Source organism: Ailuropoda melanoleuca, chromosome 13 (assembly GCF_002007445.2).
Source record: "Ailuropoda melanoleuca isolate Jingjing chromosome 13, ASM200744v2, whole genome shotgun sequence".
In the NCBI taxonomy this organism is placed as follows: Eukaryota; Metazoa; Chordata; class Mammalia; order Carnivora; family Ursidae; genus Ailuropoda; species Ailuropoda melanoleuca.
In genome coordinates, this window is record NC_048230.1 from 60962879 (window position 1) to 61016746 (window position 53868).

The window sequence follows — 53868 nt, forward strand, 5'->3', positions numbered from 1 at the left end:
GGCTGGACCAATTATCAGGGGCTGTAAAACCATTTTCTAATTTTGCCGTTTCATGTGCATTTATCAGCTAGCATTCTTTGAGTTTCATCTTTTCAACCATCTCAAATCCATTTTAATTTCTTTCCCAGCGAATGGTCTGTATTTCCTTGTGGACCTGGGCAGCAGAGCTGGCTTTGGGATCCAGGTCTACCTGACCCCCAGATACACTTGAGCTCTTTTCTCCACACACCACTGCCTCCACAGATAGCAGAGGCCGAACGGGCCACGGCCATGGGTGGGCTGCGGTGGGGGTGGAGGACATCCTTCAGCCTGGAAGGATCACTCGGGAGATTTTGTTTCCAAGTTTGGGGCAGGATGAATGGTTCTCCTGGGAGTTAGAAGTTGCCCGAAGAAACTTGCCGTGAAAAATCCTAAGAGTGAACACATCTAATGTCTACATCCACCACCTGAGGGCCTGTGGGCTCAGGAAGCTACAGGGGCCCCAGAAATGCCATAAGGGTGTGGTGGGGAGCATGGTGGATCAGGAGAGCATGTGTGCCACCTAATGTACAGCCGGCTGCTCCTTGTCCCGGTCAGTCACTCCCAGAGTGGACTGCAAGCTTGGCTGCCAGCTATTCCAGGTTTTCAAGAACCTGGAGATCCAGATGTTCACGTGAAATCTCTCATTTTATGATGTGTTAAGAAAAAAAAAACTGGCTTGCACAGAAATAACAAAACATACTTGTGGGTTGGATCTAAGCCCTCACATTGTCACTTTGCAGCCTCTGCATGAGATAATTTTTGCCACAATCCTAGGGGCGGTATGTTAGTTAACATAGCACTAGCTACTGTAAGAGAGAAACCACAGTGGCTTTACACAGTTTATTTTTCACTCACATAAAGTCCAATTAGCAGTAGGTGGGGGCAAGGGCAGGGAGTTCTCTGTCAACCTTCCCATGTGGCTTCCAAGATCACCCAGGCATTGCGATCCAACGGGCACACAGTGAAGAGAGCAGAGGACCTTGTGGGAGGTTTTAATGGGTAGCAGCCCTCCTTAGTTATGTCCTTGTTCCACTGGTCAGAACTCAGTCCTGTGGCCACCTCACCAAAATGCAAAGGAGAGCTGGGAAATGTAGTTTCTGACCTGTGGCAGCCAGTTTCCAACAAGAACCGTCCTATAGACTAGCTATGCAGACTTCTGGGGCATTTATCCATCTCTGCCCCATGCAATTACCGTCCTCCCCATTTTACAGATGAAGAAATGAATCTGAGAGGCTAAGTGACCTTTGAGGTCTCGCAGCAGGAGCATTGTCTTTGCTGACTCCAATCCAGGGACCTTTCCTCTCCCTCTGTGTTTCCCAACCTTGCCATTTCCTAAGAATCACCCGTGGCACTTGTTAAACATACAAGTCCCAGAATGTCCGGGGGAGAGTGTGGTAACCTGTATTTTCGTCAAGAATCCCAGATGATTCTTCTCTCAGACTCTGCATCAGGGGCCGCACCTCAGAATCATCGGGGGAGCTTTGTGAAATGCTGATCCCTTGGCCCTAGCCCCTAGAAATTCTGATTCAGTGGGTCTTCAGGGAGGGGCCCTGACACTGACATTTTATAATACTCCCAGGTGACTGTGATGTGCCACCAGGGCTGGGAACCTCTGCTCCCACACCAAATTAGGCTGGTAAGTTTTTCAAACTAAAGCAGCAAGAGAAAGAGAGAGAGAGAGAGAGAGAGAGATGAGTGAGAGTCAGCATTTTAAAAAACTCTTCAAATAATTCTAATGTGCAGTCTAGGTTGAGACCTTCTCAATAAATGGACCAGAAGACTGAATCAGTAGGTTTGGGGTAAGCCAAACTTTCGGTATTTTTAAAGCTCCTCCAGGGTATTACGATACCACTGCCCTAGGGCTCTGCTACTCAAAGTATCCTCTGAAGTATCAGCACATCTCTGGGAGCTTGTAAGCAGAATCTCGGGTTCTACCCTAGACCTGCAGAATTAAAATTCCCAGGAGACAAACAAGCTCTAGGCACACAGGCTCTTTTTTGGGAGGACAGCAGATTAGGTCCTCCAATCAGGGCTGGCTCATCTTCTCTCCATCCCTATCCACCCTCCCGGAGCTTGCAGGAGGTTTTCTAGTGTCACTAGCATAATCTGTCCTCAAAGGTCTGGGCCTTGCTGCCCCCGTGCCGTGGCCATCTGTTCATGGATACTTCGTTTGGTCTGGGCATGCGCATGGTCTGATGAATCAACAGGGGACTTGAAGGCCCTTTCTGCCAGGGAAGGACATCACAGATGCTGGGTACTGTCTTGGGGGCAGACCATGGGATTGGTTGCTTCACCTGAAGATCTAAAGCTCTTTAGATCTGCAGTTTAGAAAAGAAAGCAGACTTGTTTTGTGAGGTTCTGGGACCAATCAGAGGATGCTATAGGGAGGGAGGTTGAGTTCAATATAGGGAAAAGTTTCCAACAAGCAGGGGCCGAATCAAAGGTTGTAAGCTTCCTGTTCCCCGAAGAGGACAAGCAAAAGTTGAATGGCCTTCATGCAGGGGCACTCAGAGGCACCATCTGGATTGGACGTGAGCAGGAAGGGGTACTCCCCTCAAGGCTGAAACCAGCAGGCCCTCAGAGGCTGGGAGGCGGGGTCTAGGAGCAGAGCTCAGGGAGGGAGATGATTCAGGGTTCTAATGCACCAATCACGTGTGAAGGCAGTTTGCTTAAACACAAATGACTGTTTGTGTGTGAAATAATTTCCATGTTGGTCTCCAATAGTTTGAAAGCCGTGAGGTCAGTGGCTGGGCTGCCTGCGGAGTACACAGCATCTGGCACAGATATAACAGCAACTGTCCAGTAAATATTTGTTAACTTAAATGCAAACGGCTGACGGTGAGCATTAATCTATTTGTCTCTCATTGGTAATTTTTGTACTCTGTGGGGCAATTTGGCATCCTTTTGTGCCCTTTAAAGCATCTTTGTCAGGTGTTCAAATTGTCCCTTTTTCTGCTTGCTTTCTCATTAAGTGCTAATTCTTTTTCATCCAACTTGTATCTGCATGGCACTCTTTGTAATGGAAAAACAACTCATATATCCTAAATGGCCCATGAAGGGGGGGGGGTGTTATTAAATCATTCAGGGGCTCTCCTCTGCAAAGCCCAACCACCAATCCAAGAACACTGTACCTGGAAGCATCCCAACAAGAGGCCAACAGCATGGTCCCCAGGTGACTGTTCTCTATGAACTACTTTGTGCTTGACTCTATCTTGTGGGGTTTTTTTTCCCCCTCTGTTCTGAACATCTATTACTTTTGAATAAGAAAAACTAACCAGCAGGAACTGGACTGGTTTTAACTCTATTTTAGATCTCTAACTTATTTTAGCCAGCTTTATCTAGTTGGCACTGCACACGGAAAAACAGAGTGAATGCTTCCAATAACCAGAAAACTGCACACGGAAAAACAGAGTGAATGCTTCCAATAACCACTTAACAAGAAAGCTGAGATCCAGAGAAATAAAATGATTTATCTGTCATAGGATACATGAGGCAAGAGCAGAACTCAGGCCCTGACTTGCAGGTGGGTGTTCTTTTTTTTAAAGATTTTACTTATTTGAGAGAGAGAGAGGGAGAGAGAGGGAAGGGGGAGGGTAAGAGGGAGAAGCAAGCTCCCTGCTCACTCAGGGCTCAATCCCAGGACCCTGGGATTATGACCTCAGCCGAAGGCAGACACAGACGCAGACGCTTAACGACTGAGCCATCCAGGTGCCCCTGAGAGTTCTCTCTTATATATCACTCCCTGCCCTTCCTGCTGTGAACCTGTTTTCTCTAAGTCTGCAATGCAGGGCTGTCTCAGGCATTCATGGCCTCACAGGTTGGATATTTCATTTTACTGACAGGATCTGAGTAGATTCCAGAGTGGAGACAGCCATCAGACCAGGCAGCCTCCACATATGTCTTTGCTTACTGGGAAACCACAACAGGCTGCAGATCAAATGCACAGAACTTCTGGCAGAAGCCTGTCCCTGGCACCAGGGCCACTTTGAAAGTCTATTGGGTGATCTGCAAAAGTTACAGGCAAGTCTGTGCCATTTCTGCCACGTGGGACATTTTCTTGGGAGTATCCAGGATTGCTGAGAAGTTCTCCATGGAGGCTTCCTCCAGTCCGGCTCTGGCTTCTCTGAGCCAAGTGAAAGGTGTAGGGCACTTCTCCAGGAGACCTGGCCATGCCGAGCAGGGCTTAGGCCTGGGCTCTACTCCTTTTCCATTTGATAGGACCCAGCAGAGGGAATGTGAAAGAAATCAAGCTGTGCCAGAACCTACGCCAGCAGCTTCAGGCTCTGTAGAAGCACCAGGGGCTTGGCTCAGCTGAGACAGGCTGGAAAATTCACAGGGTGAAAGGATCTCAGGTTTCACAGCTGAGAAATGAGCATAAGGATTTTTTTATTGTATTTTTTTTCTGGCATCTGGGCAGATGAGTCCATGGTGGCTGTTCTGGGTGTCCTAAGGTCAGCTACAGAATACATTTCATTGTGGGGCTCTGGTATGTGATAAAGAGTATCTCTGGGCTAAGATGATTCTTGGAGGTGGTTCCTGGGTTGGGATGTCCACTGGGAGAAGGTGCTTTGGAAGTGCAGTAGAGAAATTTTGAAGGCCAGAGGATGAAAGACTTGTACCTAAAGCACTGACAGGTTAGTAAGGCTCACCCTGAGGAATTCTTTCTACACCTTATAAGGGAAAGACAAACAGGCACTTACGTGACTAAATCTTAAGAACAGATTGCATAGTAATAATCAAAGAGGTGTTGATTAAAAAAAAATCTTCGGGGGCTTTTCAAGAAAATTATAAAAATAATATACATTAATCATAACAAATTCAAATAACACATAATGTAAGAAATAAATATAACTCCATTCTCCTGAAGAAGTACAAAATAAAACAAGGTATCATTTTTCACACTACCAGATAGGCAAGCTTAAAAAAATGGTCATCTCCAGCACTGGCAAGCGTGTAGGCCAGGGTTTTTTAACCTTAGCAGTACGGACACAATTCTTTGCGGTGGGGGCTCCCCTGTTCATTGTAGGGTGCTTAGCAACATCCCTGGCCTCTACCCCCTAGATGCCAGGCACATCTCCAGCACTACCTCCCAGGCTGTGACAACCAAGAATGTCTCCAAGCATTGTCAAATGTCCCCGGAGTGGGAGTGGGGGGTGGGGTGCAAAACGACCCCCTGCTAAGAGCCATTGTAGGCAAATGGACACCCCAAACACCACTGGTAGGAGTAGAATCTGGCAGTTTAACATACTTATCAGATAATAACATTTGTGTCACAGAGTTCCTGAGTGGCTCAGTCAGTAAGCGTCTGCCTTTGGCTCAGGTAATGATCTCAGGGTCCTGGGTTCAGGCCCCGCGAACTGCTCAGCAGGGAGTCTGCTTCTCCCTCTCCCTCTGACCCTCCCCTCCTGCTCATTCTCTCTCTCTCCTCTCAAATAAATAAATAAATAAATAAGTCTTTAAAAAAATTTTGTGTCACAAGGAACTTCACTTCAGAATACATTTACAGGAGTACAAACTTGTTCAAGCACTAAGGATAATAATGGATAATGGCACTAGTGGTTAAAGTAGCACTATTGGTAATATTTTAACTGGTGATGATATAAATAACATTGACAGGAAGTTGGTTAAATATCTACCTACCTATCTGGCTGCAAAATGCCCAGACATACAACTGAATTAGGTCTGATATAGAGAGGTCTTCAAGATAAAATGTTATTGCCGGGGCGGGGGGCACTTGGGTGGCTCAGTCAGTGGAGTGTCTGCTTCAGGTTATGATCTCAGGGTTCTGGGATCGAGTCCCACATCGGGCCCCCTGCCTAGCAGGGAGTTGCTTGTCCCTCTTCCTCTGCTCCCCCCTCCATTCCTATGCTCTCTCTCAAATAAATAAATAAATAAATAAATAAATAAATAAATAAATAATCTTAAAAAAAAACTGTTATGGGGAAAAAAGCAAGGTGCAGAAGAGTGTAGATAACATTTCTGTAAAATTTAAAGAACAAAACTGTATGAATAAGAGGATATGTGTGTGTGTGTGTATATATATATATAGAGAGAGAGAGAGAGAGAGAGAGAGAAATATGTACATCAAAATATGTATGGATACATGTTTTTAAAGCCTGGAATAAACTGCACAAAATCACAAACTGTGGCTATCATTCTGCAGAGTAGGATAGAGGGGTACGGGGGGGAACATCTGGGATTTTCCGTCTCTACTTTAAATATTTCAGAATCACTTGTATCATTTTACAACAAGGATGTTGCAAAATAATAAAGATAAAAATAAGTAGAAAAGGAAAAAAGAAGGAAAAGAAAGGAACCGTGGTTGGAGTCCTGCCTGCTCTCACCTGGAGTAAGTAAACCTGGCTGAAAGGCTTGCCCTGCCCTTCGAAGATCCCAAGGCAGCATCAGAGGCACCACAGCACCAATCTTCTAGTTGGCAGAGGGGGTAGTTATTTCCATCCTGCAAATGGGGAGACTGAGACTCAGGGAGTGCCATGATTTGCCCAAGGGCCCACATCTCTGGAGTCCCGGTGGCCACGCCCCCAAATCTCAGGAGCAGATCCAGCCACAGGCTCTCACCATAGGCCTCACAAGCCTGCCCTGTTCAAGTGCTCCCACTTGGGGCCTCTACTCCTTCAACTCTTCTTCAGCTCTTACTCCTTCTAGCAAAGCTGGTACTCCTCTCCCATGGTCATTTTGCTCCTTCCGGCTCTCCTTTGCTGAAGGCATCATGCTTTAGGAAGAGGAGGGTTTTGAGATCCAAACCTGTCACTCACCAGCTCATCCAGCGGCTTCACCTCCCTGGGTCTCATCTGTAAAATGGAGATAAATGTACCTAACTTCCAGAATTGTTTTGAGGCTCAAAGGAATCATGTTTGTGAATGCATGTTGTAAAACAGAAAGCACTTAAAAATATTAGTTGATTTTATTTTAGCAAAATAAAACTCTAGCTCTCCCTGTGGGGTTACAGTAACACTGCTGGGGTCACTACAAGGGAGAAGACATTGAATGGAAATCTGAACCTGAAACATTGTACAAAGATTTGCAATATATGGCAATATGTTGAGAAGGCCACACAGAGAGTTCAAAAAACGGGTCAGTCCATCTAAGCTAGTACCTTACCTGAGCCAGGTTCCCGTCGAACCTTTTACTGGGCTCTGGGACCTGTGCTGTCACCAGGGAGAGGTGCCAAAATGCTAACCATCTTAGGGCAGGGGAGCAGGGAAACAAGAAAACCCAATGGAGTGTATTGCCAGCACCATGGATTATACTTCTATTCACAGGAACACGGACTGGGCAGGAAGCAAGTTAGTATGGCTGTCCAGGGCTTACGGGAGTGTTCAGTTAATTTATTGACATTATAAAAAGTAACGTATGCAGAAGCACCCGGGGCAAGGTTCCATCTCCTACCACCCCAGTGAAATGTGGTGAAAGTGACCTTGTCAAGAATGGCAGCAACAACGGCAAATTTACGGCAAACTTAAACAAGCTCATCTCACTGCTGGAGTCGGTGGTGAGGTGGGCCCTGAGTGTATGTGCTTGATAACCTTGCCTTTATGCGATTTCTCAGGACATTTACTGGAGACTTTACACAGCTCATCCCCTCTTCAGGTGTAAAATTCTAAGAAAATAATGAGACTCATAGTCAGATGTAGATACAGACACATACAATACACATGCTTTAAATGTACATATACACATAAATAAGCATTTTCAGCTCAGAGTGATTACAGCAAACATACATACCCCAACCGTCCAAAAATAGAGGAACAGGCAATCACAGAAGAAATGAAAAATGGGACTAAATCACTTTGACGACGATGCCCTGGAGAAGCTGTCTGGGAATTCCTGGCAGCTGGCAGAGGCTCTGGTCTCCAGTCTGAGAAGGCCTGGTTATTCAGCATTCCTGTTGGTTGACTGACCTTTCTGATATCCTTTCCATGACAGTCACAGATTTTTCTCCCCTCAGACACAGCGTCATTCTGGAAGAGCATGTGAGATGAGAGGAGTGGGAGGCAAGGCCCCTGAGGACCAGCATCTGGGTAGAGGAGGAACCATTGAGAGCAGGGCCACAGAAGCCAGAAGAGGACTGGAGTTAAGAAGGAGGTCAAACCCAAGTTACTTGTGACCTCGGCAAGAAGTGTTTCAGTGGGGATGGAAGTCAGCCTGCAGTGGGCTGAAGAGAGAGAGAATTGAAGAAGTAGAGATATTGACTATGGTTTTAAGGGGGAGGAAAGGACAGGAGCTTTACGGGGGATCTGGGTAGAAGGGGGCTTTGTGGGTTTGGGTTTTTTCCCATTGTTTCTGTATTTTAAAGGATGCAAAAAGATACCGTAGGTGTTTGCATGTATGGAAAAATGGAATGAGTCCCCTGAGAACAGGGGCAAGATGGGAACCAAAGTGGTGTCAAAGTAGGGACTGGTCTCAGAGAAAAGGGGAAGGAATGGCTGTAGAGATGGGCCAAGAAGAAAGGACACAGAAAAAGACCTCAAATCCAACGGCTTCTGAGGACACAGATGTACCTTTCTGGTGAAAACTTCTCTTTTTCCCTTGGATAGAATTAGATGCTCATGAATGTATAAGCAGAGAATGAAGAAATACTTTGGCAAATTATAGCTAAATGTCAACGCTTGAGAGGGAAGATTGGTTAAGAGACCATTAGGGCAAGGAAAGAATTTTTGGAATTAGGCTGAGCCAGGAAACCATAATACAACAATTCAAATGTAGAGTTAAGTTGAAGACTTATCAAGACTTAACTCAAATTAAAAAACTCAATATAGCCATTGTGAACTGGCAGATACAGTAAGTATGAGTACCTAAATGCTTAGCTCAACAGCCTTGAAGCACGGGCTCTTCACATTTACGGTTGTTGTTTTGCATAGGTCAAAATATAATGTCCAGGCTGCCCCACCCAGTCCCATGTATCTTCCTGTGCCTTGGATACCTGCATGGGGCCGCCCTACAGATCTCTCAAGTTCCGTGAGTGTAAACTCAGCTCCTCATTCAGAGCCATCTCACTTCAGGCAGGCAGTGAGATCAGCCTTCAGACAGGCTGCCTTGGTTCAAATTCCAGCCACACCACTTACTAGCTGTGCAACCTCAGACAAGTTACTGAACTTCTCTGTCAGTTTCCTCATCTGGAAAATAAAGATAACGGTACACTGCTGAGAGGATTAGACTTAGTTTGCTGACACACAGTAAGAACTATAAAAGTATGAGCTTTTATTATTATACCCCATTTAAATGTTGTTCTCCATCTGTTCCCTGACAATCTGATTCAGTAGGGTGACATCAGAAATAGGCAACAATACCCAGTCAGTCGCTCAAACCAGAAAGCAGATTTTCATTAACCACTTTCGCTCACTGCCCATCCTGTTCACATTTAATCTCTCACCAAAGCCCGATGTAGTAAACTTTCAATCTGCTACCCTGCTCTCCAGTCCTATGGCCACCTGCTCTTTAGATCACTGACAACGCAGGCCCAGATCACTGTGCCATCCAGCCTGTAACCAGAGTAATTGTTCTAAAGTAAAATGGTCGTTTCTCTTCACTTCCACAGTCCCCACGATTCTGAAAATAACCCTTCTGCCAAGGCCTCTAAGAGGAAGACCCTTCATTACAGGATTCCTGTTATCACCTGCATTTCAAACTCCTGATGGCCCAAACTCTTCCCAATTCCCCAAACTTACTGGCTTCCTGGATTTCCCTCCCTAGTGAATGGTGCCACCTACTGGCCACTCATTCACTCAGGCCAGACATCTCTGAGGAGCACGTTCAGCTAAATCCTGCTAATCCTAAATGCTGTGGCCCCTCAGGCGCCTCTCCCCCGTTCAGACACTGTTCCAGTTCTCCAGCCTTCATTTACATTAATTCAAATGTCTTCAAACTGGCCTCTCTTACATTCCCCTTCTTCCTCATCCACTAACAAGCTGCCAGAGTGATAGAAATAGTCCACCGTAAATCACTATTTTGCTTAAGGGCAAAATTGAAGCTATTTAACACAATTCCCTCCTTGAGCTGGCTTGGACTCTCTCCAGTCTCACCTTCGTCCTTTCCCACTTCCCAGGTCAATGTCTGACTTTCAAGTTTAGACAGAACCTCCTCCAGGAAGCCTTGTCTGAGACATCCCCCTGCACCTCCAGACCAGGCTAGGCAACCCTTCTGGGTGCCCCAGGGTTTCTGGTGCCTCCGCACTGGGCAAGCAGCAGGTATTCACTGAAGTCTGTGGAAAGAAGAGTGGGAACTGAGGACAAGCAAGGCAACCAGACACGCTGAAGTCCCATGGCAGAGACCAGGACGCAGCTCTCTTCTCTCTCCCAGACTTCCAAAAGGACACCACACATTTACTCCCTATTACCACACTGCTTTGATAACAGAAGTATTTCATAACAGGATAAGGTGGGGGATTAAAAATATTTAAATAGTTTCTGGCACATAGTGAACTTTCAATGGTTTCACTTGACAAGTAATTACTGAGTGCCAACTCTGTGCCAGGCAAGAGTCTGGGCCCTGGGGACAGACTGTATTTTCATCAACTCTAAGACACCGTTATTTTAAAGACTCCTCATTTATCGTAGGTATAATCAAGAAAAAAAAATGCTACCAGGACACAGGTGTCAATTATAAGACACATCTATTTTTTCAGAGTGCTTAACTGTAGGAAATATCATCTAGGAGTCAATGAGAAAAGTAGTGATAAACAAAAGAGACAAAGTCTCTGTTTTCAGCTCACTTCTATTCTAGTGAGGGGAATGGTAACGAATATATGTTATCAGGTAGTGGTAAGTGCTATAATAAAAAGAAAGTTCAAGGGACACAGATGAAGGGGTCTTCTGGGGTAGCCAGGAAAGGCCCTGCTGGGGAACCACATGAGCAGACTTGAATGTAGAGGAGAGTTGTGGGTAAACAACCTTCCAAGTAGAAAGAACATCAAATACAAAAGACTTGAGAGGGAAATGTGCCTGGTAAGTCCAAGAATAGGCAAGTCAAATGCAGCTGGAACACAGTCCCACATCCTAGGCAGCACATTTCCTCAAGCCCAGTGAATTTCCCAGGTGAAAGCAAGCATGCCTGGTCTAGTTAGGGTGTGTAAGGAGAAGATGGGTTGAGACTAAGAAAAGTGGCCTAACTCAGTGACTAGGAAGGTGGGTGTAGGGTCAAATGGCCTAAATTTGAATCCCAATTCTGCCACTTACAAGCTGTGTAACCTTGAATGACTTATCTAACTGCTCTGATTCTTAGTTTACTCAGGTGTAAAATGGACAAAATAAAAGCAACTGCTTTGCAAGTTGAATTAAATTAAGATTAAATGAGGCAGTCCTTGTAAATAAAGATACAAATGATCATTATCATCACCATCTTCTACTCCAAAATCATTTCTCAAATTGTATCAAGGTAAGGAATGATGTTTTTGAGCCTTAAAACACTTAAGACGACTATTCCAGATTACCAGCTGGTAGGATGGCAGCCACACTGTTGGGAAAATAAATTTTTTTGAAGGTTTTGAACTTGTCTTCTTCAAAGTTATTTTTTAAAATCAAAGTTATCCTCCTATGTATATTGTTTTTGCAGTATAATTTGATGAAATTAAGTCTCCTCTACTCAGTCAGTTATAAGATACATGGAATAGGAAGCGCTGCTAAAGGAATTTAAGCTACGATAGCTTCCTGATGAAATGACATTACTACGTGCATTAAGTTAATACCTAGCCAATTTCCTAAGTACATAAAGTCTGCACATAAGTTCAGGGCTTTTTCTATGGCTGGAAAGACCCTGTGTTGCTAATACAGGAGGCATATCTGGCTTTTTGTTCCCTCAGATCACATGTTTTCTAGCTTCTCTATCTCATTCCATCATGAGGTGCCACACAATAAGCCAGGCCTGTCTGTCATGACTTGAAATTTCAGGCCACAGCAAGTGGTGTGAGTTAATGGACTTCGTAAGTATTCCCCAGAGGTTCTTGCCTTCCAAATACTCTCTGAGGAATGAGCCACATTCTCAGAAAGCATCTGACTTTATGATGGAGATATGCTTACATGAAGCACTTAAAAAATTTTTGGCTGTTAGTATTTAATGCCATAATGGAAGGAAGTAGGTAGAATGAAGAATTCATCAAAACTGTATTTAGCACCTACTAACCTCCAGGAATTGCTGGGCTTTGGGGATTCATTACTGATCTATAGTCCTTGCCCTCAAGTACGTGCGAGTTTTATCCGAAGCACTATTTTCTTTTTTTTTTTTTAATTATTATGTTAGTCACCATACAGTACCTCCCCGGATTCCGATGCAAAGTTCGATGCTTCATTAGTTGCGTATAACACCCAGTGCACCATGCAATACGTGCCCTCCTTACTACCCATCACCAGTCTATCCCATTCCCCCTGAAGCACTATTTTCAAATGACAGCTTAATAACAAGTCTTGATGCAACTCACTTTGCAACTCCTGAGGAAAAAATGCACCATATTTTCCTCTTTTTTTTATTCTTTTCCAAGAGATGCTGAGAAATGGGCAGCAGAAGATGGACAGGCTTTTGAGACAAATTAAATGCTGACTCAGTAACTTACTAGCTTTGGGCGATAAGACAAAGAACAAGGGATCGAACACCTGACTCCCAGGCATCCTCATCTGTAAAATGTATAAAGTCACAAGAATATTAAATCAGAGAATATGCACATTGCTGCACAGAAGAGGATAGCCATTGTTATTAGTATCATTAAGTCTGATGTTGGAACTTCACAATTAATAGTTTTTTTTCATCCCGTCAGTTAATGAGCCTTTGGTAGGAACAAGGAGAACTTAAAATGTTTCACCCAGGGCCCACTACATGCTTTATGTTTAACATCCTTATACAATGACTTGTAGATTCCATTCCCAGACATGGGTCAGGCATTCCAAGGTCTGGCTGTAGTTAAGTTGGACAGACTAAACTATTTCCAGCAGCCTATCTAGTTAGGTGACTATACCCGAGTATCAGGGCGGGTGGGAGTGGGAGGGCCCAGTTTTGGCTCAGGTAACAACCCCCCTCCCCCGTGTTGGGCCAGAACCAACTCTAGCCAATTCTTTTAAGGAAAGCTATCTTTTCCACAAAGCTCAGAGAAGTACAAACGTTTAACTGGGGCACGGTGAGCGCGGAGCGGCACAGCTACTTCAGCAGAACCAGCCCTGGTGATGGGGCGGGGAGGCTGGTTTGCAACTGTTGCACACATCACCCCTTCTCTGCCTTTCATCTGAGCAACTGTCAGAGTCCTACAAATGGAAATATCCCTTAAAATCACCTACTTCGGTGAACTGCCCCATAAACATTTTTGCAAAATTTAGTACGTATGTGCATTTCTCCGTCGAGTTCTCACTAGATTTTCCAAGGGGTCCGTGCCTGTAAAAATGAGATTCGCTGATATAGTCCACTTCCTCACTTAACAGTTGGAGAAACTGGCCCAGAAAGGTAAAAGCAGTCGTCTCAAGTCAAACAGAGGCATTACAGCCATTCCAATTTCGGCCTCACNAAAAAAAATGCTACCAGGACACAGGTGTCAATTATAAGACACATCTATTTTTTCAGAGTGCTTAACTGTAGGAAATATCATCTAGGAGTCAATGAGAAAAGTAGTGATAAACAAAAGAGACAAAGTCTCTGTTTTCAGCTCACTTCTATTCTAGTGAGGGGAATGGTAACGAATATATGTTATCAGGTAGTGGTAAGTGCTATAATAAAAAGAAAGTTCAAGGGACACAGATGAAGGGGTCTTCTGGGGTAGCCAGGAAAGGCCCTGCTGGGGAACCACATGAGCAGACTTGAATGTAGAGGAGAGTTGTGGGTAAACAACCTTCCAAGTAGAAAGAACATCAAATACAAAAGACTTGAGAGGGAAATGTGCCTGGTAAGTCCAAGAATAGGCAAGTCAAATGCAGCTGGAACACAGTCCCACATCCTAGGCAGCACATTTCCTCAAGCCCAGTGAATTTCCCAGGTGAAAGCAAGCATGCCTGGTCTAGTTAGGGTGTGTAAGGAGAAGATGGGTTGAGACTAAGAAAAGTGGCCTAACTCAGTGACCAGGAAGGTGGGTGTAGGGTCAAATGGCCTAAATTTGAATCCCAATTCTGCCACTTACAAGCTGTGTAACCTTGAATGACTTATCTAACTGCTCTGATTCTTAGTTTACTCAGGTGTAAAATGGACAAAATAAAAGCAACTGCTTTGCAAGTTGAATTAAATTAAGATTAAATGAGGCAGTCCTTGTAAATAAAGATACAAATGATCATTATCATCACCATCTTCTACTCCAAAATCATTTCTCAAATTGTATCAAGGTAAGGAATGATGTTTTTGAGCCTTAAAACACTTAAGACGACTTCCAGATTACCAGCTGGTAGGATGGCAGCCACACTGTTGGGAAAATAAATTTTTTTGAAGGTTTTGAACTTGTCTTCTTCAAAGTTATTTTTTAAAATCAAAGTTATCCTCCTATGTATATTGTTTTTGCAGTATAATTTGATGAAATTAAGTCTCCTCTACTCAGTCAGTTATAAGATACATGGAATAGGAAGCGCTGCTAAAGGAATTTAAGCTACGATAGCTTCCTGATGAAATGACATTACTACGTGCATTAAGTTAATACCTAGCCAATTTCCTAAGTACATAAAGTCTGCACATAAGTTCAGGGCTTTTTCTATGGCTGGAAAGACCCTGTGTTGCTAATACAGGAGGCATATCTGGCTTTTTGTTCCCTCAGATCACATGTTTTCTAGCTTCTCTATCTCATTCCATCATGAGGTGCCACACAATAAGCCAGGCCTGTCTGTCATGACTTGAAATTTCAGGCCACAGCAAGTGGTGTGAGTTAATGGACTTCGTAAGTATTCCCCAGAGGTTCTTGCCTTCCAAATACTCTCTGAGGAATGAGCCACATTCTCAGAAAGCATCTGACTTTATGATGGAGATATGCTTACATGAAGCACTTAAAAAATTTTTGGCTGTTAGTATTTAATGCCATAATGGAAGGAAGTAGGTAGAATGAAGAATTCATCAAAACTGTATTTAGCACCTACTAACCTCCAGGAATTGCTGGGCTTTGGGGATTCATTACTGATCTATAGTCCTTGCCCTCAAGTACGTGCGAGTTTTATCCGAAGCACTATTTTCTTTTTTTTTTTTTAATTATTATGTTAGTCACCATACAGTACCTCCCCGGATTCCGATGCAAAGTTCGATGCTTCATTAGTTGCGTATAACACCCAGTGCACCATGCAATACGTGCCCTCCTTACTACCCATCACCAGTCTATCCCATTCCCCCTGAAGCACTATTTTCAAATGACAGCTTAATAACAAGTCTTGATGCAACTCACTTTGCAACTCCTGAGGAAAAAATGCACACATTTTCCTCTTTTTTTTATTCTTTTCCAAGAGATGCTGAGAAATGGGCAGCAGAAGATGGACAGGCTTTTGAGACAAATTAAATGCTGACTCAGTAACTTACTAGCTTTGGGCGATAAGACAAAGAACAAGGGATCGAACACCTGACTCCCAGGCATCCTCATCTGTAAAATGTATAAAGTCACAAGAATATTAAATCAGAGAATATGCACATTGCTGCACAGAAGAGGATAGCCATTGTTATTAGTATCATTAAGTCTGATGTTGGAACTTCACAATTAATAGTTTTTTTTCATCCCGTCAGTTAATGAGCCTTTGGTAGGAACAAGGAGAACTTAAAATGTTTCACCCAGGGCCCACTACATGCTTTATGTTTAACATCCTTATACAATGACTTGTAGATTCCATTCCCAGACATGGGTCAGGCATTCCAAGGTCTGGCTGTAGTTAAGTTGGACAGACTAAACTATTTCCAGCAGCCTATCTAGTTAGGTGACTATACCCGAGTATCAGGGCGGGTGGGAGTGGAAGGGCCCAGTTTTGGCTCAGGTAACAACCCCCCTCCCCCGTGCTGGGCCAGAACCAACTCTAGCCAATTCTTTTAAGGAAAGCTATCTTTTCCACAAAGCTCAGAGAAGTACAAACGTTTAACTGGGGCACGGTGAGCGCGGAGCGGCACAGCTACTTCAGCAGAACCAGCCCTGGTGATGGGGCGGGGAGGCTGGTTTGCAACTGTTGCACACATCACCCCTTCTCTGCCTTTCATCTGAGCAACTGTCAGAGTCCTACAAATGGAAATATCCCTTAAAATCACCTACTTCGGTGAACTGCCCCATAAACATTTTTGCAAAATTTAGTACGTATGTGCATTTCTCCGTCGAGTTCTCACTAGATTTTCCAAGGGGTCCGTGCCTGTAAAAATGAGATTCGCTGATATAGTCCACTTCCTCACTTAACAGTTGGAGAAACTGGCCCAGAAAGGTAAAAGCAGTCGTCTCAAGTCAAACAGAGGCATTACAGCCATTCCAATTTCGGCCTCACATTCCCGGCCCTGGCCGTGATAACCTCCTCCGCTTTTCTGCAGGCCAGGAGACGAGCGCTTGCGTTCGAGCTCTGGAGACGTCGCAGGCCGTCAGGTTCCTTCGCACCAAGGAGACTCGGGCCAAGAGCTCAGCGGGTGCCACGAAGATTCCCCCACCCTGGCCTCGGTCCCCGGAACTTCCGTTGCCATGGTGACTCCAGGGCAAGCACCAGGCCCAGGGAGACCTTGGGAAGTGAGGCGGCTGGGCGACTGGGAAGAACAGCGCCTACTCACTCACCTGACAGAGAGGAAGCGGGCACGCCCCAAACGCCGGTCCCGAGCAAACCCACGGAGGACGGAGGACTAAGCGAGGAGAATAACAGGAAATGACGTAGACGCACGTGCTTCCTAGAGGGGCGGGTACAGGGCTTTTGAGAGGCAAGGCCGGTGCCCCGCGCCTGCGCAGCCACCGCCTGCCGCGCTGCCTAGTCACTGGGGTGGGAGGAGCATGAGCAGGGGGCGGGGTGCGTGGCTGAGTGACGCAGGCGCAGTGCGACTCCGGAGGCGCGGGCTGGCCCCTCCGCGGGTTTGGATCCGGGTCAGTCAGGCGCCGCGATCGGGGAGAGACGATCTGAACTGACGGGACTGGATTCCCGGAGCGCCCCAGCTGCGAGGAGGTGAGTGCCTTGACGTGACGGGGAGGGGCCCCGGCATCGCGTTTCGGCCTGCCGGTCCGGCTTGGCCTTGGGCGGCTTCCCCTGGGCCCGCCCGCTTCTCGTCGCGTCGCCCCCCGGCGCTGACTGCCTGGGCCGGGCCGGGCCTGGGCCTCTCCGCGCCCCCTCGGCCGCCGCGGCCTGGGTCGGCCCAAGCTCCGCTCTCTCTCCCCTTCCCGCGCCCCTGCGGTCCCCGCCGCGTCCCGCCCCTCCGCCCGCTCCTGCCCGGCTGTAGCTTCCCCTTTTCGCCTTCCTTGGTCGCCCTTTGCCTCTTCCCGCCCTTTCCCGCTTGTTTCTGAGCCCCAGCCTCGTTGGCTGCCTCTTCGGTTCCGCTCCCGCCTTCTCCTGCATCCCTTGCGCCCCGGCGCAACTCCAGCCTCTCGTTCTGGCCGGGGGAGCATCCAGTAGAGGCACCTTTCCAGCTGGAGACCCGGGCGGACAGAGCTGGGGCCTTAGACAGCTCTCCACCACCCGAGTACCGCCCTCCGCTCCGATTCTGACCTTTCCCCCTGATCTTGTTTAATCGCGACCCATCCAGAGTCGGGGGCGTGTGGGGGGGGACAGAAATAACACCGTGCTTTTGCTCTACCTCGAGAGTGTAGGGGGTGAGAGAGTGTGTAGAGAGAGATGTGAATGTGTTTTGGACTGTGGGCAGATAGTTTCAACCTAGACTTGTTTGTGTCATAAGGGGGTTGCAGGACAGGGTTTTCTTTCCCGCACTCCGCGCTTCCCGGGAGGCTGGGAAAGTTTCTAAATCTTTAACATTGTGATGACACGCTTACGCGGGGATCCTTTATTGATCGATCTCAGGTCTTTTCAGGGTCCTGGAAATTTGTATCTGGGCTTGAGGTTAAAAGAGGTCATGGTTAAAACTACAAGATATAAATAAGAGTGTGACACATGCTATTCGTTGAAAGTCAGAGAAAACCAGGAATTTGCCCTTTTGATGGAGGAACTTAGGAGAATTTTACTTGTCATTTTTGAAAGGTTGGGAAAATCCGAGGCAGTTAAATTTGCCCCTTGTGATTTAACTTAAAACAATACAAAGTAACTTCTAATAGGCCTTTAAACTTTGATCTCTTTGGGAATTGTTCCATTTTCAAGAAGTCAGTGAAGTGAAAATGGCAAGAAATGTCTCCACAAATTTAATGTTAACGAAAAAGGGCAAACCAATTATATGTTTCCCGGAGTTGTACAACTCTTGATTTGAGTGAATGGGAAGCTAGGAATACAGAGGAGCATAATAAGCCTGTTGCAATTAATTATAAACATGGTCTGATTTAGCTCTTAAGGTCATGTCTAAGACTCGCCTTTGCTCTGGGTTAATGTAACAGGGAAAGGGTGCATAAACAGAATATTGGAAGTCTGAAAATAGTTTAGACAGAACTTCATTCCTAAAGTTTTAGTCTATAGCCAGTTTTTATTTTGGTCTATTTTGGTTTTCAAATAATAGATCTTTTGGTGTGTCAACAAGAATGTTAGCTAAGTTTGTATAAACATCTAGAGGTCACCTGCAGTGCCATTAAGTTAGGACTGTATAATTAAAAATTACATATCTGGGTGCAAAGCTTCTTAGCACAGTGTTAGGGCAGGAATGAGATTCCAACTCTTACAGGAACAGGGTTCACAGTCCTGTGTGTCAGGTTTATCCTTCTATCCCTAACATCCAGTCTAGTGCTAAAGCACATGGTAGGGATTCTGTAAATATTTGTGGATGGAATGAATTTCTGCCTATAGAATTAAGCAGTGTGTATTTAGATGTGATGTGTACTGATTTCCAGAGAGTCCCGGAAAAGGGTTTGTGTGGGGTCCTCAGGGATGGGGAGACTCTTCAGATTGTTTAACTCTGTAAGGGCCAATAGTCTGAGCATTTGACTGACTGGTCATAAAGTAATTGAGGAAAACTATAAGCCAAACTTTAATTTAGTTCTACCAGCAGGAAGAATTTGTTTATAATCTCTGGTAGCGCTCTTTTAGGTACTGTGGAGTTTCAAAAATATTAGGATATGTGATCTTTGCTTGCCTCTCTCCCCAGATATATAGGACACTAATGTGTATCTGGGGGAGGATCCCCCTCTAAATCCAAAAGCATTAGAAACCAGCAAAATATGGAATTAATAATGTTTCCTCAAGTTCTTGTACTGGTTAAATAAACCAGCAAGAATATGTGGGGAGTGTGTTCAAATTTTTTTATTTAAGAAGTTGCAGTAAAAGCTTAGCTGAATTCTTTGGAGACTATTTTCAGTGTTCACCGGAGTGATCTGCCTAAAATACCTTCTTCTACATGTAAGTAAATAAATAAATGAAATAAGCGAGTAGTGTTAATGCCTTGCTGCTTTATTCTGCCACTGGTACTATATGATTACATTATATCAAACATATTATGACACCCTGACCTTTGGAATATTAGAGGTCTCACAATAACCTCAAACTCACCCCTGAGAAATAAGCAGTTAAGGAATCAGAGAAGTTACAAGTGTCCACAGAGAGGCACTGCTCCTTCTGAGAGTGCCTGGGGGGGCGGGGGGAAGGGGGGGTTAGATGGGGTTAGCAGGTTAGAAATAAGGAAAAGGTAAAGTTAATTCTTTGCTTCACAAATCCACCATTTTATATTTTTTGTCTTACCTTTTTTCTTTCTGATTCTCTATGATCATAGATACTGATTTATTTTTTGTTCAGATTTAATGTTAACTAATGTTAACTAATTAATTCCCTTAGTGGAAAAATACGGAAACTAGATTTCAAAGGATTTATTAACAGACTTCTCTGCTTCTCTGTTGTACCTCTTATTGCTTTGATTGGCTCCTGTTCCCCTTTTCTTTAAGTATAAAAATCAAGGTGGAAGAATGGAGAACTGGTTGATTAAGTGGAGATCATTTAAAGGTGCATCTACAGAAAAATAATTTATGTAATTTTTTACTTTCCACCTTTTTCTTTTGGCAAAGTTTGTTCTATTTATCTTTTCGAGTTGTATGCATAGCTCATTTATTTTCTATCTTGTATAATAATTAAAATAATTCAAAGCTAAAAAAATGAAGGTATCAAACTTACTGGTAAGAGTGTGGAATAATCAGTAATCATTGAAACATATTTGTAATCCTGCTTTAACAATGGTAACATCTTGATATATGAGTATGAATATTTATATGAATATGAATAGTGATACCTGGTCAGGATTGCTTTAGAGAGATGCTATCATGTGTCACGAAGTTATACTTAACGGGAATTGTTGGGGTTGGACCACACAAATACTCAGTATCACTGTAAAGAATCAGAGTGTTGTAGGTTGAGCTTTTTCCATTTATTTTTGGTGCAAAGGTCATTTTGTCTGTAGGTTTCTAACCTGTGCAATTGGATGAATTTTTACCCCCATGTTAAAAAGTATACTTAAACACAGATTTCAGGTGATCTAGTTTCCAAAGCTCTGTAACAGGATATTGGCATAAAGTATTTGGACAGTTTAAATTCTATCATAATAATTGAGTAAGATAGAATTATTGAATCACTGTGTTGTACATCCGAAACTAATATAACATGTCAACTATACGTCAATAAAAAAAATCTGTTATAATAAATACATATTTCTGTATCATTTCATTTGTCTTTTCTTAAGAAATAAAACCTACAGTCCCCAACTGTCTACACTGAAAATTCCTTTTAGAAATAGAAATTTGCTTTTTTTCCCCCCAACAAGTAGTAATAGTATCGGGAATATAGATTTTAACAAAAGGTATACTTTTGAACCTACCAGTTTTCACTTTGCTCATTTTATTTTTATTTTATTTTAGTATTAACGGCAGCGCCCATAGTAGTGTAAAAACTTTCACAATGAAATCCGAAGCCAAGGATGGAGAGGAGGAGAGTCTACAGACCGCTTTCAAGAAACTAAGAGTGGATGCATCAGGGTAATTAAATCTGTACTATGTTGTTTGGGAATTGTTTACTAGATTTAAGTAGCTTTTTCCACTGAAGAAGATCTTGTCTTCTAAAATTTCTCATTATTCATAAAAGATAAAAATGTTAACAGTGTGACATTCTACCAAATTTTGCACAGCATTATTTTACTTATAAAAGAAACTCTTAATGTTAAATTTTGAAAAGTAGCAGCTCATTCGTACTTCCAGGTTGGGTGTTTTGGTTTCCCTTAGTTTTGAGGAAGGTTGCCTACCTCGGTATTTAATCAAAATTATCAAGCAGTGTCCCGTCAGGAATTTCCTCATACATCTCTAGGGAATCACAGTGTTTTTCCCTAAAAGTGAATTGGCTCCACAGAAATCCGCAGACATTCTCGATTTCATATGCTCTGATTGCTAAGTCTATCACTATGGAAACCTCTTTTCATTAGGGTTCTGTCCCTGAGATCAATAATGTTGGACCCTTTAGCCAAACTAATTAGAGCACCTGCAGACCAGCTGCTGTCTGAATGTTAATATTTCGCCCTTTGCAAAATGTTCTGTGCAGGACTGTTTTCATCCCCATTCTTCACCCCAGGCCAGAGGAAATCTCAGATCTTTGACAGATACAGGAATATTTCTTTTCATGAATGGAAAATAAACCCTAGAAGCTTAGAGTAGAACACTTCACAACAAGTAATAATCACGGAGATTTATTACTCACTATGCCCTAGACACTGGCTTAAGTTTCTGTACACATTATGTAATTCTCACTACCAATTTAGAAGATAGATATTATAGTTATTCCAGTTTACAGATGAGCTACAGATGAATTAAGTCACTTGCTAAAGGTCACATTGGTTAGAAGTGGTAGAGTCAGAATTTGAACCCAATTTGCCTCCAGAAACTGTGCTCTTAACCATTCCTTTATAAGATACCTTGAAGACAACATGAAGAGTTGCACACAGTACTTGGCACATAGTAAAAATTAAATAGTTGTTGTTAGGGCTGTTTGCTTACTGCTAGTACGTTTTTTGTTTGTTTGTTTGTTTCTTTTTTTGGCCTACCAGGTGATATACTAATGGGTTTGCACAAGAACTGTTAATGGTGCCCCCATTTGCTTCAGTGAGACTTCATTCTCCTCCCAGAGGCTTTTCTGATACGGCCATCTTGCCATTTAAATTGATCAGTAATTTTTAAGTCATTTTGGGAAGTAAAAACAAAGTAGAGAAATAGATAGTTCCAGATTATGGTCACATCTCTTAGTGATTTCTGGTATAGAAATAATTTTTTTAATCAGGAAAATGCTAGGAATGTGTGTACACATACACAAACATATTCAAATAAATCCCTGAATGTATGAATTCATATGAGTAACTCTTCATACACAGATTTCTTTCATGGTGTTTTAAGAAGTTGGAACATAAAATTAAGCTATTTCAATGCCCCTAAAAATTACCTGGAACATTAAAAACAACAGCAACAAAACCTTTGAAGATGCGATATCTGACCATAGATATTGGTCAGATATGGCGTCTTTGTAGTGTGTGATCTGCCTGAAGTAAAATTACAGAAAGGGAAGGAGCAGTGGAGAACATTTGAGAAAGCCAAATAAAAGTGTAAGGGGTGAGTCATTACCATGACTAAGCAGAATAAGGCTTGTGTAATGTATCATATGGCTCTGGTTGTTTCATACTGTTGCTGATTTACAAACAGGACATCTGAGGTACTGACTCATAACTAACCAGGCCTTGCCAGGAATTTAGCATGATCCTGTTCAACAGGTTTCGATTCCCAATGGTATTTGTCTTATCAGGATAAATCTCTATATATTTATTAGAAAACAACATAATCCTTTTTATCTGATTATAAAATAACACATGCTTATTATAGAAAAATTCACAGAAACAAAAAGGAAGTAAAAATCTCAGCTTAACATACTGCTGTTAACAATCTAGACCATCTGTACTTAACACCATATAGTTTTTTGACATAGTTGAGATCATAATATATGTATAGTTGTTTATCTAATGCTGTTTTCTCTTAATGTTATGTTATAAGCATTATCTTGTGTCATTCAAGGTCTTTGTAACTAAATTTTTAATAAATTCCTAATATTCCATTGAATAGATGTGTTATCATTTATATAATGTAGTATTTTCGATTTTCTTCTGAGCATTTAGGTTATTCCTGTTACTTTTTATTTTAAATTAATTTCAGTGAGCATCCTTTTACTTAGTAGATAATTGTTTCTTTCTAAAGGATTGTTACTAATACCACAGCATGTATAGTAGGAGCCCAGTGTGTGTGTGTATATATGTGTATATTGAAAAGGTCTGGAAGGATTTATACCAAAATGTTAATGTTGTAAATCTCTGGGTTGTGAGATTATAGACGTTCTTTTTTTTACTCAAATTTTTTCATCTTCTTTACTGGGAACCCATATTACTTCTGTAATTTTAAATTGCAAAGATTTAACTTCCAGTAATATTTCCAGTTTATTAGTTGTCAAAAATACGCATTTTCAAGTTAGAGTGAGTCTCCTGAGGTTTTTGCTCCTCAACTTAGTTCTCATGGCTTTGATTTGCCCGCATAAAATAAGTGGTCAGTGTCATTAGGGTTCTCTGTGGACGTAAGGCCTTATCTGCCCCAGATAAACAGCCTAAAAGTCTATTTATATCCTGCTGCTGGTCATACTTAAGAATTACTCTTGGCTTCTGATTCTGCAACCATGGGCTTTTAAGGATCCCCTAAATTTGGTTTTGGAGGAAAATTTACTCTAAAAGATGAGCAACTTTTTGAGAAACCCAAACGACAGAGAAAGGTATTAATATAAGTTGTGTTGGTGAGAACAGTAAGTTCTCCTACTTTCAGTTTTCTGTAAGCAGTAAACTTCATTGTTTTCTTCAGGTCCATAGTATCACTGTCTGTTGGAGAAGGCACAAATGTCAGAGCATCAGTCAGAACAGCAGTGGATGATACCAAACTGAAAACCTCGTGTGCATCTAAAGACAGTTGGCACGGGTAAGAGCTTCTTACTGCAGATGGGTTGTGTCCCAATACTTTACAATACTACTGGACTTTCCTGAGTATCCAGAAAAGAGTATGTTAGATACCAAACCCCAAGCCCAGTGATTAGACATGAGCCATTCTTCTCAATTGAGAATTTGCTGAGACTTGCCATGTGGCTTGGTTTATAGTCAATTTTTATAAATGTCCTATGTGTGTTTGTGAAGAATGAGTTTTCTCTAATCATTCTTTCGTTTCTTTTATGTCCATTAAGTCAGGCTTTTAAATGTATTATTTGAATATTTTTTCCACAGTTTTTTTTTCAATCTATCAATAATTGAGAGATGTATGTTGAAATCTTCCCTATGGGAGTTAATTTGTCTGTTTTCCCCTTAAGTTCCATATTTTTATTTTGTGTATTTTGAAGCCATTTTGTTAGGATTATACAGTCCAGGTTCATACCAGTTTAGAGTTTTTTCTTCTGAATTGAGATTTTTAATGATGTAAGTGACATTCTTAGTTCCTCGTAATGGCTAGTCTTAAAGTCTGTTTTTGCCAGAATTGATATAGTTGATCCAGTTGTCTTTTGGTTGGTATTTGCCTATTGTATCATTTTTTGTCTTTTATTTTCAAACATTATTTGTTTTAAAATTTTAGACGTGTTTCATAAATACGTATGGCTTATTTTGTTTTATTCATTCTGATAATCTTTTTAAAACTGAGTTCAGTGCATTTACATTTATTTTGATTATTGATTGATATATTTAGACTTGTTTCTGCTATTTTACTTTATGCTACTTGTCCTGCTTCTTTGTGTTTGATTTTTGTTTGTTTTTTTACTCTTCCTGCCTTCCCTTTTCTTCTCCCCTCCTTTTAAAAAATTGTTTGAAATAGGTTTGTTTTTTCCCCCCACCACTTTTCCTTCCACTGGCTGGGAAATTATATGCTGTGTTTCTGTTCTTTTATTAGTTAGCCTTGAAATTCCACCATACGTGCTTATTAACAAAGACAAAAGTTATTACAGTGACTCTTGAACAACACGGAGGTTAGGGACGCTAACTTCTGTGCAGGTCAAAAATCCATATATAACTTTTGACTCCCCCAGACTTTAATACTAGTAGCCCCTAGTTGACCAGAAGCCTTACAGATACCATAAACAGTCAATTAACACATATTTTTTGTGTTTTATGTATTATACAGTGTATTCTTACAATAAGATAGAAAAAAGAAAACTTTATTAAGAAAATTAGGAGGAAGAAAAAATACATTTGCAAGTACTATAGAAAATCCATGCATGTAAGCTTGCCCACCCAGTTTCAGACCCTTCTTGTTTAAGCATCAGCAGTGTTTTAACTCTCCTTATAATCTTCTTATTCTGACCTCCTGACTTCTATGTGTAGTTGCCCAATATTTTAGTTTTTTCACTTCTTTTTAATCTGACAAACAGGTTTTATTATTTAAATAAAGTGTTTGTTTATCTCATTTACAGTTTCTTTGTTCACAATTCTTGCATCTCAGACCTTCCATATAGGATGCTTGCCTTTCTTTCTTCCTAAAGTTCTTTCTCCAGAAATTCCTTCAGCAAAGATCTGTTGTTAGTAAATAGGGTCTCTCGTAGAACTCCCCATAGAATGAATTTGAATGGCTCCCTCTCCGTCCATGATATCATGTTCTATTGGTAAATATACTTTGCTTTATCTGAAAATGTCTTTGTTTCATCCTCGTTCTTGAAAGATACACCTGATTTGATATGCCTGAAGTCCTAGTTCTAGATATTTTCTCATAGCCCCGGAAGATACTCATTCTCTTCTGACTTCATTATTGATGTTGAAAAGTCAGCCTTCGATCTTACTGTTGTTCTTTTTGGGAATCTGTCTGGTCTCTGGCTGCCTTTAATAAGATGTTTCAGTTTTAGAGAATCTGCAGTTTTGCTGCAGTGGGTCTAGATGTGGATTGCTCTTTATTTGTCCTGTTTCAGGTGCTGCCTATATCTGTAGATCTCTTTCATCAATTCAGAAAATTTCTCAGCCCTTATCTCTTCAAAACTCACTTGTCCTCCATGCTCTATAGTCTTTTCTTGGGAAACTCGAGATTTCTTATTCTATCTGTGTTTTTTAACTTTTCCTACATTTTTCCAAGTCTCTGTACTACGTTTTAGGTCAGCGGTAGGCAAATTTTTTTTGTAAAGGGCCAGATAATAAATATTTTAGGCTTTGGAGGCCAAGAGGTGAGATTCAAGGATGTTATGTAGGTGTGTATGTAAGCGAGAAAATTCCTACCCTGCCCCACTTGCCTAATGCCCACCATCCTGGCTGGTGGACACACTTTGTGTTGAATTGCTTGTTTCAGGATGAAATGATTAGCTGGGTGGGATGGGGGGATGGGTGGCAATACTGAGTCAGTTTTACCCTGTGCCCCAGTGGTACCCAGATTCCAGCCCTTCTTTCCTCCAGAGAGCCCCACACAAGCCGCACTCTTGAACTGAGATGCCACCTCTCAGGTGCTGGCAGTTGCTGACAGCAGAGCCCCAACATGTAGATGGCACCAGCATGGGACCTCAGCAGTGGTGTGACACATCTGCTGGCCAGGAAGGCAGGCGTAGGGAGTAGAGACCAGGGTGAAGGGGGATACCCAGCCTGGTCTCTGTGGCTCCCAGTGCTAGCCCACAGGAGCAGTGTCTGTGGGCTGTATGAAAACAGCCAGTTTTGACCCATAGACTACAGTTGGCTGAACCCTGTTACAACTAATTCCGATTTATCTTCCAGTTCAGTATTTCTTTCTTAGCTCTATTCAGCTGCTTGGCCCAGCCATTTAATTTAATTTCAAATACAGGATTTCTTTTTATTTTTTAAAGTTCTTTTTGGTTCTGTTTTCAGTTTTGCTTGGCAGTTTTGAGTCTCTCTCTTTTTTTTTTTCCCTTTGCTCAACTCTTTTATTTATTTAAATATTTTATTAAAAGTTATGTAGAGCATCTGGTAATTCCCAATGTCTGAAAACTTGAGGGAGTCTAAATTTATTTGTCAGTGATAGAAATGAATCCTAAATCTGCTGCTGTATGTGGTAATCATGACTGCATGACATAGTGGCCATTTGCATCATCAGCCTCACACAGTGGTATGGAAGCTGTTATGTTCAGAGCACAGCGCATAACAGTTGGGCTTTACAGCATCAAGTGGGTTGGGGAGGGGTGCTTTTCCAGCCCCAGTGGCTGAAGATTCTCAGGCCAAGGGTTTGGATAGGGAAGTGTTCTGCACCCAGTGTTTGGCCCAAGAAATGCGATTAAAAACTACCCTTTACCTCTCCTGTGTCTATAGCTTACTAATAAGGAGATGCTGAGGTTTTTGAGACACAGACTTAGGCAGCTTGAAAATGGAGGTAGGCACATCTCTTTGGGGGAAACTTAGGACCTCAAACTTGAGAGGAGGTAGATTTTCAGCTATCACAAAGAATCCGTTTAGGAGAGCTGCGTGTCCCAACATCTTTTTGTGCACTGTTTTCCTCTTAGGTCTACAAGGAAGTCTTCACGAGGAGCAGTGAGAACCCAGCGTCGTCGACGTTCTAAGTCTCCTGTCCTTCATCCTCCAAAGTTTATACATTGCAGTACAATAGCTTCTTCTTCCAGCAGCCAGCTCAAGCACAAAAGCCAGACTGACTCCCCTGATAGCAGCAGTGGGCTGGGCATTTCCACCCCTAAAGAGTTCAATGCAGGAGAATGCTCTACATCTCTCGATACTAATCACACAGGGGCAATCGTTGAGCCTTTGAGAACTGCGGTTCCCAGGCTCCCATCAGAGAGTAAGAAGGAAGACACCTCTGATTCTACCCAAGTCTCCCAAGCAAGTCTCAAGGCCAATGATCTCTCTGACTTTCAATCCGTTTCCAAGCTAAACCAGGGCAAGCCATGTGCATGCATAGGCAAGGAGTGCCAGTGTAAGAGATGGCATGATATGGAAGTGTATTCCTTTTCAGGCCTGCAGAGTGTCCCTCCCTTGGCCCCAGAGCGAAGATCTATGCTTGAGGACTACTCTCAGTCGCTCCACACCAGAACTCTGTCTGGCTCCCCCCGCTCCTGTTCTGAGCAAGCTCGAGTCTATGTGGATGATGTGACCATTGAGGACCTGTCAGGCTACATGGAATATTACTTGTATATTCCCAAGAAAATGTCCCACATGGCAGAAATGATGTACACCTGATAGCAAGAAACTAAGTAATATGCTTTAAACCAATGAAGGGTTGTCAGAGAGATTTAGTTAATGGCAGACCTTGCGGCCACGTTATGTGAGAAGACGTCTCCTTCTGCTCACTGTGCTTGCAATAAAAACTTTTCTTGGCATCTCCGTTCATCTTCGTTCTTTAAACTTACACTCTGCGTTCTTACATACGCACCAAGGTGAGCAGATCAAAGGAAAATCCCTCCTCTTTAGAAAAGTTTCTGGGAGATGAAGAAACCATAATCATTTGACTGTTAGTGATGGGTATATGGTAAAAGCCTTTGTAAAGCAGTTCATTTTTCAGATCTGTTTAAGATTTGTTGGCCAAGGAAAATGAAACGTTTTGTAACCGGACTGAACATTCGTCGTACTGTAGTTGCCAGCCCAGAATCTTAGAAGTTATATGACTGATTTAAACCATCTCTGATTTAACACAAGTTTATTGTGTCTTTCAGGGTTCCTTAAGTTATTGTTAAGCCAGAGATCTAAGGTTTAGATTCAATATGAATAAACTAGCTGGCCCGCCCTGTATTGTTTGAGAGAATCATTAACCATCACCAAATAAACCCTGCTGGCACTTGGTACATGAAGGCATGTTACATGAAGTTTCTCAGGTAAGAAGCAGCTCGGAGCGGGCTGCTTCAGTTGGAAAGGGGGTGTAATATTTGAAACTAGCGTGCATCTTCTCCATCTATGGCATTTTAACATGTGGCATGTTTCAGTCAGTTGTAATGTAGATCTCATACCTCAGTTTCAAATGTTCTGGGTGGATATTATCTCTCTGCACTGCCCTCCTACCCCAGCCAACCCAAAACAGAATTTTATACATGCTATATCTTGTATTTCTGGTTGGCCATCCAAAAATTCCCTCCAGAGTTTGGTGGGGAAAAAAAAAACTCTCTCCTCAGTTTCAGCTGGAGGATGAATCCCTATCTTTTTCAGGTGGCTGCAAAGTGAATTTTACACATAACCATATAACATATTTTAATTCAGACCATCATCCTAAGCATTCCCATCAGATTGAGTGAAAATTTGTCCAGCCATTTTAACATCATGTTAACAAAGTTGGTTTAACTTTTATTTAGACTACAAAATAAGTTTTATTCTTTACTAAAACATCCCACTGACTGGAGCTGGTTCATGACACTGGGGTCTGGGCTTCACACCTACTGTGATTTGTACTTGGGAGAGTGGGAAGAGTATTCCCCAGAAAAGCTCTGGACATAAGTGGTGGAAAATCTCTGCTAGTTACTAGTTCAGTGTGGATTTAGTGACATCTGAAGGCTGTGGTTCGAGCAAGGGAGCACAGTACCTTGCCATCACAGCGCTGGAAGCAGCAGAGAGATTACTGAATGATGCTGACAGAAGGAATGCTATTGCATATGCCTAAGCCAACAGTTGTGAAACCTTCTGGTCTCACGACTCCTTTACAAATTAAGGGTGCCAAAGAGCTTGTGTTTTTGTGGGTTATACTTATAAATATTTACCATATTAGAAATTAAAACTAAGAAATTTTAAAAATGTGTATTACTTGATTTAAAAATGATTTTATTACATACTAACATTTTTAATTGAAACTTTAACAAAATATTTTAGTGAAAAGAGTGGCGTTGTTTTACAGTTTTGTAAATTTCTTTAATGTTTGCCTTAATAGAAGACAACTAGGTCTCATCTGCTTCTGCACTCAACCTCTTGTGAACATTGCATGTCATGTGACCTCCAGAAAATTCTGTACACTTGTGGGAGAATGAGTATAAAAGAGGCAGTTAATATGTTAACATCATGAAAGTAGTTTTGATCTCACAGATCCCCTGAAAGAGTAGATCCCCAGACCACAGTTTAAGAACCACTAATGAGCCTATTAGAGTTTCTGCCATAAAGGCACCTACCTCATCTCCACAACCAGTGTCTTGCTTCACCTTTTGTACTGGCAAGAGTGGAGCAATTCTGGCTTAGTGCAGTACTTGAATAAAGATGGTTCCTCAGTCTTTTAAGTCCTTTTTAGCTTTTCGGTCCTGTGGTCTAGTTATTAACTCTGTATGCTAACAGAACAGTCATCAGAAAATGAAGAAAGGTACGCCTTCCTTTCAAACAAAAGTTGTTGTGAGCAGGGTGTCGGGACAAAGTTGAGAACAGAGTTCCAACAGCTGAGTAACCTATTGAAGAAATCCAGACTTGGATGAAAGCTAAGCATTCCCGATCCATGGGAGTAAGTTTTAAGTATTTACATTTCAGTCAAGATCTCAGAACATGAATCTTGAAGCTAAACACTCTGCTCAGACCCAGTTGGGCCAACTTTAGTATGAGTGTCCCTCATTGGAACATTGGACCTTTTGAGAATGCGATTTATGGAACCAATCTTTCTTGAATGTACCCTGGGAGATGGACTCTGATTATGGATTGAGAAATTTTACTCTGATGTTTGAAAGGTAGCATCCTGACATGTGCTTTTATTAACTATTCGTAGAACATTCATTTCATCCATTTATTCAGCAAATACTCCAGGAGTGCCAGCCATCCTAGGTGCTGGGAATAGAACAGCAAGCAGAATGACATCCTTGTACTGGAGAGAGGAGAATTCCAAGATCGTAAGGGCTGGGGACAGGGTGGTTCTTTTATTTGGGTGGTCAGAGAAGCTTCTGTGATGAGGTCGGTGACATTTGAGTGGAGACCCGAAGAAAGTGAAGGAGTGAGCCTTGATATTTGGGGGCAGAGCATTCCTGACAGATGGAACAGCAAAGATGTCAACTCGGCTTGAAGCAGGCGAGGTCACAGAAGCATGGGGCAGGGGCAGGTCATGGAGGGCCTCACAGGCCATTTTAAAGGCTGTGATTCCTGAATAAGGTAAGGGGCCATCTGGGGGGATTAGAGGAGACTTGAGGCATATCAGATTGGCCTTTACTGAGAGCACCCGGCTGTTCTGTGTGGACTGAGGGGAGGCAAGGAGGCAGGTGGGAGGTCACTTCAGTAAATCAGGCAGTAGGTTTTGGTGGCTTTGACACTTGGCAGTGCAGAGGAAAAGATGTATTCTGGAACTATTTTAGAGGTACAGCTGAGGGGATTTACTGATATTGGATACAGGATGTGAGAAAAACTGCAACTAAGGACTCCAAAGGTTTTCAGAAGCTGGAAGTTGGCTGGAGGAGCAGATCCAGAAGGAGAAGTTGGGAGTCTGGTTTTGCTCTTATCAAGTCTGAGGTGCTTCTGAGAAGCCCCTGTGGTGATGTTGGTGGTGGACCTATACTGAAGATCAGTAGAGAGGTACAGGCTGGAGACACAGATGCAGGCGCCATCAGGATAGGGTGTTACTTAAAGCTCAGACTGGAGGAGACCACCTAGGAAGTGTATGTAGGTAAAGACCCAGACAGAGGACCAAGCTCTGGGACATTCCCACGGTAGAAAGGTCAGCGGAATGAAGAGGAACCAGCCAAAGACTAGGTAGAAGCAGCCAGAGTGGCGGGAGCAGAATCAAGAGAGCAGTCCTATCAGTCAAATGAAAAAGCGTTTAATTAAGAAGGGACTTGTAAACTGCCAAATGGTGCAGAGAAGGAAAGGTGAGCACCCACTATGTGTAGGCACTGGGCATACAAGTGTGAGCCAGAGTGCCAGGTGCTAAGTATGCATTAGTGCTTTTTTTTTTTTTGGAGTGAAGATAATCCTTGCTTCAAACAACTCATAGTTTGGAGAAAGAGCCCACATGTGCAAAGGCACCTAACCCAGCCAGGAAACTTGTCTGGGGAGGCGGGGCTTCTTCAGCTGAGTCCTCAGTGGCTGAGAAGTACTCAAGTGAATTTCTGTGTGCAGAAATTCTGGATTTTTCGGGTCCCTCCCCTCTAGGCTCCCTAGGAAGCGATCCACACCTGAGAAATGAGAAAAAAACAGAGGAAGCAAATGACTGCCCTCTCTGATCAAAGAACAACCACAGATGAAGAAAAGACCTGGGAAAAAGCAAGAATGAGATAGCTATCTTTAAAAGCGGTTTAGAATTCATTTCCAAGGTTAGTGAATTCCCTTCTGTCCGAGGAACTGCGTTTTCCTAAGGAAAAGCGGCTGTAATGCACAGATGGCCTCAAGAGGCCTCCCTTTCCCCGGAATGCATTCGTTTAACAGGAGAGGCAAAAGCCTCTTGACAAGCTTGGCGCTGGTCCCTAAGGCCAGTACCAAATTTGGCAAAAAAATTTACATAAACTTTTAAGAAATCAAAGTGTCCCTTTACCAATAACATAGTTTATCATCTTAAAAAGTGAAAAACCACCAGGCAGTGTTGAGTAAACATGTATTGTGAAGAGGAAGGAGTACTTTGGTGTCAAGGTATTTATTATTTTTCTGACTTACCTCTTTGGTGACTATCTTATTAAGCATTCAAGTTTGAAGGGCAACTTAGGTGAATATAATAATAGCTAATAGTTATTAGGTGTTTAGTGTGTTCTAAGGCCTTTTTACAGGCTTAAGTTACCCAACCATATAAGGAAGATACTGTTATCCTCAGTACTAATAATCCTTTGAGGTGTAGATACTTTTACAGTTGAAGAATTTGTGGCATAGAGAAATTAACAATTGGTCCAGGGTCACCCCTTGTGAGCGGCAGAACTGGGATTTGAACACGTACCTAACTCCACAACTACCTACCCTACACGGCCTATGGTAAATGGATTCGTGAATGTGTAAATGCTATTGAGAAACAGTTTCTTAATTGAAAACATACAGTGGTTCTTAACCAGAAATGAGTCAGATTCATCTGAGGAGCTTTTAAAAAGAATACAGTTGCCCAAGCCTTTTCCGGGGACAATCTATTCATTGGTTTGGGGTGGGGGGAGCTCTGGAATCTAGAATCTGTTGATGTTTTTAAATTCAACAGGTGTTGAACTTAAATCTTATGTGTACCCACCCTTGGTAGGGAACCACCATAGGGAGCTGCGGGGCTGCACAGTGGCTAAATTTATCAGGTGGAACAGCTCAGGACGACACAGCAGCCACCAGCCTTAGAACAGGATTATGGTGATTTGCCCAGCACTTAACTACAAAGAGTATTGAACTTGGGCGATTCAAACTCCTCTAACTTCCACTTTGAGATGTTGCTTCCCTCTCCCCTTGAGAGCAGAGCTGGAGAGAAACGTGTGATCTCCAGAGACCTCAGTGAGAGGTGGCAAAAGCAGAGCGCTCTGGGGTCGGCAGCGGGGCCTTCTTAGAAGTGAATTTGTGTAAGCAGTTCAGTCCGTCCACCTGGTCGGATGGTGAGCCCAAGCCTAGACGATGCAGTTTCTCTCCACTGCTACTTGCTGCCTGTCCACTCAGCAAACAGCCAGCGATAGTGAGCTCAGAGGCTGGGTGTTTCTGCCTGGGGGTGGGACGTGGACCCCAGAAGGGGCTCTTTAACAGAGAAGGAACCAGGAAGAACTGGGAGTCTGCTGGGATGAAGGGAGAGAACATTTTCTGTCCATTTCTGAAACAAAAACACATCTTTTGCAGTGACTTCAAGGAGCCTGAGTCATCGTGGGATTTGGAGTATGTCAGATTAAGTTTGAAGTCAGATAATAGTCCAATAGTTCTCAAGTGCCTTCTGCCCTTGCTTTTTTAGTGATTTCTATTCTCCCCGTCCTCCTTATCTCTCCACCCGCCCTCCCCACAACAGCTTCCTATTCTTGATGGCTCCTACCTTTCCCAGAATTACTCTATGCTCCTGTTAACCCTGGGCTCGGTTGGGATTTCCAGCCATTAGTTCTGGCCACAGCTTCATGTCATAGAGATTTATTTGTCCCTTTCACTGAAGTCTGGTGGGAACCTGAGTGCTGGGAATCCACCCAGGCCCTTCACTCCTGACCCTGCCCCAAGAGCTTTCTGAAGTCTGGCCTCACAGGCTCTGAGGACACCAGAGAAAAAGAGAACTTGGAAAGGGGATATATATATTTTTTTTAAATCACGGTCCTTGAGTATTGCAGAGACAATCTCATTCCAAATAACCAGCAACCCTGTGTCTCAGAGGTAGAGAAAGACAAGCTCCTCGCCCCTCAGAAGAGAGCCGGGGAGCCTTCTGCCTTCTGCGGGCTCCTTCCAGGGTTTTCCCAGACATGTGGAAAGGGATTGGGGGCTGTGCATGAGCACTGGACTCAGGTTTTCTCTATCTTCCAGACTGTGTTTCCAGAACCTCACTTCTCTTCCTGAGTTCCCTCCTCTGCTTTCAAAAACATATGTGAAACCATGCCCGTTCCTTTCCCTTTAGGTCACCAGATTCCTTTATGGGGCTGGCAGCGTGTATAGCCCCACGACCTGTTAGGGCATGTGAGTGGTAGTGGGGCTGAGATTTGCCAACCTCTATGCTCTGGGGGATTTTAAGTGTTCCAGGACTGGCTGTTCTTCTAGTCCCCCTTTCCCCTCCCTTCCCTTCCCTGACCCCTCTGCACCTTCCCCTCCTGCAGACTAGGGGACCCTGAAGGTGGAAGGGAGCTCCCAGCCAGGGGAAGAAAAGCCACCCAGTTGCCCCAGCTACCTACTCTTAGTTCTCAGCGGCCCTTCCTCGCCCCTCCATCTACTCCCTGGGTCTGAAGCACTAGCCCAATTGGAAACACCCCTCCCGCTTTGAAGGAGGCTGGGCTGGCCAGGGGGTTATTTTGGGAGCAGCTTCTGAGATCCAATGGCCTTGTTAGGGCAACACTGACCTTTCCGTCCCAGGAGGAGGGCAGGATCGAGAGGGGCGGGGCAGCGGCAGGGAGATCTGCACACCCACTGGGTGGAGAAGGGGGCCAGCCAGCTGCAGGAATTCAGCCTCAGGCTGGGGGCTGTCACCAAGGAGGAATTTCCCCTCTTCGAAACAGACTGGGGACCCCTCCACCCCACCCCTTTCACTGTGCTTCTTAAAGGGATCACACCGTTTTTCCTTTGACTCCAGGGAAGCCAGACTTGGGACGCTCATGGAGACTTTGAATCTTCCCCTCCTGCTTCCTTCCCAACTGGCAGCCTTCCTCTGGCTGGTTGAGTGGGGGCCTCCCAGGCATGGCACTGACCAGCCGACCCAGTGCTGACTTGGCTCCTGGGCTCATTCAGCCTCTGGTGGCATCTTGCTTTCTCCCTCCTGGGGCACAGTGGTGAGTCAGGGGCACCCAGCCCTGAGTGTGCTTGGAGCACGTCGCTGGCACCCCTCATCGCCCTCTCTCCCCCAAGCTGGAGGACGGTGAGGCTGTCAGGGGCTATGATGAGATGAGTGGGGGCCGCTTTGACTTTGATGATGGCGGGGCATACTGCGGGGGCTGGGAGGGGGGAAAGGCCCACGGACACGGACTGTGCACGGGCCCCAAGGGCCAGGGTGAATACTCGGGCTCCTGGAACTTTGGCTTCGAAGTGGCCGGCGTCTACACCTGGCCCAGTGGGAACACCTTCGAGGGATACTGGAGCCAGGGTAAACGGCATGGACTGGGCATAGAGACCAAGGGGCGCTGGCTCTACAAGGGCGAGTGGACACACGGCTTCAAGGGACGTTACGGAACTCGGCAGAGCAGCAGCAGCGGTGCCAAGTATGAGGGCACCTGGAACAATGGCCTGCAGGACGGCTATGGCACTGAGACCTATGCAGATGGAGGTGAGCCCAGCCTGGGGCCGGCAGAGCTGGTAGGAGCCAGTGAGGAAGACTGGTGGAGGGTGGGAAGAGGGAGGGGCGATGTGACACAGAATCTGAAGAGCCAGGATGTTCTTTGCTGTGTGGCGTTGGGCAAGCTGCCCTACCTCTCTCAGCATCCATTTCCTTGTTTGTAAGGGTGGGGCCGATAACAGGGCCTTTGAGCAGTGTTTAGGACAAGACCTGCTGTATAAATACACACTCAACACACATTCAGTAAAACCGAACTACTACTGGTTGCGTGCTAGGATTACAAACAGCCATGGAATATGCCCTGGCTTGTGCTCTAGAAGAATTTGGGTCTAATCTCAACTTCGCCATGAAAATTATTTTCAAGCAATAGATCATGAAATAGTCATTCATTCACCCATCCATTCACCCACTCATCCATACATTCACCCACCCACCCACCCATCTATCCATCCAACCACCCATCTATCCATTCACCCACCCATCCAATCATCCATCCATCCATCCATCCATCCATCCATCCATCCATCCATCCTTTTGTTTAGTGCATATTTCTGTGGTACCTCCTATTTGCCAGGTATTATAAAACGAGTTAGATATAAAGAGGAATAAGATACAGCCTAAGGCTTCAGGCTTGTAGACAAAAAATTATACACGAGTAGGTACAGAGTGCTGTGGCAGAGAAGGTAGATCTGAGGAGGTCAGGGACTGCTTTAGAAGAGGTGCCATCTGAGCTGGATCTTGTTGGGAAAATTCCTTAGAGAGGGTGTGAGTGGGGAGAGGAATGAGAAAGAAGCTCCAAAGCATGAGTGTGCCCGGTGGGTTAAGGAGATGGAGAGGAATTTTCTGTGGCAAAACAGCCAAGGGAAGTGGCAGAGAAGACGCCACCACCTCATCTACTAGGCGTGACTTTGCATATATCACTGAGTTGGGCCTCAGTTTCCTCATCCACAAAATGGTCTTTAGAATGTCAGGTGCTGCTCAAAATATGGTCACTAGACAGGCAGTATCAACATCATCTGTCCACCAGTTAAAATTGCAAATTCAGGGGCCTCACCTAGACCTGAATCTAAATCAGAACCTCTAAGGGTAGGCCCAGGCATTTGTTTTAACAAACCCCTCTGGAAATTTTTATATACATTAAAGTTTAAGAAGCATTGCTTTAAATCAGGCACTTGCAAACTATAGATAGCCAGCCCAACTGGCCTATTGCCAGTTTTTGTACAGCTTATGAGCTGAAAGTGGTTTTACATGTTGAAATATTTGAAAAAAATCAAAAGTAGAACTCTACGTTGTGACATGTGGAAACTATATGAAAGTCCCTACATAATATCCTTTTGGCCCACAAAGCCTATAATATTTACTATTCAGCTATTTACAGGAAAAGTTGGCTGGCTCTGCTTTAAAGGGTCATGCAGTTTCCTTCTGGCTCAGGCTACTTCTGTGAAGTCTCCTTAACATACCCCATTGGGAAGAGGAGCTGACACAGATAACTCAAAACTATAGCTACTTAAAAAAAATATTTTGGCGTCTGTCGGAAGGCATTCATAGTATATTATATTTGTCACTGGTCTCCCCTCTTTATGACAGAGGGAAGGAAGTGGGCAGTCTGGGAGTGGGTTTGTCGTGGAGCAGGAAGGAGTGTGAGCCAGCCCAGGGTGAGGTTGTGCTCAAGCTGAGACCTGTGGGCACATACAGAGGGGCCCCAGGTGCAGGATGGGCTCCCGACTGGGCTGCCCGCTGGTGGGTGTCTGGCCAGGGCCCACCCTCAAATGTGCCTGGATGTTAATGAGGTTGTGTCCCCAGAGTTTCTGTGGGTACAGTGGCTACACAGCGCTGGCTGGAATTGGACAGTGCAAGGACAAATTCTGGCTCCACACTTCCTAATTCGGTGACCTTCAGCCATTTGCTGAACCTCTACAATTCGGTGCCATTCGATTCCTTGGATGTTTATGCTGGACACTGAGCACTGGGGACACGTGGCGAGCAGGCCCCAGTTTCTCTGGCTACATCATGGAGATGATCCTTGAGGGCTGGCTGGGTGTCAGTTACCTATGCAAAGTGGCATCATTGGCGCATCAACGATGTGGCAGGCACCGTCCCAAGGCAAGCTCCAGGAGCCAGGGCAGTGAGCAGGCAAAGGTACGAAAAAATAGAGAAGGAAGAAGAGGAGTTTCTGAACAGCGTGGTCTGGGAAGCAGGATGGGAGGAATTGGGAGAGTGTAATGCCTTCCAGGTAGATGGAATGGCAGTCGCAAAGGCCCTGAGGCAGAACTGGACTTGGCATGTTTGAGGAACAGCAGGAATTCCAGGTGGCAGGAATAGAGTGGATGAAGGGAACAGGCAGGGGCTGACGTTGGAGCTGTGGGTGTGAGCCAGATCACGTAGGCTTTGCAGAGCCCTGGGTTTGATTCTGGGTGTGCAGGGGAGCTCTTCAGGTCAGGTTAGCTGGAAGACCTGCTCCTCTGGGTTGTCAGAGGCCCAGACTGTTCTTCCGAATGAGACAGTCCCACATCCAGGGGCCCTGGAAACCTCACAGATCTCTCCCAAGCCACACACGAGGTGCAGCTCTCCAAAATTAGATGTGGCCACTGCTTCGGAAAATCTCTTTAATCAACCTGTCGTCAGTTCCCTGAGGGTTCATTAAGGACCTGCCCTTTGCCCCATCCTGAGTAGTGCTGAAGAGAATGTGGACAAATAAGATCCTGTGATTAGAATCGGCTGGGAGTCAGGCTGCCCTGAGTTATTACCTGGGCCTATCCTATTATTTCATATCGTGGACCCTCAGTTTCCTCACCAATAAAATGGACTTACGCTAAACTGTCCTAAGATTTCTCATGGGAAAAATGGGTACTCAAATAAACGGTAGTTGCTATAATTACTGTTAACTCTCATTAATTCGCCCAATAAATACGTACTGAGTGATTATTATGAAGCCAGCAGTATAGTCCTGGGAGGGAGGAGTATAGAATTGAACAGAATGGAAAGGGTCCGTACCTTCCATAGAATCTACAGGAAATCATACAATAGAGTGTTGGGTGCTAGGCAGGAAAGTACTGGGGGCTAAGGGAGGAAGAGGCTGGCAACTAACCAGACTTAGGCATTCAGGGAGGCTTCCTGGAGTAAGTGGCAAGCTGGGCTCTGAAGTGTGGAGTGAGCCAGGTGACAAGGGTCGAGGACGAGTGCTCCAGGTTGAGAGAACAGACTGCACAAAAGCCAGGAGGTCTAGAACTTGCAGCCAGCCAGGAGATAAAGCTGAAACTTGCATCTTATCCCCAGTTTTAGGAAGTACTGATCAAAGGGACCGTATGTCCCATTTCCTCCACCTTACCTTGCAGTCAAAGGACACAGCAGTTTTCCAAACTGGAGGTATCGTCCCGTTAATAGTTGGTCAAATCAATTTAGTGGGTCATGACCTGCATTTTTAAAAATGAAAGAACAGAAAAGGCGGAGTGTTTCATAGAGAATAAGAAAGTATTTTTTCCTGAAATGTTTGTTCAGCTGAAGACAGATGGACATATATAATAATGTGTGTGTATATAAAAACATCTGTGTTTACATGCATTGCGTATTTCTTACGTGATGTGTGTATAAATGTATTTCTTCGGGTTGTGGTCAAAAAAGTCTGAAAATCACTGTTCTAAAGTGACTTGACGTGGCATCTTCATTGAAGCCGCTGCCACTCCCACCTCCACAGCCTCTCCCTCTCCTCCATGCCTGGTACGTCAGCCAGAGGTTAATTAAGCTCTCTAGCTCTCCGCTGGGGAGGGGAAGGTGGCGAAGGCAAGGAGCTCCCGCTCCCCAACCCTACTATAAGCCTCCTGGCACCCCTCCCCCGCCTATAGCCCTCTTCCTGCCCTGGCCATATATAGCAAAACTAAAAATAGCTGCTGGCTTAAAGCGCCAAAGCAAGCAGACACCCCAGCCTTAAGTAGTAATGCTCCTTTGGCTGCCTGGCTGTTCCCACCCCAGAGACCCACAGACTCCAGGACCGGAAGAGCTACTGGTGATCTTTGCTTTCCGAGGTCCTTGACCTGGAGCCCCAGCCTTGCCTCAGAGGCCCATCAGCGTGCAGGCAATATGTGTGCCTATGTGCATGGACTGTCTGGGTTTTTCCTCAGATAGCCATCAGATTCTCAAAGTAATCTGGTGCTAAGTTCCAGAACCACTCTTATAGTCAGTCATCCTTTCCCCCAAAATGTGCAGTGGAAAAACCAGGCCCAGGGGCGCCTGGGTGGCTCAGTCAGTTAAGCGTCCGACTCTTGATTTCAGCTCAGGTCATAATCTTGGGGGTCGTGAGATCCATGCTAGGCTGGACGTAGAGCCTGCTTAAGATGTTCTCTCTGCCTCTCCCTGTGCCCATCCCCTGTTCTCTCACTCTCAAAAACAAAAACAAAAAACAGGCCCAAGGTTAACTTTGTTTGTAAAGCCAATAGTAATAATATAATAATAATAATAATGATAATAGTTAATTTTTGGCATGCTTACTATGCGCCAGGTGCTCTTGGCATGGAACATGTGTTATTTAAACCTTCACGGGACACCTGGGTGGCTCAGTTGGTTAAGTGTCTGTCCTTGGCTCAGGTCATGATCCCAGGGTCCTGGGATCCAGCCCTGCATCAGGCTCCCTGCTCAGCAGGAAGTCTGCTTCTCTCTCTCCCTCTGTGCTCTCTCTCACTCTCGCTCTTTCTCAAGTAAATACATAAAATCTTTAAAAAAAAATAAACCTTCACGACAACCTTATGGGGAAGTACTGTTATTATACCCTATTTTACAGAAAAGGCAAAGGAGACAGAGGATTTATGTACTGTATTCTCTCTCACAGTCCTCTAGTAAGAGGCAGAGATAGAATTTGATGGTAATAAGTGATAATTAAATAGTTCATAGTATATGGGGCGCCTGGGTAGCTCAGTTGGTTAAACTTTGGACCCTTGGTTTCAGCTTAGGTCATGATCTCACGATTGTGGGATCCAGCTCTGCATCGGGCTCTGTGATCAGTGTGGAGTCTGCTTCAAATTTTCTCTCCCTCCCCCTCTCCCTCTCATTCACTCTGTCCCTCTCTCTCAAATAAATAAAAATCTTTAAAAAAAATAGTTCATAGTATAAATAACTATTTTAATAAGTGATAAACAACTATACAAAATAAGACTGGCTACATAATTTGTGAAACCCAGTACAAAATGAAGATCCAGGACCCCCTCTTCAAACTCATGAAGAATTTCAAGGTAATGACAGCAGAGCATTAAACCAAGTGTAGGGCCTTCTAAGTGCAGAGCCCTGAGCAATGACACAGGTAGACGCTCGTGAGGCAGGCCTTGACGGTGGTCACAACTGCATCTACCACTTATCCTGTCTTTATACCAGGCTTTGTGCTAAGAATCTTACACACATTATATTATTCTGGCTTATTAATAACTCTCATTGACTACACTAGTGGCGTTCAAATCTTTGTGGTTGCAACCCGCTGTAAACTAAGCATTTCACCTCGTAATTCTGTACATACACACACTAAAATGTAAAACTAAAATAAATCATCACAAAATAATATTTCCCTTCCTATATGCAATGCTTGCTATTTTTTTCTTTTATTCTGTCTTGCTAAGAGAATTAAATGATGCCCTGATAGAGGAAAGCACTTAGAACAGAGCTTGACATGTGGTTAGGGCTTTTATTATTATTGTTGCATGCTGAAAAGATGATATATGTTTTAAAGATTTTATTTATTTATTTATCTATTTGACAGAGAGAGAGTGAGAGAGAGCACAAGCTGAGGGAGCAGCAGAGGGAGAGGGAGAAGCAGGCTCCCTGCTGAGCAGGGAGCCTGATGTGGGGCTCCATCCCAGGACCCTGGGATCATGACCTGAGCCAAAGGCAGATGCTTAACCAGCTGAACTACACAGGCACACCTGAAAAGATGATATTTTTATGTTTAACTATGACAGTTGGGTCAAAACCCCAGGCTTCTGCTCTCTGAATCTGATTTTCTTTCTCTTGCCCAAAGCTGATGACTTAAGCTCATTTTAACCCAACTGACTGTTAACATGGGAGCAAAATGAATTTGCCAGGATAGGAGCCTGAGCAACACCTAGTGTCACATTATCTGGGTCTGGGATATGTGTTCCTTGAAGCGACTTCATTCATTCATTCATTCACTCATTCATTCTTCAAAGGAATATCTTTTCTATTGATCTGTTCGTCTACCTTTATGCTACTATCGCACTGCCTTTGTTATTGGAGCATTATAGTAAATGTTAAAATCAGAGTAAATCCTCCAACTTTGCTTTTCTTGTTTAAGACTGGATACTTCTAGGTCATTTCCATTCCCATATATATTATAAAATCAGCTTATTGATTTCTACTAAAAAGTAGATGGGAATTTGATTAATAATGCATTAGACCACCCATTTATCAATTTGCAGAGAATGGACAACTTAATGGCAGTAAGCCTTCCAATCCATGGACATGGTATATATCCCTATTTATTTAGGTCTTTAATTTCACTTAGCAGTGTTTTGGAGTTTTCAGTGTTTTGCACATTTTTGTTGTTGTTGTTGTTGAATAAAATTCGTAAGTTTTTAAAATGGAATTTTAAATTTCATTTTTCCAATTGTTCATTGCCAGGTTATAGAAACGCAGTTATTTTTGTACATTGACTTTGAATCCTTTTACGCCACTAAAATTAATTTCTTAGTTCAAGTGGGATTTGTTGTTGTTGTTGTTCTTCTTCTTTTTTTTGGATTTAAAAGGAACATCTTTTAATTTAAAGCTTCTTGATAGGGGGCGCCTGGGTGGCACAGTGGTTAAGCGTCTGCCTTCGGCTCAGGGCGTGATCCCGGCGTTGTGGGATCGAGCCCCACATCAGGCTCCTCTGCTATGAGCCTGCTTCTTCCTCTCCCACTCCACCTGCTGTGTTCCCTCTCTCGCTAGCTGTCTCTATCTCTGTCGAATAAATAAATAAAATCTTTTAAAAAAAAGTTTCTTGATAGCTATTAAAAACCAAGTGTGTAAGTCCTAAGAGAGTCTGACAGGAATAAAAGAGGCATGTGGTACTTAGCATTTGCGGCTTACGGTAGCCAGTTCTGGGTTCGAATCCCAGCTGTGCCACTTCTTAATTCTATGAATGTGGGCACATAACCTCTCCAGGCTCTCATTTCCTTTTTTCCATTACAGGTGTCAAAATCTTCAGAATATGGTTGAAACAATGAAATGAGATAATACATAAAAAGCACTTAGCATACTGCCTGGCACCTAGAAAGTGCTGAAACGATCCCCCTTTCTGCATTTCTTCCATAGTCTAGAGGGTGAGCTAATTCAGGGTGGCCTGAACCACAGCTGTTTGGGGGAGACTGGTTCAGCACAGAAACTAGCTTTTGATTTTGGAGCAGTTAATAAACTAAGACTTTGATTCGATTAGTTTTGCCTTGAATCCTGCCAGTGTAGATGGAACTCATGCCAGGCACGATTCCATTTCGAATGTAGAATCAGCATAATTTAACCTCATCTTGAAAATCTCATGTCCCAGTTCACAGCCAGGGGGCCAGCATGACAGCTGGCTGAGCCGCTGTCATGGCAGCTTCTTGGCTTTTTCTGGGACCCCAGGGGAGCAAAGTGGACCCCAGCAAGACAGGAAAGTGGACACAATTAGTCTTTCTTCTCTGCAGCCTTGCCTTCTGTGGTGCATGTGTCCAATTGGCCAAATCTCTGCACAAATGCTCCTGTCCAAGGCCAGGCCCTTGGGATTCATCAAGTTTGCTTGTTTCCAGAGACTGCTAATTCTGTGTCCCCAGCAGCTGTTCCCTGCACCAGCCCTTGCTGCCACACCCTTGTGAAGAATGTTGAGTCTCATTTTCTGAGGGCCCTGGTTGAGGCTGGGGTGCAGGCTGAGTGGGACAGAGTTGCTTCCTGCCATAGACCAGAGGGCTGTCCTTGTCCTCTCCTATCCCTTCCGAAGCCAGAGCCACAGAGTAGGTGGACAGTTAGGTCTGGTCACAAGTGAAGCATCCAGGACCCCTGCTTGTTCCTCTATAACTGAGAATTGACTGACCCAGACCCACCTGGCAAAAGCCATAGGATGATCCAGGGGCTGTGGGAACTCCAAAACCCCCTTCCCTCCAGGCAAGCAGAGAGCACCTTGTGCCTGGAAGTATTCAAGCATATGCTGCTGACTGTCATATGGACAGTGTAGAGCAGGGGGTCACACACGCAGGCCTGAGGGCTGCATACAGCCTGCAGGAAATGCTCTGTTTGGCATGCACAATGTTTGTATTAATTTTGTATTTTTAAGATTTATTTATTTATTTTAGAGAGAGAGTGAACGAGCGTGAGCAGGGGGAGGGGCAAAGGGAGAGGGAGAGAGAACTCTCATGCAGACTCCCTGCTGAGCTCAGAGCCTGACATGGGGCTCAATCCCAGGACCCTGAGATCGTGACCTGAGCCAAAGTCAAGAGTCAAATGCTCGACCAACTGAGCTACCCAGATGACCCTATGACTTTTATTTTTTAATTAATTAATTTTTTAAAAAGATGTATTTAATTTATGTTAGAGAGGGGTGGGAGGGGCAGAGGGAAACACAGTCCCAAGCAGATCCGCCCTGAGCACAGACCCTGATGCAGGGCTTGATCCCAAAACCCTGAGATCATGACTTGAGCCAAAACCAAGAGTCGGATCCTCAACCGACTGAACCACCCAGGCGCCCCTATGACTTTTATTTTTAATTAAATTTGAATCCTTTATGGACACCATCTTAACAAAGTGATCAAATTTCACATCGCTGATGACAGGACGACCTTACAATATAGGCCCTTGATGGGACGTAGAGAGAAGGACACAACATCACTACACTCTAGTCCTGCCGGGAAGGTGTGGAGAGCGGGCAGTGTATGCAGGGTCTTGTAAGCCATTGCAAGACTCTGGCTTTTACTCTGAGAAAAATGAGGCCTATAAAAGTGACATGATCTGACCTTGTTTAAAGGGATTCCTTTGGCTACTGTGTTGAGAGACTGGGGGAGGGGAGGTGGTGCAGAAAGGGTAGAAGCAGGGAAACGAATTAGTTTATTGCAATGTTACGGGTGAGAATACAGGCTTGGGCCACCACCTTGTAGCAGGGGAGGTGAAAAGAAGTAGGTAAATCCTGGATGTATTTTGAAGGTAGAGTCATTAGATTTTGCTGATAGACTAGACAGGGGGAGTGAGAAAAAGAGTCAAGGCTTTAGCTTAAGTCACAGAAGGATGGCATTGCCCTGACCTGGGATGGGCCAGGCGTTTGAAGAGGGAAGGTCAGGAGCTCAGTGTTGGACATTATGGGTGAGAGGATGCCTGTTGCATATGCCACGTGGGCATGAAGGTTGTAAGCAGGCCTGAGCATAGAAAGGGGGTCAGAATGACCCATGTGGGGCCTCCTTTGAACCCAGACTCTTTCCCCTTGATTTCTTTTGCCTCCCTTACACCCAATTGTTTCTGGTTTCAAAGGCCCTCAGGGTTACTGAGCTGACTCAGAGACTGGCAAAGGGACTTCCACCCAGGCCACAGGTCCCCAGGCCTGGTGGTACCCAGATGATGTCACTTGGTTAATCCCCTGCTTCTTGTGTGAGCTGTGGGGTGTCCTCTGGGGTGGCAGCCTCTGGATGTGGGGGTGGTGGAGCCCTGCAGGCTACAGGGACTTGTCATACACCCGCTGTAACCTGACCCTGCTCCCAGGAGCTGGTCACAAACACTGCTAGCTCGTCCGCTTTGGGTTACCTCTCAGCAACCCTGGAAAATCAGGGACAGTGGAGCTTTGATAGGTGGCAGTGTTTGGGAGCCATTGGAAGGGACATTGGTGCCACCTCGCAGGCAAGCCAGAGAGCAAGGCATTAGGATTCAGTATCATGATTGATTAGCAATGTTTATGTAGTCACAGGATGGATAACAGATGGCCCATATGACAGATTACTTGTTGTCTTCAGTTAGATGGTCTCGGAGAGCCACTCTACCTGTGACCTTCTTGGGATTGAGAGTCTCACTTACCCCCGAGTTGAGGTTGTCTATGAATGTGTTACACATTGGCAGATAGCAGGAGGGAATATGACTGTCTGTATTACATGTGGGGTGCTGGCACCAGCTGCTACCATCTCATGAGAGCCCATCGCTAAATTTCCAGGAATTTTGCAAGCTGGCTGTTCAAACGTGGCCTGACTAGCCACTGTGGGTTATTAACATGATGGAACTTGGCTAGCACTACAAATTAGGGTTGTTTATTTTTCCAAAGAGCTATTCCACCAGCATACCACTGAACATTGTGCTAATATGAAGTGCCCATTTTTCCTTCTTACCCAGATGGAGGGTAACCAATCATCCTGCTTTGCCTGGGAACTGTCCTGGTTTTAGTACTGAAAGTCCTATGTCTTGGGAAACCCTTCAGTCTGAGGCAAACTGGGATGAACTGGTCGTCTTGCAATTCTTTCCCATGAAGTGAAGGGAGCCAACATTTGTTGAGAGTCTGAGATCTCTGCTAGAGAACCCATGTAAACCCTCCAGCAACCCTGCAAAGTAAAATTGCTCTGCTTACTTTACTGACCAGAGATAGACTCAAAGAGAATGTGCCCAAGGCCATGAATTTGTTCACTCATCTGACAGTATCCACTGAATGCTTTCTATGCGTCAGACATTGCAGTGAGTGCTGGTGAGTACGGCAGCCTTGGTCCCTGCCCTTAGAAGCTTGTGTTCTAACAGCAGAGACCAGCATTGGACAGCTAGCTAATTACAAGTGGGACAAGCAATTTGAAGGGAAAATAGAAGAGTGTATGGGGGTCTCGGGAACCTGATCTGGTCTGGTAATCATGGAAGGCTTCCTTAAGGAAGTGGTTTTGAGGCTAAGATCTGAAGGATGAACAGGGGATGGCTGGGTAACAGGAGCCACACTGTGCCAGGCACAAGGAACAATGAATGTAAAGGCTTGGAGGTGGACACAAGAAAAGGTTGTTGTGTTCAAGAAAAGGCAGGAGAAAGAATGGAGTCAGTGAGGCTGGAGGGTTGGCAGGGCCTAGGTCATGAGGGCTTTGGGGGTTGCAGTGTAGAGTTTGACTTCACCCTTATGGTAGATACTGCTGGACACCCTCATTTACTGCTCAGGAGCAGGGTCCTCCCCCCACACCACTCCCTCCCCCGCCCCACTGCCAGGAGTGCTGGTTGCTGATGGCTCATAGTGGGGTGCTGTCGTCTGTCAAAAGGAGTTGCTAGCTCTGTGGGCAACCCATAGCTAATGAGTGCTTGATACAGGAGTTCAAAGACCCAGCCTCCTTGGGCCTCTGAAGGGCCATAGCAGCTCCAGAGATTCCCATGGGATCAGTGGAGGCCTTGGTTACAACAGTTCAACTTCTGCTGTTGAATCCTGCTTCCTTCCTTACAGATGTTTGTCCCAAGAGCATTCCCCCCAAATCGCTCACATACAATTTTGGCTTGAGGACCCAAGACAATCCTCAAGGCACTCAGAAGCCCCTGCAGGGTTTTTAGGTGGGGTTACCTGATCAGAGCTACATCTTATTAAGGAGATGACTCTGGCAGCAGCAAAGGATGGACTGAAGCATCAGGGGAGGTGAAACACCAGGGAAGATGCTGTTGTAGTAAACCAGGGAGAAGGGTGCAACCTGAACCAGATGGATGAGGTGGAGATAAAGAGAAGTGGGGGAAATTAAAGCAATATTCAGAGTCAGGCCTGTCTTTTTCCAAAGACCAAACAATTTCTATTATTCTGCTGCCCACAAAGACATCTCAGGCCTGGCTTGCTTTCTCAGGGACACTGGGTCCATGGTCTTTATCAAGGTGGGTTGGAGCCAAGCTGGGATGGGTCCCCTATACTCAGGAGCATCTATATATTGGTTCACTCTGTGCATTGGTCCAATTCTGATGTGCCGGGACAAGAGCCACTGACCCCTGGACTCTCTGGTGCTCAGTCCCCTACCTGCCATTCTCCATCTTAAACCCCGTCTGAAATATGCTGATGACACATGGGACACATGGTTCCATCCAAAGATCTTGTCCTAACATCTGACCCTGTGTGAGAGAACTTAGAGAAGGACTGGGGATGGCTATTAGCCCAAATAGATGAGACAGAGACAAGATAGCTGTCATAGGAGGTAAGAAGAGACAATATCTCAAGCAATGAGAGTATGGAGGAAGGAAGATAGCCCAGGAAGGTTTCCTGAAGGAGGTGGCTTTGATGCTGGGCTTTGGTGAATTTGGGAAGATAAAACTGGGAGGACGCATTGGGACCAGGTCATGAAGACCCTGAACTGTCAGGTCAGGACGTCCATAGGCAGCAGGGACCCCTGGAGAGGAGCTAGTCATGATTCTTCTCTCTTCATTTCTGTTCAGTCCTCCAGGGACACTGATGTTCAGACCTCAGACAGTCTCCTAGAAATAGGCAGATGTCACTGGCCAGAGGGGGTGGTGTTTTCAGTTTCCATTCTGTATTTGGAGGCAGAATCCCTGATCTGCCTCACATGTCTTGTCTGTGTTTCAAAGTGGACTCTGGATCTCCTAGACTTCCCTTGGGTTTCTGAAATGGTCAGCTTCCTTCAGAGCTGAGGTTTGGGTGGGGGCTTTCAAACCTTACAAACCAAGTCATTTAAATTCTTAGTTTCAATTGTTCCAACTATGAAATCAGAATGATGACACCTATACTTGTTAGGATTTTTTTTTTTTTTGTCTGCAGGTAATAGAAAACCCTAACTCCAAGTGAATTAAACAAGTAGTTTCTATAGAAATATAATGGGGGCTACATATGCAATTTAAGCTTTGCTAGTAGCCATATTTAAATAGGTGAAACTGATTCTAATAATATACCTTATTTAACCCATTACCCAAAATATTATCATCTCTACATGTAATCAATATATAATTATTAGTGAGATATTTTACATTCTTTTTTGGGGGTACTAATTCTTTGCAATCTGGTGTTCAATAACCACTTATGTCTAGTGGCTACCATATTGGACAGCCCTGACTTAAACAATAAGGATATTTATGATCTCATGTAAAGAAGAATCCAGGGGTAGGGCAGTCTCAGGATTGGATGACTAGAGGCTCAACGGTGTCAACAAGGGCCCAGGTTCCTGCCACATTTTGCTCTGCCATCCATAGTGTCAGTTCTGTTCTCAGCAGCTCCCCTCATGGTACCAAGTTGGCTACCACGGCTCCAGGGGTCACCTCCACCTGCAAAGACACCCAGCAGCAGAAGACTATGCTTCTGCGTTTCTCTTTATAAGAACAAGGAACTCTTTCCTGCTTCCCTGGCCTGCCCCCACAGCTGACTTCCCCTCTCGTCTCAGTGCTGGATTTCATCAAATGCTCACATTGAATTCAATCATTGGCAATGTGGGTAGACAGGATATCTGTGCCCAGGTTCCTGCCACATTTTGCTCTGCCATCCATAGTGTCAGTTCTGTTCTCAGCAGCTCCCCTCATGGTACCAAGTTGGCTACCACGGCTCCAGGGGTCACCTCCACCTGCAAAGACACCCAGCAGCAGAAGACTATGCTTCTGCGTTTCTCTTTATAAGAACAAGGAACTCTTTCCTGCTTCCCTGGCCTGCCCCCACAGCTGACTTCCCCTCTCGTCTCAGTGCTGGATTTCATCAAATGCTCACATTGAATTCAATCATTGGCAATGTGGGTAGACAGGATATCTGTGCCCAGGTTCCTGCCACATTTTGCTCTGCCATCCATAGTGTCAGTTCTGTTCTCAGCAGCTCCCCTCATGGTACCAAGTTGGCTACCACGGCTCCAGGGGTCACCTCCACCTGCAAAGACACCCAGCAGCAGAAGACTATGCTTCTGCGTTTCTCTTTATAAGAACAAGGAACTCTTTCCTGCTTCCCTGGCCTGCCCCCACAGCTGACTTCCCCTCTCGTCTCAGTGCTGGATTTCATCAAATGCTCACATTGAATCCAATCATTGGCAATGTGGGTAGACAGGATATCTGGCTGAGAGCAGTCAGGAAACCCCCCTGCCCAGGGAAGAGGGCTGGGTCCCGGACCACACTGATGTTCTGTCAGCAAAGGAGAGGTCTGCAGTTGGGTAACCCCCAGGATCTGCACAACCCCTAGCAGGCCCAGCAGGCTGGTTAACTGGAGGTCGGTGGAGAGGTTTTACAGCTCTTACTCGAGTTGCATATTAGAACCATCAGAGGTGCTTTATAAAAACTCTGGCGTCCACATCCATTAAATCACACTCTCTAGCCAGGAGTGTGGATCTTGTGCTATCGATGTGGCTTCCAGAAGCTACTCTGTCATGTGTGTTTCGAAGGTGTGGAAGCACGTCTCAGTGATGAACAGACTTCCCAAATTTTCTTCCTCCCAAGGACAGTAGCTTTAAGGCCTCCTGAGTCAGAGATGTGGCCAAGGCAGAGAATCGGAGCTGGTCTCATTCTCTCCCTCTGAGTTCTTTCTGTCCTCCCTGGCTCCTTTCATCTCTCCAGTTAATCCTTTCTGGGCCAGCTTTTCTGAGCAAAGATTCTGGCCTGACAAAAAGTTAACCTTTATTGAGCGCTTACTGTGTGCCAGCGTCCTCACATATGGCTCACCTAGTCTGTGGTCAACCAACCCTCCCCCACCAGCCAAGGCACTCTGCACCATGCTGTGGCTGCCTCACATTTATTTCTGATGGTTGATTAAATCTAGTCTCTCTGACATTCAACTCCAAGCCCCTTGAGGGCAGAGATCATGTCTATTTATTTACCACTGTGTCCCCAGCATCTAACTCAAGAATACAGGATCCACAGCAAATACTTGCCGAATTGGAATAAACGAATGATAATCTGAAGTAGGCATCATTACCTCCATTTTAAAAAGGACCAACGGAGGCTCGGCAAGCTTAAATAGTTCACGCGTGTTCTAGAACTATTTGGTGTCAGAGTGAAGGTTAAAACCCAGGTTATTCTCTACTAAAGCAGAAGGGCAGCTGCAGGGAGAAGGTGATACTCAGGTTTTATAAAATTTAGGAGCCTGGTGTGAGGGACAAAACTATATTTGGTTGTGGCCTTCACCAGCCATTTACATGTACCCCAATAATTCCTGGGATTTGGGCTGCTAAATCTAGACCTGAACACATTGGCAGCCACCACCAGCCGCCGCTGAGCAACCTACCACATGCTGAGTCATGAGGAAATAAAGAAAACATGGTTCCTGCCCCTGGAAGAACGGAAGGGTGTCACTGAGAAAATACATTCATCAGACGTTTACTGTGGGCTTCTTTGGGCCTGGGAACTGTGCTAGATGCTGGAATCATAGCAGGAATAAGCTGGACATGGCTCCCTCCCTCTTGGAAGCCAAAGTCCAGTGGGAAAAGCTTATGGTGAACAGATGATCTTAGTAATTATTTAACTGCAGTTGGGAAAAGTGCCAAGAACAAGTACAGGGCGACATGACATCATGTAGCAGTGTCAGGGGGTAGGGCTCAAGAAATCCTCCCGGATGAAGTCACATTTAAGCTGAAGCTTGAAATATCAATAGAAGTTGGCCAGGGGAAGAGAGGAGAAGATGCTGAGAAGGGGGGGGGGCATGTGCAAAGGTCCTGAGGTGGAAAGGCAAGTGTGAATGGAGAGTTGTTCAAGATGAATCAGGAGAGGTGGTCAGGGGCAGCTACACCAGGCCTTATAGCCTGCTGAGAATCTTGCCCCTCATCCCGAGGGCAGTGGGAAGTCCCACAGAGTCTATAAGGCCAAGTGAGGGGGCCAGCCCAAAGATTATCAGGAGGCGTTTCCTTCCACAGAAAGCTCTTCTCAGCCAGATGGCTGTGGGCGGGGTCCTCCTGCTCCCTCTCTTTGGATGCTGATGCATTCCTCCTGTCCCCAGGGAGAGCTGCCCTGTCTTAGAGAGAGTCAGGCTGGGGATGGCCCCAGCACTTGGCTTTTCCCCCTTCCCAGGGCCCCATCACTCCCAGCCTCCCCTGGGTGTCTGTGCCTCTTGCCACTTGCTTGTAAGTTTCCTAATATAGCCTGGCCGTTTCCTCCCCAACTGGTGGCCAAGAGCCGCTCTCCTGTTGCAATCTCAGTTTTTCTTGGGCTTAAAGGGACCATGTCAGCCCATCTCATGCCAACTTTAAGCTAAAGGTAGATTGGCTGGTTTAATATCACAAACTTGTCCAACCCAGAGATTAGATGTTTTCTGTCTTTCTCCCAGTTTACCATCTTCTCTGCTCTATTCTTGGTGACTTTCGCCTTTCATAGATTTTTTTTTTCTTCTTTCTTCTGAGCACAATGGAAGGAGCACAGCTAAACATGGATGTGAGTTTTTGTATATTTATTAGCTGTGTTGCCTTGGGTGAGTCTTATAGGAACCACTAAATACCTCTCTGGGAATGAGCCATTCAGATTTCTGGAGGAGGAACATTACAGGCAGAGGGAACAGCAAAGAGGCCCCAAGACAGAACCGTCGCTAATGTGTGGGGGGAACAGCAAGGAGGCCTTTGTGGCTACAGTGGAGTGAGGGAAAGGGGAGAAGTGAGGGAGGAGAGGACAGAGGAATGACAGGGATGAGATCAGGTAGGGTCCATGGATCACTAAGGACTTCAGCTCTTCCTCTGAATGAGAAGAGGCAGAGCAGTGTCATGATTTTGACCTTATTACATTTGAACCGAATCCCTGTGATACGTGCATTAAGAATGGATAGAGGAGTACAGGGCGGAAACACACCAGCGTGGCAGCCATTATGAAAATCCCAGCAAGAGACAAGGGAGGCTTGGGCTACCATCTAGTAACAGCGGGGGTAGTGAGAAGTGGCTGGATTTCAGATGCCCTCGGAAAGGAGAGTTGACAGGATTTTCCGATGGGTATTTGCAGAATACTGTGATGAGGGTGTTTGTGGGTTTTTTCCTCCTTAGAAGTTAATTAATTAATTATTAAATCAAGGTATCATTTCCATGCAATAAAATGCATTTCAAGTGCAGAGTCTTGACAAATGTATACACCTGTGTAACCACCAGCACCATCAAGGTATAGAATATTTCTATCAATTTAGAAAGTTCCCATATATCCCTTTGCAGTGGATCCCTCCTACCCACAGCCCCGGTAACCACAGATCTGCTTTCTGTCATGATCCATTAGTTTTTTCCAGGCTTTGATGTAACTGGAATCACACTATATTCTTTCATCTCTGGCTTTACTCACTTAGCACGTTTTTGAGAGCCATGCTGTATAATTGGTAGTCTATTCCTTTTTATTTATTTTTATTTATTTTTTATTTTTTAAAGATTTTATTTGTTTATTTGACAGATAGAGACAGCCAGCGAGAGAGGGAACACAAGCAGGGGGAGTGGGAGAGGAAGAAGCAGGCTCATAGCGGAGGAGCCTGATGTGGGGCTCATCCCATAATGCCGGGATCACGCCCTGAGCCAAAGGCAGACGCTTAACGACTGCGCCACTCAGGCACCCCAGTCTATTCCTTTTTAATGCCAACCAGTATTCCACTGTGTGGTTGACCACCTGTTCATCCATTTACCAGTTGATGGATATGTGGGTGGTTTTCATTTTTTTGTTGTCTCCTTTTTAATCCTCCCCTGAACCCTAGAAAGTGGGTATTATTTTTCCATTTTCCAGATAAGCAAATTGAGAATCAGAAGAAGTAACTTATTCAAGGTTCTCCAGATTAGATGATGTCTGAGATCAGTTTGTCTCAAACTTCACATTTCTGTCTGTCCCCCTGCTCCCATACAATGTGACCCCATGGGAATGAGTTTGGAAATGGTAACACATTAGTTTTCCATCTATCCATCTCCCCATTTGATCATCCCCTGCACCATGCTCTCATTTCTCTATTCTTTGCACCTGCCACACACACCCATTTGAACTGGTTTCAAATCCAGTTCTGCTCCTTCCTGACTGGGTGACTTTGGGCAAGTCACATAACCTCTCTAAACCATTCCACCTGTGAAATGGAGATGTGTTTGTATCTTCCTCTATGAGATCATGCCCAGTGATATCTCCTTTCTCTGTCCCTCTCCACTTCTCTTTGGCCCTTTATAGTTCATATTCTACGGTAAGTGGTTTTTCATGGCTGGTCACTGAAGGGAGAA

The 53868-nt window shown here is 44.6% G+C and overlaps 2 protein-coding genes and 1 long non-coding RNA gene across 7 annotated transcripts; 2 read left to right on the plus strand and 1 right to left on the minus strand.

Moving 5' to 3' along the window:
* Positions 1–237: 237 nt before the first annotated feature.
* On the minus strand, positions 238–16823 carry LOC117795798. Of its 4 annotated transcripts, none has more exons than XR_004619952.1 (4): positions 16715–16823; positions 7495–7642; positions 6366–6833; positions 238–1671 (listed from the first exon to the last, which is right to left on the minus strand). It is a non-coding gene; the product is annotated as an uncharacterized LOC117795798 (long non-coding RNA). The 4 variants fall into 4 exon arrangements; XR_004619954.1 differs by lacking the exon at positions 238–1671 and adding an exon at positions 3656–4382; XR_004619951.1 differs by lacking the exon at positions 238–1671 and adding an exon at positions 3656–4640.
* Positions 16824–16946: 123 nt separating this feature from the next.
* Positions 16947–28773, plus strand: OSER1 (oxidative stress responsive serine rich 1). Of its 2 annotated transcripts, XM_019797658.2 has the most exons (5): positions 16959–17093; positions 19329–19415; positions 20918–21034; positions 23933–24046; positions 27537–28773. In XM_019797658.2, exons 3-5 carry the CDS (start codon positions 20958–20960, stop codon positions 28222–28224), a joined length of 879 nt encoding a protein of 292 aa, XP_019653217.1. In that variant the 5' UTR covers positions 16959–17093; positions 19329–19415; positions 20918–20957; the 3' UTR covers positions 28225–28773. The 2 variants fall into 2 exon arrangements, with proteins under 2 accessions (XP_002917406.1, XP_019653217.1); XM_002917360.4 differs by lacking the exon at positions 19329–19415 and having other exon boundaries at positions 16947–17093.
* A 6166-nt stretch (positions 28774–34939) lies between these two features.
* Positions 34940–36168, plus strand: LOC117795555 (junctophilin-2-like). The gene has a single exon (XM_034640620.1). It carries the CDS (start codon positions 35437–35439, stop codon positions 35986–35988), a length of 552 nt encoding a protein of 183 aa, XP_034496511.1. The 5' UTR covers positions 34940–35436; the 3' UTR covers positions 35989–36168.
* The last annotated feature ends 17700 nt before the right edge of the window (positions 36169–53868 follow it).

Bases quoted from the DNA above. Each gene is read 5' to 3' on its own strand.
- OSER1 (XM_002917360.4), top strand. From the start codon at position 20,958: ATGAAATCCGAAGCCAAGGATGGAGAGGAGGAGAGTCTACAGACCGCT. The intron at 21,035-23,932 runs GTAATTAAATCT...TGTTTTCTTCAG, and splicing joins CTAAGAGTGGATGCATCAGG to GTCCATAGTATCACTGTCTG. The intron at 24,047-27,536 runs GTAAGAGCTTCT...TTTTCCTCTTAG, and splicing joins TCTAAAGACAGTTGGCACGG to GTCTACAAGGAAGTCTTCAC.
- LOC117795555 (XM_034640620.1), top strand. From the start codon at position 35,437: ATGAGTGGGGGCCGCTTTGACTTTGATGATGGCGGGGCATACTGCGGG.